The 72,089-nt window shown below is 44.9% G+C and overlaps 1 protein-coding gene across 1 annotated transcript; it reads left to right on the forward strand.

The window, feature by feature from the left end:
* The first annotated feature begins 17,852 nt into the window (after positions 1-17,852).
* On the forward strand, positions 17,853-44,207 carry LOC146866682 (putative G protein-coupled receptor 139). The gene is made up of 2 exons (XM_085614461.1): positions 17,853-18,131; positions 42,725-44,207. The coding sequence occupies exons 1-2, from the start codon at positions 18,059-18,061 to the stop codon at positions 43,723-43,725; spliced, it is 1,074 nt and encodes a 357-aa protein (XP_085470587.1). The 5' UTR covers positions 17,853-18,058; the 3' UTR covers positions 43,726-44,207.
* Positions 44,208-72,089: the final 27,882 nt, after the last annotated feature.

The raw sequence follows: 72,089 nt of genomic DNA on the forward strand, positions 1-72,089 counted from the left end.
TCTGAGTTTGTTTGTTTCAGGGAACAGGGACTGCCTAAAACTGGATTTTAGTGGTAGATTTTGGGAAACCTCCAAGATTTCCATAGTACACTCCCCCCAACAAATGCACACATAGCCCTCAGAGCCCAAGTTCAGTGTGGCTGAACCTTCAGCCATCTTTAAAATGCACAAAACGGGAAAGTTAGCACCAGGAATCTTTACCTCATTGGCTAGAGCATCGCCAGGAGGCAATCCCACTTCTAGTTCATGTCAGGCATAAATGTGGCACCTCCAGGCACCCACTTCAGAACTCTCTTGGACCTGAGGAAAATCAGAAGAGGACGGAACCTGCTGTTTGCAACCTAAGAAGAACCCTGGAGGACTGGACCTGCACTTTTTCTTGTACATAGGACACAGAAGTGAACCACAAGGGTCATACGTATTACCTCCTGTTAAAGATACAGAGCCACCACAATCTTCAAGAGGTATTTTCCTGCAACTGCCCAGCTGACAAGTGGTAGCTCGACTGGACTCTCCTACTCACCTCTGCCTGTCATCCTGTGAGTCTCTAAGTGACTCCTGTGAGCTCTAGGGGAGCTTTAGAAGTATACTCCTGGGGTGGATTGGGTCTTAAAGGACTAAAATCAGAAAATTAAATCTTTGACCAGGGTGAACCTAGTTAGTGTATCTGACGTGCGCTCCATCGTGGTCAGCATCAAATTGTGTATAGGTCATGTTCTACTACGACCATTGATTATCATCAGCACTTTGTGCTTCTTGGCACTATTTATACTTAAAACTTTAAACACTCATATCTCCTGCTCCCCTCACTCGATTTTTGTCATTCTGGTGTCATTTTGTATTTTACATTTTACTCTGTTTTTCACAATTTGGAGATTTTTATTGTTTTGCATTTCGAAATTATTTCTATTAAAGTGCTTCATAAATACTTTATACAGTGTCCCTAAGTTAAACCTGTCTAATCTTTCCCATAGCTGCCAGGGGGTTGATCTCAGCATAATTTAGAGGCTTTAAAGCATTTACCCAATACCTATAAACCCAATTTCATACAGCTCATTAGAAAAATGCCATTATGGTGGTATCTTGCCTAGCGTAATGATTTCCATGTTTAGTTTTGTATTTGTACCATCTTAAAGGGTATTTCGGGTCCTGTTTATGTCGCGAAATACAATGTAACTACAATGGAATTCATATATTCTGGATAGTCACGGTGTCTCTGTCATGCATCAAAAGATGTAGGGTGGGTGATAAGAGAATATTACATTTACAGCGTCATTCACATTGTGATGTCTACGCTGCTAGTTGGGTGCATTTCATGTCAGCCTATGCTTTTTACACAACATCACTTTAAATGCTTGGATGTTTTAAGCCTGTCCCTGTAGTGATAAAAAAAAGACCAGCGCTGATTGTCCCCACTGTAGTGCTTGCAGGGAGCCCTAGTTTAAAGTTTAATTAAAAATTGATGTTGGCCTCATCTAAGGTCTACAATCCTCAACGACAAAACAGAATAAAACCATCACAACAGTAATAGGTGAAAGCGATTCATAATTAAGAAGCCTCTATTTAATTTCTAATCCATTTTCCTTGGAAATATGTTACAAGTTTTTTAATGATATACTTGTTAATGTGTTCATTAGGAGGGTTCCTAAGCAAGTGCAACAGGTCGTGATGTGTATCTGTGTTACATCTATTTATTATTGGAATTATCTTAATCTAGCCTCTCTTAATACTTGTCAAAAATGCAGCTCATGAAGCATAATTTGGCAGCCTTTTTTACAAAGATTACAGAGTGGAGATATTTGTGTGTTGTTGCTCTGTCTGGGATATTCCCTATATGTAGGTAATTAAGTCATCTGACACTGTGCGAAATTAGAAAAAAAATCTAAGGTTCATCAGGAAAAAAGAAAATATCAGAACATATTGAGTTATACAAATTCAGCGATGGTGTGCCCAATATCCAGCGAGTGGCTAAATCACCCAGACTGGGATCTAACAAATAGTCAGAGGTATCCAGGCGACCATGCCCTGAGCATACCCATAATACACTCAAAATACTCCAACGCTTTGTTAAAAATTTCTCTAAAAGATCATATGATTGCTAGAATCTTGAGCAAGCTCTTCCTTAAGGAGTGACCTCAAAGAGGAACTAAAAGCATGTAGCAATTTGTGCCACTAACAAATTACATTGGCAAGGGCCTGAACGAAAACTCCACTCAAAGCTTAAAAGTGCTAACTTTTCATACAATATTTCCATTACAAACATCTACAAATGACCAAGATTCAATTGGGCTATACTCAAGGGTATGAATTTATACAGGAGGAATTTTTGTTTAGATAATTTGAATTAAATTATTTGAATATCTTCTCTACATATCCTTTTGTTTGCCTATGGACTAAGTGTTTTTTTATTATCTTTGTATTGTATTTTTATTGTGGTTATATATATCACTTGCAAGCCTGTACAACAAGAGGTAACAGAATAGAGGCTCTGAAATCACCCCACCCTGCCTGCCCTATAGAGAAATCATACACATTGGTTTGTTGCCCTCCCTACCGACCCCACCCACCCCCCCTCACGCTCACTGAGCGCAGCTCGGTGCAGCAGTTAGTCCCTGATGGAAAATAGCATGTAGGCTAAATATGGGGCCCAAGAGACTCTTGGCCTGGACGCTAGAGGTAGCTCTTTGACGTATCTTTCCAGTTGTGCTTTGCAATATGTTAGGTCTTGTAGCCAGTCAGCATGTGTTTATTAAATTAAGGCAATAAGGCGCAGTTGAATTGGGTTCTTTTAAGGTCTCATACCGGCTGCTCTTTTACTCGGCATATTCTTTTCCGCCCTCAGGGTAATCACCACACTTCTTCCCGGTCCACCACGGGTGTTACCGTTTGTGTAGAGGGAGTCAGCAGCAACATCTTTCCTCACTTTCGGGTAGGGGTGGAGCCACAGGGTCAGCAGTCTAGCTGCTACCCATGTCTACATAAACCCATGCCTGCCCTGACGCACAGCGGACACACTCAGCATGCGCACCGCTGGTGCACTGAAGGAGCTCCAAAGGCAAGCCCGTCTGCGCTCAGCCGTCGCCAGGAACCCTGCTCCTTTCAAACCAGGGATTAGCCACCGACAGAGACATTCTTACACGAGCACGGAGCTTTTCACGCTAAGATGGGTAAGCACATCTAAATGTACCTCCAAGACCCTCCCAGAGATGGGAGGACCTTTTGCATGGAGGGACTGCCAATTCCACAGCTTAGAATTGAGGCAAGAACACTCAGGCTCTCTGCTACCCGCTTCTGGGAAGAGTGACTCAAATTTGGGATCAAATAATCCTCCTCTTTCCCCTAATCCTTCTATCAGTAATTCTAGCCTGGACTGGCACTGCTTCCTTGCTAATGTCAGATAATTGCCCAAACATGCTATTGAAATCTTGAAATCTGGGATTTGCTTTCCTCAGGACATACCGACATTGGTTTTCTGACGGAAACCGGTCTCAACCTAGTTCCACCCCCGCACTCGTTGTGGCATTCCCTGATGGCTGCTGTATCCAAAAGCTTGCTGGGCAGTCCAAGCTCGGCGGTGGTCTAGCCATTGTTTATAAGGACTGTATCTATACTTGAACAGTGTAGCAGTAATAAAATAGAAATCCTTATTTATAGAATTGATATCCAATCTTACTATTGTTGGAAAGGTGCACATATATATACCGGCCTCCTGGCATCCTCCAGGATTTCTCGCTACAACTCATGGAACTAATTGCCCCCCATATTATCTCCTCTAAACATTTTTTATTATTAGGAGATTACAATCTACATAGCGAGATCACCACCAATGTAGACACCTCGATGCTTCTGACGGACCTAGCTGCCTTAGGACTAGAGAAGATCAATGTAGGTCCCACACACCTTGCGGTTCACACCTTAGGTCTAACCCTGACCGACTCCTCTAAAATTGGCTGTGAGGCCCCCTGCCCACTCATTTGGTCTGCTCATTCTCTACTTAACTTTCAAATAAAGAGGCTTGGGGCCATTCCAGCTCCCACCAAAGCCTCCTGCAGTCTTCAAAGACAATGCCATAAAATCACGCCAGATTGCTTCGCGGACACATTCCCGGCCAATGCCAACATGTCATTAGGAAACACCACAGATTGTTTGGCAAGTGACAGCACTATAGTAGAAACATTTTTAGATCAATTGGCTCCATTAAAATCATACTCCAATCTGACCAGACGCATGCATGTTGTATGGTTCTCGCCAGATATAAGGAAGGAAAATAGCCTCTGCAAAAAGTTAGAAAGACGCTGGGGTCTTTCCCATTACGCTAATGATACAAATGGGTATAAGATCTCTCTAGCCCATTATCATAAGAACTTAAAGAATGCATGTAGACCCTATATTGAATCACAACTTAGTCAGGGAAATCCTCTAAAGAACTCTACCCCATCCTCAATTCCTTCACGAATCCCAAGGCCTGTCTCAATGAAGTAACTCCATCATAAGAACTCTGTGATAAGTTAGCCAACCACTTTACTTAGACAATAGAGATTCTTTATGATAAAATCATTAAAGACAGGGACCTGCTGAAGGGCACTTCAACCTTCCATCCCTCACTCTTACCCAATGCGCATTCTCTGGGAAGCTTCCCCCCTCTTACATCTGATACTGTGAAGATTCTGCTGAAACTGTCGTCAGGCTCTCCTCAGGATATTCTTCCTGCTAAAATATCTTCATTACTGCATAAACAGCTGTCACCTGCCATTTACTCAACTCTCAATCTTTCCTTCAGCAAGAGCCATTTACCTCCTGAATGGAAGGCTGCCCAAATAATCTCCATCCGGAAGAAATCCAATGCCCCGCGGGAAGATTTATCTATCTCACTATCTCTCTGCTACTGTTTCTGTGTAAACTCTTGGGAAAACACATTAATAAACATCTTTCCGTATACATACAAGCAACAGGATGCCTCGACTCCTCTCAGTCTGTGTTTCGGCCTAGGTTTAGTACAGAGTCAGCACTGATTGTCGTCACTGACAACCTAAGACAATCCCTGGACAACGGACAAGCAGCACTATTGGTGCTGCTGGTTTTGTCAGCGGCATTTGACACAATAGCCCATTCCATCCTACTTAACAGACTGAGACATATTGGAATTCACGGTCTAGTCTTTCAGCGGCTCTCATGTTTTCTAACTCACCGTACTCAAACTATCAACCTCGGCAGCTTCCGTTCTCAAACTTTGGAGTTGACCAAAGGAGTGCCACAGAGATCCTGTCTCAGTCCCACTCTGTTTAACATTGATGTGGCTTCTCTAGCGGATTTACTCAGGGAACGGGGCATCATTCCAATCTCATATGCCAATGACACCCAACTTTTAATGGTTTTTGATAAAAGAAACTCTCCGAACAACCAGTTGACCTTCTCCGAAGGCATGACAGCCATTGCTGCCTGGATGCGGAACAACGTCTTGCAGCTAAATGCACGGAAAATGGAGATCATGTTATTCAGAGAAGCTCCTCTGCTCTGGTCCCCAGAATGGTGGCCTACTGAACTGGGTGCTGCCCCAGTCCCGAAAGCCGTGGTAAAAAAACATAGGTTTACATCTGGATCAAAAATTCACAATGAAGGAGCACGTCATAACCACCTTAGGCTCATGCTTCCATACTCTAAGCATTTTACGGAGGGTTTTTCCTTTCGTCCCTCTGACAGTATGTAAATCACTCCTTCAAGCATTGGCAATACGTGGCCTAGACTACTGAAACACTCTTCTGATTTCTGCTAAGGAGTCGTCCCTCGATAGACTGCAGGTGGTCCAAAACACCTTGTCTCCAACTCCCCGTCCAGGACCACCTCTTTTCCGCTACTTCAAGAATTACACTGGTTACCAATCCGCAAGCGGATCAGATTTAGGATCTGCTGCACTGTGCACAAGGCACTAAATGGTAATAGCCCTAGCTACTTAGCAAATAGACTCTCCCACTATCAGCCTTCCAGAACACTCCGTTCAGGCTCTAAGTCGCTTCTTCTGGTACCTCGTGGTAAGAAATCCCGACAGGCGGGAAATTCTTCTACTATCTAGCCCCCTCCTATTGGAACCAACTTTCCAGCCGCCTCTGGAAATGTCCAGACTATCTCCTATTCTGTAAGCTCCTTAAAACTGAGCTTTTTTGAAAATCTTTTTTCTCCCTAACTGTTGCACCTCTGTAGCGCAGAGATATCCCTCTGGGGGTGATTCGGGCACTTTATAAGTCATAGAAATGAATAAATAAATACCATTTTATGTTTCTGCTTCTCGCACTGCGAGAAAGCAGAAGAGTTTGGTTGGGGGTGGGTGGGTGGGCAGGTCTGCTCTAGGGCAGGGGAGGACTGGCTTGCCCATTGCTGAGGGCGCTGACTGTTTGGTCAGCCCTCTGGGGCTGACCAAACCAGTCATGCGCACTCTGCCTTTTTTCCATGTAGGCTGCATTCAGCCTACATGAAGAAAATGGCCTCCGCATAGAAGCCTGGCTGATCGGTGTCCCGACCAATCACAATGCTACCATTGCAGCTTTGTGATTGGCTTAAGGGAGGGGAGGGAGGATGTCTGCTTCCTGTTCAGGAGAGGAGCAGAGACGACGCAGGACTGGGCCCGGTAAGTGACCCCCTCCCCTTACAACACCCTGCCCTCCCACTCACGAGTCATTCCGGCTGTGACTGCGCCTGGCGCCCCAATCTGGCATCGTGGCTTCAGTGGCTGAAGAACCGAGGAGAGCGACCAGCAGAACGCCCCTCACCTCACCACTGGTCCAGGGCTGCACCCCGGTTGCGGTCCCACATGGCCACAGCCTCTGGTCGGAAGCCCACGGGGCACCCGCCACACTTCGCGCAGCGGTCTCTCCATCTCCTTCACGGTCTCTCCACGAGCACAGGTTCAGGTGAGCCCGGGCCACCACCACAAGCCGGCTCTGCAGCTCAGTCCACTGGATTCAGTTCTCCAGCCTGCTTCACTGAGGGCGTTGTCCACAAAGCACCATCGTGAGCAGCCTCGTCGTTCACCCGCAACTGTGCTTGCTGTCACTTATTGGAACACCCAACAGTCCAGACTCACACGGGGGTGTTGAGTGTACATGTGGGGTTCCCCCTCTCTGCTCCTAGCCAAGGATGTTGCTTTTTGTCCGGATATTTGGCGGGTTGAGGTACCGGCGGGCAGAGGAGAACTAGTGTGCGGCCATCTTGCTGTGAGCTCTCTAGTGCCCCCCCTTCTCCCCATATCCTTATTAAATGGCTGCAATGAGCTTGCATGGGCTAAAACTTTATTACTTAAATTTATAAAGTGTGATTTGTCCTTTAAATTGCTGGAGAAGGTCCTACCTAAGTAGAAATATGTGTATACTATTTCCATCCTTTCACTACCCAGATACCAGTTGTATTTTAGTGCTCTTTTCTCTCCACTAAAAACTAAGGGCCTGATTACGAGTCCGATGGTTGTAGGACTGACACACTTGTGGTGGCAGTGGTCCGTCCACTGTATTATGACTACAAGTAGTCATAGCGGCGGAGGACCACCGGCTGCGCCAGGGAAAAGTCGTTCCCTGGTGGTGGCAGAGCTGCACCACAATGTAAGACTGGCACAGTCCCGCTGAGCATTTTATGAGTTACTGTGCTGCCAGCCATTTCATGGCAGGAGCCCCGCCATGAAATGGATGGTGATGCAGGGTCAAAAGGGGCCCTATAGGGCCCCCATTGCCCCTGCCATGGGGATACATTCAGGGGGGCACAACATGTGCCTCCCTGTCTTTATTCCCCCAAAGTTCCAGCACAGCATGGACATCACCGTCCATGCTGTGCTGAAACTTTTTTGCCATTCCGATTGCGGTGCCTGTTTTCCAGGTTTGTTATGGAAAAGGCAAAGGACCATCCGCCTTACATGAGTTTAACTCGTAAAAAGGCAGGCAGTCCTTGTGCGACTTTGGTGGTGCTGTGTCGGCGGAAAGCCGGTGCAGCACCTCCAAAGTCGTAATCAGCACCTAAGATTTTTTCTTTGTTATGTTAATCTTCAAAAAGTGCTTTATAGCATACTTATGTGGCACCATCAGGTATATTAGAAGGACTATAGGAGTCTGTTTGAACATTATTATATTGTATGCATACATGAGGGTATTCCTCATGCTTGGCTCCTAGGTTCGGGGGATAGTTTTTTCCATCGAGGAATTGCCGTAAAAAATATGTGAGGTAAAGTGAAAATAACAAGGTGCTAGCACACAATCCTGTTTTAAACCATTTAAAGTAGAATGAGGGCTAGAGAGACCTTTACTATCCCCCCAATAACATTTACACCATGCTAAGGAGTGAAGAGAAACAAGTCACTAAACTGCTTGGAATACCCAGTGATGACAGTTTCAACCATAATGTTGGTCTGTCCACATTATTGAATGCAGTCGAAAATGTAATAAAAGCAGCGTAGAAAATTAACTTATACCTTACTACATATTTGTCTCATAAACACTGCAACACTGCAGTGTTATCTGTAATGGACCGTTTTCCTGTAACACCAGATTGTCTAGTTTAATAATATTTGCTTCCTGGACCCAATCCTCCACGTAGTACAGTATGTTCAGGGCCAAACAATTTCTAACTGCATCTAATAATGCAGTTTGACCATAATTCCCCGGAACTTGCCTACCTCCTTTATTATGAAGAGGGACTACAACACTTCCTTTTCAAGAATTTGGAAGATGGTCAGCAGAACAATAGATTATAAATAAGGTGCCCATCAATTTGGTCCACACTTCAGAATGGTTTTTAAACATCAAAATCAGAATTTCATCTGGCCCCATTTCAACAGAAACTCAGCCTTTTCTGATATACCCAATTATCTGGTCGCATAAAGTAGGATAAATAGACTCAGGCACTAAAGATGCCTCAAAACATCTTTGTTTGACTTATAAAGATCCTTAATATAGTCAGTTCCTCCGATACCTCATTAGCTGCCAGGCCCTTTCTCAGACCAGTATTAAGGGCTACTATAGGCCAAAAGACGGTGAGCTTTTCTCTGATGCCGCTTGATGTAAGCAGGACCAAAGAAGTAGGTTTTTCTGTTTACGCATTACTGACCTTAATGGGCTTTATTTTTCTTCCTTCAGAGATTTTATTCTCTTTTTGAGAGCCTTTGAATTTGTATTGTTTGCAAATTAGATTATTTATTTCTGTTGATAGCGGTCTTTCCACTTTTTACTTTGTTGACCTTCCATTTCAATGTCTCTTTTATCCAGATTTTTTTTTTTAACAGTTTAACCACGTCAGCCATGAGCAGTTCAAAAGTGGTAATGGAATCATCCATCACTATCTCACTTTGGACAATTAGGAATGAAGCAATCATTTAGTTAAACATAAGAATGTTATGGGGAGTCCAAGATAATTTTCTATTTTTGTTATTGAATATCCACAATCCCAGAACCAGTTTCCAATGACTAGATCCTGTTTTTTCTGGAGATAAATACAAGATGAATAGTAGAAGAGTATGGTCGCTGTATAGTGTATCTATTTCAGAGAACTATGATATCAGATTGAAAATTGCATAAAACATGATTGTGTAATCTGTTATCGACGAACAAAAGGGACCAAGCCTAGTGGCTTCAGCTGAGATGTCGGGATCTTTTTGACCATTTAAAGGAATTGTTCCCAATAACTTTCATTCTTCTAGAAGAAGAGTGCCTCATCTGTCACTTGTGCTATTTTTAGAGATGAAGCCTCAGGAATATTCCAGCTGTCCTCAAGCTCTGAGCACCTTTAGAGATCCATAAGTGTGCTAGAGATGTTTACATTAAAGTTGCCTGTGATTGATATCCAAGGGTTTTGTCCTCTCTTATTTTATTTGTTGACACAAATATTTCTTTGAGAATTTACTTATTCCGAGTACCTTGAGGCATGTATACATTATACATTAAAAACGATGAGAGAATGACCATATGATTTATACACATTTGAAAGTATGATTTTGAGACATTGGAGAAAATGATTTCCTAGCGGATTTGTTGAGTTTTCCAATCAAACTCGATTGCGAGTAATATTGCCAAGCCTCCTTTAGCATGACCTCTATTTGTTGGCATGGCAGTGCAAATAAACACATAATAAGAATCAACTGTTTTATCATCTGTGGTAAAGTTTCTTGGAGACAAATTAATGCAGACTTTTGAGATCGAAGATAATTTATATTTCTTTCAGAAGTCCCAGACAAGTTCCATGAGAGAATAATGATATTCTTGCCAAACAAATCCGAGACTTCAGCGCAACAGTTTTGTTACTATGCAACTCTTCTAGGAGCCATTCCCATAATGCATCTTTCTGTATAAGATGTCTAAACTGCTGCTGCTCTTGTGTTATCACAAATCTTCCAGCAGCCCTCTCTTCCACTCTAACTGACTATGCAAGATTGTGCGGATCGGAAAGTTGGTCTGAGAGATGATGGTTTGTATGATAGAAACTTTTGAGAATAGAGCGATTCTTGCTATCACAGTCCCCTCTGTGGACAATTTGTAAGTTTATTGCTGAACATATATCATATCCGTTCTTCATTAAGAAGGATAATATATGTAGCCAAACTAGACTAAAATATTACTCTTGCACAATTCAAATTGTTCTTTTTGGGAAATGATTCTCTTTTTATTTCAGTTAAGGAAATCGATTTCCAGGGGTATAACAGATATAATAAACTTAGAATCTTAGCACTGTTTAGCCGTGCTTCTTCTTCCATGAATAAAGAGCTGAATTATATTGTGGTAGTAGTAGACAATGTGTATGTATACTTTTAGGATGTTATCTTGCTTGCTGGTAGGATTTTAAATGACCTAGAATTACTTGCTTCTTTTTTAACTTGGACATCTGTTAATGGAAACCCAAGTAGCTGGAAATTGGTGGCCAAAGGATTAAGAGAAGAACTTTTGCCATTTTCGGGTTTTCCTGAATTAGAATTCCACACAGAGATTTCTTGAGAGAAGAAATGGGCTTGATAAACACTGACTAAACGTGCTTGAATTTATTTTCCATGGAGGATCTAGTCCCATCCTCCAATTGCATGTACATCTTAATAAATAATTCTTTTATAAGGAAGCAGGGACTCTGAATGGGATCATCTTCAAATCCTATTATAGTAGTGTCCTCTTGAAATCGACCTGCTTCTAAATTTACTACTCGCATTGTGCTGGTTGAAAGGAATATGTTGGCTTGAGGTTGTATCCTTTGGGGAGTCTCTGCAGCCCTCTTCAAGATTGTATTTGAAGCCTAAACACTGAACCTCACCTTTTCTCCTGCCTCTTTTTGGTATTCTCCTGTTTGGTTTTTGCCTTTTATTTCTTTCCTGGTTTTTCACTTTTTCCTTAGTAGTGACAGCAGAAACCTCATTTTATATTATTGTTATTGTAGTTGAATTATCTGCCTGAGGAAGTACAATCTTTGTAAATGTTGTCCCTTTTTTCACACATATACTGTAGAGGGCACATTCTCATTTAGGAAACTCAACAAACTTTGGTCGTTTCCAAAAACTTCAGATTGCTCTCTTTGGCTTTATTTGAAGAAGCCCCATAGAGAATAGATAGCATTGTTTTTGTGCCTTTTTGACTTCTTACCTCCTTAGTGGAATCCTCATGTGAACTAATGTATCTTTTGTCTTTGTTTTGACACTTTTTGTTTTTAGGCGTGAAGAGTAGTCAACTTAAGATAATAATTTCTGCAAAGACAATTTTGGAAGAGACACCCTTTCCTTTTTCTGGGTTAGTGGTAAGAGTATAGCAGACAGGGTTTCTAAAATATGATAGAGTATATGATTGTTTTCTCCAAGAGTTTTAATAAAGAGTTCAATATGCCATGAGGATAAGAATGGCTTCATTTATGACCTTAGTTTCCCGGTTGTTAAACAATAGAGTTTAATGGGAGCTCAGGTGTATGCGAGAGGTCATCAAGTGGAAGATTACTACTTTCGGATACAGAAAATGTCTTTCCAGGAGGGGGAGTATCATGAGTACTCTGCATTTACCTCCATGTCTGTAGTAGATACCTTAAAGAGTCAATGTCCACGTCTGGTAAGGTGTTGTCCTTCACCTGCCCTTGCAACCAAGAGGCAGTATCTCCCTTGTGAGAATAATCTTCGTGGGGTTTTCACATTGAAGAGTATCCACCAAAGCTGATGAACTCAGGATGATATTGCCCTCAACAGGGATTTGAAACCTGGAATTATCTACCACTGTTTTTGAAACATAAGAAAAAATGGAGGATTGCATGGCATTCTTTTTTTAAAGAAAGATAGAATCTGTGGCACATTTGCTAATGCTCCAATTATGTAATGCTCTGTGTCGTACCTCACTAGTGCATTTATAGTGAAGCGTGGCACTGGAGGATTTTCTTGCCCCTCCCTCAAAGGGCAACCCCAGGTCTACCGCAGCCTCAGACCCAGCCACAGCACACCCTGCCACCATCAACCGAAATCAACAGAGAGATAAAGGTGAGGATCAGACCGCTGTCAGAAGTCTGGAGCAGCTAGGCTAACCTCATAGATGGACTCACCATCCTTTATTCACTACCTGTCTTCTCTGAGACCGTGGATCAGGGAAATCAGAGAGGCAGAGAGGTGCCCACCGCTCACCAGCATCACTGCCAGAGGCAGCTAGTAACATTTGAAAGTAGTTGGGCAAGTGAAGTGCCCCACTGCTTTCCAAAAACAAAATAAAACGCCCCTCTTTTAAAACCCGAAAATAAAGCACCCCCTGACTCCAAAATGTCAAAATAAAACACATCCTCCCTCCAAAAACCCATAATAAAGCAACCCCTCCCTCCAAAAGCCCTAAATAAAACAACTACACTAACATTTAAAATAAATTAAATAAAAATAAATGGTACTAACCCACTGCTGCATGTCACCCTCGGTGTTCTGAATCTGCAGTCTGCTGTGAAGCTCCCCTAACCAATCCAGACGCGCATTCAAGCAGTGCGGCGGAGGAAACCGGAAGCGAGTAAGGCACCGCTTCAGGAGTCACATAGGATTTATTCCCAGTGAAAGAACCAGAAAAAAAGGTGCCAAGCCTACCACGCCCACCATGGAAGACAGTCTTCCATGCAAAGACAAGAACACACCCTAGGAAACCTAAAGATTTCCACAAGAAATTATACATGTCCCTCAAGAACATTATTTACCCTGAAAAAGACCTTCAACCCAACCACCACCCAAGTCCACCCCTGAAGGTCGAAACACTTTGGCATAATCCAAACAGAGGTCAAGAGCCAACATGAACAATTAGCTGGTGCACATGAGTCACCACAAGGAAAGCATAACCAAACAATTTATCAATTAAAGCTTTGACTTCCATAGGGCCCTCAGAATAGCGACAGTACAAAAAAATATACGAGGACGCAACACCAAATAACAGTAGGACACAGGACACACCAACAAGATATCTAGTTTAATTTGCAACAGGTTGGAGGAGCAAGGTATTTGTAAATATATTTAGTGTATGTGCAATGTAGAAAGACGTCTCTTTGTGTATGGATTGTTTCTTTGTAAGTTGTATTGTCATACATTGTCACTCAATGTTCTAACCTTCATCATACACCAATTGTTTGTATTTTGTTACTGCTGTATTTTGTCACAGTGAAGTATGTAAGTCTTCTATATATATAAATGTGAAAGTATGATACAAAATCTTCAAAAACATAAAAAAGATAAACATCAAATCAGTCAAAGGCCCAGCATACAAGTATTTATTTGATTTAAAAAAAGTTGGGATATACTTGTAAATCAGAATACAGGGAACCCTACCTTTTGTGAAAAAATAACAGTAGAATAGGAAACATTTATTCTTTGAACTGGAGCAGGGAGACTCATGTAGATCCCTACTCAGAACTTACAGTAATTCATGGTCTGGGAGGCATTGCACTGTATTGACTATTAACCAGCAGGAGAGAAGCACCAGCATTGGATGGAGCAGGTTGGCCTGACGCTCCTTCAGACCTTACTGGTGTTGGAGTGCTTTACAGAAATTAAAGACTTAGGTGCTACAAAAATAAACAATTGATACGCAGAACAGGTATAAGAAATAACCGAAAGACACATTATAAGATGTGCAATTTAAAACTACAGGGCATGCAAAAGTTAGGCGAGATTCCGGAGGCTGCCTAAGTGACTTAGTTGTAAGGCAAACCAGTGAAATCAGACAGTGAGAGAGGCAGAAGCTAGGCATCCTAGATTTCCAGATTCTTCTGAAAAACCTTAGGAAGAATCTAGGAGAGAGTCAAGGAAAGGTAAAAGCCAAAGGGCGTGAACCACTCCCATATTCTGGCATCTTGATAATTTCAGCACAGCATGTGGTCTATTTTAAATGCTATAAGAACATTTTTTTTGTCAACCAATTTGGTGATCTACGCGTTTAATACACATGACGAATGTTTTACACATTTTTCGACTTCAACTGCTTATTTATAAAATATACTCAGCAGAACTTAATTGCTGCAGGTGCATCTTGGTTACTGTGATGTCTTAACGCTGCGTGTGTATTTATATATATGTAATGTATAAACGGTTATACAGACTCTGCAGGGTGGGCCTGTGCAGGAAATGCTTACAAAGAGCAATTGATTTCTGTTTTCGAAAATCAAACTCCCGCTTTGGAAGTGTGTTTTAGGAACCCTCAGCGGTTGAACTGGCAGCAGACAGATCCTGCCAGCAGGGCAGGCATCTCTTACTGTGGTGCTCTGCTGGGACCAACCATCAGTAAATAGATGGCCCTACTTGTCTCTTTGTCTGCATGACAAATTAGCCAAGCAACAGCACAATGAACACATACAAGCAGTGGCAGTTGATAATCAGGAATCCTCCCCAGGGAGAGCTTTCCCAGAGTCTACCTGGTATTTGTTAGGTCAGAACACCACCAAGAGCAAGTCACCTAAGAGAATGCGAAGAACTTCTCATACTTGGTGCAATTTAAATCACCCATCCTGAAAGCCTTTTTGATGTGTGGTCCTAAGGTCATAACTACATGCCTTGGGACAGCTTCGTTTTGTATATATCCAGGAAATGGACTTTCATAATGTGCAAAGCGTTACATTTTTTGCCTGCTTTAAAATTAAATTAAACATTTTGGACATGGTTGCCTCGCTTATTGTGGAACAATACCATAGCATCTGCCGCAACATACTTAACAGTGGGAGAAACAAGAAGATCTCCAGGTATCTCTCACAAAACAGGCATGAGCCCACCCACTTAATGTACCTTTTCTAAATGAAGAAAGACTTGGATAGTGATCATACCCTCCTTTTCAGACAGGGTTCGCTAAACTCTTTGTGATTAGGAGATTTTGGTGCAAGGTCATTCTTTCTAAATAGTGCAATGAAATTTCCATCCGGTGGATCTGCTGAACATAATGCCAAATAGAAAATATGAAATTCCGTTTCTCTATGCTTTCTTATGTTCCCTTTGAGTCTTAATAAATGGCTGTCATGTTTGTACCTTTTGCTTTAAATCCATGCAAAATAGTTTGAGGGGTAGATAGGCCTTCCTGTAAAGTGTTTTTAATTGTAGCTATTGCTATAATCATTGTTATCCATGAAAATCTATAGCAGGGCAATTCATCCACAGAAGCTGTGGTAGCTGATGCATTATACAAGCCTAATTCATTCTTTCCTGTTGTTGACAAAGATCTTACTGTGTGGTCCAGCCCTGGGACTTTGCTAAGAAGCATAAAACTACTTACAAAAACTTGGTGAGATATCTAATTATTTTGCACAGTGATTTTCCCTTCAATATTTACTTTTACTTTGACTATAATGAAACATGCTTTTGTTCTGTCGAATAAAGACATGCAGTGAGCCACTGAGGCAGTTATGCCGAAGGAGAGAGCATAATCCAGTTCTCTAGCCATCAACTCTGCTGCCGGACAGTGCCCAGTGTATGTGCTCTGCCCCTTAAAACATGTAAAAATTGGCTATTTCCTAATTTTCATATTTAACTCTCTTGTAAGGTCATACTGTATCGTTTAGAAACTACTCTCATGGCATGGAAAGTTAAATATCACCCGTGGACTGCAGGATTTATTGTGCCATCCACTAGTTTGACAAGGAAATAAGGGCTTGAAGCCTGCCATTGCAGCCTGCTGCTGCAGTTTAAACCTGCAGACTGGCCTGTCAAAATAACCTTCTTGACAGGGGGGGGGGGACTTACTTTTAACTATTAATAAATCATCCCTATGTAGATTAAATTACAAGTGAACAAAATAGTTCAACCAATATTTTGATTTTATTTATTAAAGATCCAATTAAATAGTGAAGTTAGATTTTTACTAAATATTTAGGAAAGGGAACTTTTAGAATGTTGCCTTTTTTGTCTGATGCTCCTGTAGGCTAATTTGCATTAGCCTACCAGCAGCTTTACTGTCAGTGCCTGACCTTACTGAATTGTAAAAAGTGCTGCCAAAGCAGAACAATGGCTTAGCACTGGTGACAGGATCAACCATGCATGTCAATCTGCCAAAGGGGCAACCTTGCTGGGCAAGAAAATTAAGTTGGTCCCGCTCTGAGCTTTTTGCAGCTCGAAAATCCTGTTCAGTGGACCCTTGCAGCAATTCTATCTAACTTCGATGTGACCTTCCCACATACAGCCTGAAGCCTTAGCTTGGTGGAGAATTCTGAGCTCCAAAATCGAGACTAACACTAAACTTAGAAATCTCACATGGCAAAGGCACTAAAAGTATCCGACTGACAAGAACACTACCCTGGTTGCAAAATGTGAACTTTTCCTGCCTGAAGTTTTTCTTGTCAAAACCAACGGCTTTAGCAGGCCCCCGTGCAACGACTTTTTATTAACTCACTTAGAGTGAGCATAAGGAAGGGTAGGTGTTATAATAAAGATGAACTCTGAGGCAAGGTAAGTTCAAGCGTCTTTATTCTGTCATCCACTCTCCGTAACTGACAGCCTGTCCAACATTCCATGGTGAACTCTGGAGGAACGTTCCAAGAGGGTGGAGGTGGCGGGGGGAAGAGAGGGAGGTACCAACAGGGAAAGAGAAGAGGAAAACAACAAAGAGGAAAGTACCAGGGGGGGAAAGAGGGAGATTACAACAGTAGGTTATGTCTAAAACTTAACTGAAAAGAGTTTTATTTACTGACATTTTACATAAAAGACCAATAATACATATACTTTACGTCAGTGAATTCCAATCTTGTCCCGGCATTTCCACAGATCGATCAGTGCAAAACAGGCATATGCCCTGGATGCAGAAGCAACTATCATCCAACTGGTGCAAATGTGTTTTTTTGTTTGCATTGTTGGGTGAGTGTAACTATGTTTTTTGCTTTTTTCCGATTGTCTAAACGTTGGTACAAATCTGCTCCTCAGCGGTGCGATGTTTCCGAATCTAGACATGAGCCAGATTTTCACAAGACCAGGGCAACCTTCAGCACATGTTGATTCCAAAGCATGCCAATCGCCGTCATAGTTTAGATTGTTGATAGAGCTGTAACGTGTGAAGTAATGAACAGAACAATCTGAGCCCTAGGTATGTGCCGGTCACAATGCGTGCCTGTCAGTGCTCTTCCTCTTTCAGCGTTATTTATCACGGAGCACTTCATTCTGCCAGCGATAGCCGAGCTGGGCTTTAACTCTGCAATCAGCATGTTATCCGGGAACACTAAATGTGGGCCATAAACTGCCTGCATATTGCATATGTCGTTAAAGCGATATTCATGCATCTGTGCGAAGGCAAATTACATCTGGGCCGGCAGATTCATGACGGAGATAACGTGACACATTGCACTCCCAAGGAAAATAACAGTGCCTCTCAGGGTTTGTCGACTGACGTAGATTGGGCAAAGAGACCTCAAGAGCGCGGCCCTGCCCACCTCCCGCCTTGAGCGCCCTGCGAGGTTCCCTTCTTTCCCTGTTTCACTTGGCAGCTCACCTCTGTGGCAGGCAGCGCCGGCAGGGGCCGTAGGGAATGGGCCGCCATGACAAGGCCCTGTCTGGTGACGCCGAAGGCACCCAAGATTTGAACTACTGAGAGAGCACACACGGCAGCTGTTGGTGCGAATCTGTGAAAAGAGGATAGCAATGGATGACACTCACTGGATGGTGTATCTGCAGCAGATATTCTATCCACTTCTTGCTATCGTTGGGATTCCGTGTAAGTAGAACAAATATTCCCCCTCGTGCCTTCTGCGTCCACCACCCTGCCTTTCCTTTTTTTATTTATCTCGCACTTGCAGGTTCTTTTTCATCCCTTCTTTCCAACCTTGCCATTGATTTATCATCTTTTTGTTCCTCCTTTTGTCTCCCTTTTTTCTCTCTTTCTTCGCTTGCTTTGTATCAAAGTCTGATGGTGAAAAATAAATCATGCTCCCCAAAAATGAGTTCTGATGCCCATCACTTGCAACCATTAGTTAAAAATAAGCCCTGCAGGTGAAGGTCATCGGTATATGTTCTAAAACAGAGACCTGTGCATTGATGGAACTTTGTACTGTCCAGAGCTCTGTCCTGGCTTACAGCTTTTGACCCCATTAAGCAACTTCTGTCATGCACTCCAGTTAGTAGTCTATTACACCTGGCAGCTATCTTTAATATCAATGTATGACCCCAGGCTCCGCCGCTGTGCAGTTTGCTGTATGTGTATTTGTTCAATCCAGTTGCAAAGGCAGCTAGTGTGGGCAGGCTTCGCATATCACCCTGTTGATTACCAGGCTATAGTGGTCAATAGATAATTTTAATGAATGAAAACTGTTAAGTGCTCTCTCTTGCTGATGGGACCTGGCATTTTAGCATCCTTGATGTTTGAGCCTTTTAGGTTCGCTACGTCATGCATACTGTGGCAGCGCAAGGACTTCTGCGGGGCATAAAGTTCCATAGATCGCTCAAGGTTATTTGGGCTTCTTCCTAGTGAGGTTTTGGCAGACACTGCCCCTTGTGTGGCACAAAAGCCTTTTCTGTACATGCATATGCTTCAGAATGCATGCTGCATGTGTCGGTTGGTTTCAATGCAGTTGCCTATAACTTCTGGAGCGAAACTGTAGCCAAACAATAACAATATAACAACCCCCCCCCCCCCCCACCCCCTCGAACACAGAGGTTCTGATTTACAGTTAGATGCGTGAGGAAAATCCTACTTCTGCTGACCTGGAGAAGAATGCATCTGAGGAATGTCTTCCGTCATACTATCCACGTGGAGGTAGAAATCTCTCCAAATGAATCCCTCTGCTTTCAGCACTTCCTCTTGAAATAGGTGTGTTTCTGATCCTCCACAGCACTAAATGCTATCCAGAGTCCACGCTCTGCTCCTTATGTTGCCCCCATAAGTCTAAAAATAATTGTGTAGAGCATTTCACTCTCCAAGCTGTATATTGTATTGTATTGTCATGTGTATGATAGTAAGGCTTGTAGGTGGCATGCACTGTCTGCATCTACAGCTTGGTAGAAGGGTTCAGAGGTAGGCAAGTAATCTCCAAAAGGAAGAGGCATAACTCAACCTCTGTATTTCTGGGCAGACTAACTCAAATGTATATTGGTAACCAGGCCCGGTTCCAGGAATTTTTATCTGGGTGGGCCAAGGGTGCGTTTGGGTGGCCCAATGCAGCCCAATTTATAACAATTCTGAATGTAGACTACAAGCCCTAGAGTTACACATGGACATCGAGTCACCAAAATGCCTGGGGTAGCGGAAATGACATCACACATCCTTAACCTTAATGACATTACAAGAAGCGAAACCATATGACCTTTGGCCCTCAATCTTCCTACGAAGTGATGTCACATGACCTTAACACTTATAACATCACAATAATTGACATCACTGAAGTTATAATAAAAGCCATAATTAAACATAACTAATACAATACAGTGGCGTCACGAAAGCTGAGGGGGCCCCCCTGCACGGTACACGGAGGGGCCCCCACTCCGGATTTAATCCAGAGCTTTAAGACCTGAGTACTGGGCTGAGGATGGTCCCTGCAGTTTTGGCCCCCCTGCATCGCGGGGGATGCGGGGGCCTGTGTTACGCCCCAGATACAATAACAGAACGTTGAAAAATGTCTGTTTTAGATACCGCTTGTATTAGGGTGCTGACGTCATACATGAAAAATTATGTGTTGATCTGAAGAGGATAATTTCACATTTATTCTTAGATAATTGTCGGACATTTATGATTCCCTTATGGCTGCTTATGCAGTGAGGCTTGCACTGCCATCATGGGAATATTATAATGTATGCCACATCCTACAGTATATTACTGTGTGCATCATACACAGATTAAAATACACAAACACCTTCAGAATCCACCCACAGAAACAGCTGGGTCTGGTGAACTAATGCATCCACGGGAGGGGCCTGTGTTCAACCTCATGGTCACAGGTTCAAATCCTAGTGGGGCCACTTAGCCTTTCATCCTTCTGAAGTCAATAAAATGTGTACCATTGAGTTGGGTAACCATAAGCATCGGTTATTCAGTGCCAAGATACCCTTGGGTGAACGTGAATTTTACAAATGCGCATGTTATGTTAGATAGTTGAGGTGCAAAAAGACGCTCACAGCTCTGGGCTCCGGTGACGCTGCACCTGCTGCATCATTGGCAAGTAACGCCCTGTCCCCACTCCACCATACACACACCGTAACTGCACCTTGCCTCCGACACTAGGTAAGGTTGCCACATTGCTGTTTTCTTCCGACATGAATATTTGAATATCTGAGCCAGTGTTAAAATAGAGAAAATCACCCAAAGTCAGCATTTTTCCCTTTTACAGTGCATACGTAGAACAGTATTTATTTTAAAAAATGCACTTTAAAGTGTCTTCTAGAGGTTCCTTAATTACACCTGACTAGGATTGCCACCTGGCTGATTTTTTACTGGCACCACTGGTATTTTACTGTCCCAGCTGGTACAAACACTTGCAAAACCACCTAAAGCAAGAATTTTTTGTCCTTATCTGTACCTATTTCAAACAGCAAATAAACATGGAAAACACTTTTAAATGGATTCTAAAGCTGAAAAGATTCCTGACTATTAAATATAGTAAAAAGAGACGGAAAAGTCATGGTACAAATTTATACATACAGTTGTATTTATAGTTTTATTTAGTATCATGTTCATGCCTGTTCACACTCTTAAAACTACTACAATTAGTTTTTCTTTCGGAAAGGTGACATTGCTACCCCAGATTGATAATTAATGTAAGCAAAGTGAAAAAGCATCACAATGTTTGGCCGTCCTCATGGCCTCTTCTGCCGACTGGGAGGGGCAAAGGTCATATTTGGGTGGGCCTGGCCCACCCGCTAGAACCGGGCCTGTTGGTAACGTTTCGAAGATCTATATATAGCCTACCTCTAGGGAATGGTAAACTCGCCCAGGCCAGGAGTCTGGCACCAAATCTCGAACAGGAATTGGTGTACCTAAACTTCTTGTGGGGTAGACTACTTGAACCCTTGAGTAGCTTGAAGTTGCTGTAATGTTGGTAAATAGTGAGATTCATTCCCTAACATCCTTTGTGCTTTGGCATGAGCTAAGGTCTTCTCTTGGCTGTGCCTTGACCTTGCTGTCCCCCACCGTTAGAGCTATTTGTGCCATGGAAGCCAGCCAGACCATAACACTGAAGTTCATACCGGTGAACGGTGTAAACCAAACTTTATTTCGAGCTTAAGGAATTCTCAAACATGCTGCAGTGCCTTAGACTTCACCTATTTAGTGTATTGTGTCTTTTTTAACCCCCCACCTGCTCATGGGGTCATGATGAATCCTAACTGGGAATGCCAGTTACTGTTTTCATACACTTCCTTCACCACCTTCCTATGTCCTTTCCAATGCCTCATCACTAAACCAACAGAGAGCGGTCACAAAGCACACGCTCTTCGACTGGTAGAAGACGCTCTTTGAACCAGTAAGTAGCCAGATCCAGGTTTACGCTGGTCTTCGTAGCAACAATGCGAGATGAACAGATTGTTTGCCTGGCAGTCCCACTTCTGAACTTTCCTTTAACAAAGGAACCTCTAAAGTGAAAACTTTGCAGGGCTTTCATTAGTGAGGGGGGAGAACCAACGCCCAGTCTCCAGTATGTATCTTTGGCACACTGAGACAAGTATCCCTTTGCCTCCAGTAAAGTTTCAGACTCAGGAGACTCCTCTTGGCAAGAGTGTGATGTCTTTGTTGGTCACTCCTTATACAATGGAGGAGGGCCAACTTGCTAGTGGGTAAGAGGTGGAAATTCACTCCCCCCAGGTCACCTGTTGCTTGGATCCTTGCCAGTGTCCTGGCCATTCGCCTTTCTAAAGAAAAGAGACTTCTCAGTACAGTCTTTCTTCTTCCTTCCTACTGTCACAATTTCACCCCCTCGGGAACATGTTCAGGACCCCTCAGATGCTGCAGTCTTTTTCTCAGACACGCGCCACAGGCACTCCTCCCAGCCATGTTTGAAATCACCCGAGGAGCACACATCAGTCAGGGAGCAGGACCAGCACAGCAGTGACGTCTCACCTTGGCTGTTACGCGCCTTTTCCAGAGGTGCCAGCTGTTCCACTGAAATGATGTCAACAGAAGTGTCACAGTCTCTCAGGCCTTGCAGGTTAAGGAGGTGGTGCTCAAATGTCAATACAGCAGGCAGCCTGTGACAATAACTGAAACTGTGAATGCCCGAGGAACCAGAGACTATTTCAGAGAATTTACATCCATTCCCTGGCAACAATAATGCAGTTATTCATCCCTGCCACAAACGTTCATGATGAGGTGCTCACAAATGTAAATTAACTCGTGAACATGCCGAGGGAAGTGTTCGGTATTGCACACAAGATTTCGATTACACAAAATGCATGCACGTTTCTAAAGGCGTTTCCAGCAGTGGTGTAGACATTTAAAAAATGCATGCTGTGGAGTTGGGTCCAATGTTCCCAATTACATTTCATAAAATGCCAGTTACTGACAGGGCAAACTGTAAATTCCGTACATATTAGTAGAATATACTCTTTCTTAGCATAAATCCAAATTGTATTTGCTAAAGCAAGACTGTTCTGAGTCAAGTAACCATATGGTCCCCTCCAAGCCCCAAGAACTCCTCAAATGCCCCCTCTTAAGTCTCAATACTGTGGGTTGATTCAAGCTGAGCATGTTTATCTAAATCGTGAACCTAAACTAGGTCTCCAGTGAAAGCAGACCAAGTAGCATCCAGGAAGGAAACCTGTTCTGCCTCAGCCTGGACCCGGGTGCACGCCCTCTGCCTCAACTATGAACAGGACACGATTCTGCAGCTGGAGTTCAAAGCATTTCCTCTGCTCACAGGAAACGTGCATTGCCCTGATTCAAGTTTAATGTGCACTATGAGGCATTAGGGAAACTAAGTCTTCTGTGGGGCATGAAAACCTTTTCTGCTCGTTCTCAGTGCTTGGCTGTAGCAACCGGTCTCGGTACAAACATGAATGTTGATATTTGGAAGCCACCGGTAGTAGCTGCTATCCATGGCTTGCCCTTAGTATCCCTGGCACTGACCTTCATACCCCTTTCCTGGGGGGCACATAAAGACAATGACAGGTGCAGACATGAAACAAGGCCCTGAAGTTTAGCTTCTGTGTTTTACACTTCTTGCCCTTCTCAGCCCCTGAGCTCCAAATAGCATGCTTGGTAGGGACTAAAGTCAATCCTGTAAGGTCATGGTCAAAAAGTGTGCAATGTCACTTTTGGTTCCCATGGGGCTTTGGTGAATCAATGTTTGTGAATACTGGATAGGATCAATTGACTGACGCTGATGGACATACTCTTTACTGGGATAATCATATTCTTTTAACCTAATGACATTTTACACCTACCAAATGTTAGACGGTAACAGGCTTTGAGACGGCAGCAAAGAATATTATAACTTTCCTTGAAGTAGAAACACCTATATTTCTCTTGGCCACATTTATTTTAGTATTAGACAGATACATAATCCCAAAACTCATTGAAAACCTGTAATAATGCCTGCTTAAGCCAAAAGGGCTTTTTGTGTGGCTTGGAGCAGCTAAGCGCCATGACTGTGGACGCCGCCTGTCATAGGAACATATGCAGTGGCGGCTGGTGGAATTTGAAATTGGTTAGGCGTGTGATAAAAAATTAATTTAGTCATGCAGGTGAATGAAGTGAGCGAGCTTGAAGTTTATCAGTGGCGTACGGGGGGTTCTTCACCCAAGAACACCTTTTTAAAATGGTGTATATTGGAGCAATTTCCAGCACTATTTCTGTGATAAATGGATCAGAATGAAGTTCTTATATGCATTTGTAAATTAAAAAAATCATTGAATATTTCATTGGACCAAAAATGCAGTTCTTGAAAGCATTTATAAAGGAAAATTGCCCTGCTACGGAAACCTTGTGCTCCTAGTCCTGCCTTGCCTGAGAAGGTCTGTGCCCCAGTCCTGCCCTCAACCCCCCCTGCACCCCAGTCTAACCCTTCCCGAGCCACACTGTGCCCCTTCCCTGTCCTGAAGCCACCCTTGAGCCCCAGTCCTACCATGAAGCATCCAGTGTGATGTTCTCTAGCAGCGGAGAGAGCAGTCATACCTCAAGTGGACTTGTTTTGAGAGAAGTGAGGTGCTTCTTAAAACGTGACCTATTGATAGGTATACTGGCAGCTCGTTTCCTAGTTGACCTCTAAGATATCCAGGCTCCCAGATCAGTATTACTTAGCATTATGGGAGTTCTCTTTTCCCATTGTATACAATTACAAAAGTTTTAATGTGAAGAATAAAAAGAAGGACCAAGGACCCCAGCACCTGCTCCCACAAAGAAACTGCCAAAATCACCGACGACCAGCTCACCGCCTCACTCGGCAACTCCACACCAACCATCGCGGAAGACGACGACCCCAACACCACAGCCCGAACTCTGCACAGATGGATCTCCGACAGCGCCAACACCATAGCCGCCCCTCAAGAAGAACAACAACACCCGTGCCAAGAAAGCAAGAATGGTTTACTACCGAACTTCGAGAGTCCAGACGCACATGCCGCCACCTCGAAAAGACCTGGAGGAACTCCAAATCCACAGAAGCCTACAACAACTTCAGAGCTGCCACCCACATCACCACCAACTCATCAGAAATGCGAGAACAACAGCGATCAAAGACAGAATCTCCACACACGCGCACAACAGCAAAGAGCTCTTCAGCATCATCAAGGAGTTCGCCCAACCCACCAGCGAGTCTACAGACATCCCTCCCTCTCAAAACCTCTGCGACAAACTCAGCACCTTCTTCCACCACAAGATCAAGAACATTTACGACAACTTCGACAAAGACAGCCAACACACTGAACCCTCACCATCCACCCCCGACACCCTGAAGCCAACGATTGACAGCTGGACAGCCCTCACCACCGAAGACACGCTAAAGACAACGAAGTCAATCCACTCTGGGGCCCCCAAGGACCCCACGGACCCCTGCCCCCACCACATCTTCAACAGAGCCACCAACACCATTGCACCAATGCTTCGCCACACCATCAACCGCTCCCTCGCGAACGCCTCCTTCCCTGATGACTGGAAGCACGCCGAGATCAACCTCCTTCTGAAGAAACCCTCAGCAGACCCCACCGACCTCAAAACCTAAAGACCCATCTCCCTGCTCCCGTTCCCAGCAAAAGTAATCGAGAAAGCCATCAACAGCCAACTAGCTACCTTCGTCGAAGAGCACAACATCCTCGACCCCTCCCAATCTGGCTTCAGAAAAAACCACAGCACAGAAACCACCCTCCTCGCCGCTACAGACGACATCCGCTCCCTCCTAGACAGAGGAGAGACAGTAGCCCTCATCCTCCTCGACCTCTCAGCGGCCTTCGACACTGTCTCTCACCGCACCCTAACACGCAGACTTCACGATGCAGGTATCCGGGGCAATTCCCTCAACTGGATCCACTCTTTCCTCTGCGGCAGAACGCAGCGAGTCAGACTCCCTCCTTTCATCTCGGACCCTACACCAACCACCTGTGGAATCCCCCAGGGATCCTCTCCCAGCCCCACTCTGTTCAACGTCTACATGGCTCCATGTTTACATTGCTCCACTCGCCCCCATCATCGGAACACACAGGCTCAACATTGTCTCATACGCAGACGACATTCAACTCATCCCCTCCCTATCCAACGAACTCAACGCAGCCAAGCACAACTTTCAAGAAGGCATGAAAGCAGTCGCCAAATGGATGAAACGCAGCTGCCTACAACGCAACACTGGCAAAACAGAAGTACTCATCATGGGCCCACACCCCGATGCCTGGAACGACACCTGGTGGCCCCCCGCCCTCGGAAACCAGCCCACCCCCACAGACCACGCACGCAACCTCGGAATCATCCTGGACTCTGAACTCAAAATGGACTGCCAGATCAACTCCGTTGCATCCTCCTGCTTCCACACCCTCCGCCGCCTACGCAAGACTTTCAAATGGATCCCCCTCGAGCATAGAAAGACCGTCACTCACGCCCTCATCACCAGCAGACATGAATACGGCAACGCACTCTATGCTGGAATAAACAAAAAACTCACCCGCAAGCTACAAAACATCCAGAACGCCGCAAGACTGGCCATCAACCTGCCAAGACACTGCCACATCTCCCAGCACCTGCGCACACTCCATTGGCTCGCCATCGAGGCTAGAATCACCTTCAAGATTTTCACCAACGCACACAAAGCCCTCCACAGCACCGGATCTGCATACCTGAACAGCCGACTCAAATTCCACGCACCCCAAAGGACCCTACGATCAGCTCAGCTCTCCTACGCCGTAGTTCCCTGCACCAGGAGGTCCAGATCGGGAGGCCGCTCCTTCTCCTTCTTCGCAGCCAGAGCCTGGAACACCCTGCCGCTCCACCTCAGACAGATAACATCACTCCCCATCTTCATGAAAAACCTCAAAACATGGCTCATCAACAGACCTCCTCCTTGATGGACTGGAACCCGCACCTCCCCTCCTCCCCAGCGCCTTGAGACCCTCACGGGTGAGTAGTCACGCTCAACAAACCCATGATTGATTGATTGATTGAAGGACAAAGTTATCCACGCAGACACAAAATGCCTGAAGCACTGTCTGTTTCACCTCACAGAAACTGATGCCCGAGTTGGTGAGATAGCTTGGGGGAGATAACATCCACTGGAAAGCTGTGTGCTATCTGAAATTTATGGTTGTAGTAGTGGCTAAAAGGTACATTTCACCTGCAAAGTAACTTTTGCATTTTGTGAAAGCCAGTGGCGACTCGCATAGGGCGTGCTGCGGGGTGGTGAGGCGGGGAGGGGTAGGGTGGGGGCGGTAGTAAACTCGGACATACGACGGAACGAAGGAAAATATCATTACTTTCCTCCATTCCGTTGTATGTCCGAGTTTACTACTCCCTCGCCCTTCCCCTCCCCCGCCCCGCCTCACCGCCCCAAATGGGAGCTTGGGGGGCAGCCAAGCGCAGCGAGGTCTGCCCCCCGGGCAGATTGGGAGGGGGGTGGGAGTGGCCGGCTCGCGGCCATTTTGCATGATTTGGGCTACATTGGGAATAGCCCAAATGTAGCCCAATTTTGTAGAATATTACCCAAGGGCTATTTAACGTATTTTCGCGCTTCCCCAGCCACCATTTTAGGTTTGGTGACCTGGTGGCTGGGAGCGCTTTGTAGGGCAGGTTTTTTGTCCCCTCCCGCCCTCCCTAGTTTCAGGGGTTTAGGGGGGTCTTTTTCGCTGGGTTAGCCATTTTGACGTTGGGGTTTTTGTTTTGGTGGGCGGCATTTGTTGGAACAGGTACATAAGGGGTAATTTGTTGTATTGTCGCTTGGAACAGGTGCAGGCGGGGTGGTTGACAGTTGGCCGGGATTGGCTGGAGTTTGTTGTTATATGTTGGTAGTTTGTGAGCAGGAGCAGGAAAAGGGTAACCAGGTAGTATAAATTTTGATTAGAGGTTTGTTAGTTACAGTAGCACAAAGGCAGGTAGGGATTACGGTCAGGGGAGATTAGGATTTGGAAAGGCTAGATTGTATAGGATTGGGTTATATTATGGTTATGGAATGTTATGTTGTATTTCGTGGGATGGGGGACCTGATGTGGGGATTGTAGGGGTGGGGGGAGGGACAAGGGGTCAGGAAATTCTTGTATAGTAAGGTGTTTAGTTTTGTAAGGCAGTGGCCAAGGGATGAAATTGTGATATGCACCTGTTTCAATAAAGCTTTCTTTTTTCACACACAATAAACTGGTCTTGTGTCGGCTCGCCCCCCCCCCCCCCCCCCCACTATCTCCCAAGCACGCCCTATGCGAGCCGCCACTGGTGGAAAGCGTGTCAAACTTTGCTAGAAATAATGGGTTTGCTAATCTATTTTTTTCTACAAGTATTTCAATGTGCATGTTGCACAAATCTGTTTAACTTGCAGACCAAATGTTGACATGTTGGCCTAGTGAGCATGTTGACTAGATCTGTTTCACCCATGTGTCAGGTGTTAAAAATGTTGACCAAGCTCGATAAAATGCCAAGGGAAGAGTATTGTAATATCTTATCCAAAGATCATTGTGCACTCACCCCCCATTCCCCATTTCCCCTCATCCCCTAATGACCCATACCTAAAGGGTCTTGATGGGTGCTCAAACTGGATAATAGCATGCCTAGGTGGGTGTGATTATACAGCCGAACCCTCCACTAGGCTCTACAATACGCTTACAAGTTGTAGCCTCCCCCCCACCCCCACCACCACACACATATACCATCTGCAAACGTGCACTGCAGAAATCCAGAATCACTTAATTAGAAAATGAACCGGGGGAGGTACGGGGTATGTCTGGGGAGAGTTGGGGGCAGCAGCTCCTGCGAGGTAGCACGGGCCCTGCTGAGGGGAGCAATAACACAAGAAGAGTGGGGTTTGCCAAGGGGCTGTGGGGAGGGCAGGGCTTTTGAGTCACTCTGAAGCATGGGCACCTACTGTGAGGTGGTAGTACAGAGTAGGGCCTGCTGAGTGGGAGCAGAGAGGACAGGACCACCATCTCATGCCCCACTAGCCATCACTTGAGGCAAAGGGATACAAGCAGCATGTAGCCTCACAGAAGGGCACCGCATGCACCACTCACCCAAGAAATCCACTGCAGAACATGTACCAAATCCACCAATGATATAAGCGTGCTTGACGTGCAACATTTTCATTTTCTAAAGGTGAGTGCATTCCCACACACCTTCAGAGAAAAAAGAGAAAAAACTGGAGTGCCACGTGACTCCATTTTGGAAGGTGAGAGACACTAATCACTTCATGCATGTCTGAGAAGAGAATTCAAACGAAAAGCCGAGACTTGAAAACCCAGAATGCATTAGAACCCATTCTAACGGAACAAGAGTTGGAAATCTCATGCCAAGAGCTACAAAATCGACCTGTGACCATATGCTTTCGGGACTTGTTTAGACTCAAGAGTTGAAGTAAAGTTTCTACAGCGTCGAAGCAGTACACTGTACTGATACCTCTGACAAGCACAAGACACATCAAACACCCAGGCTGGCACGCACGAGGCAACGGCTCCAGTCTGGTCCCTGGCTCACCTGGCAGACCCTACTGCTCCTGAAAAGGCATGCATGGGCGGTTTTAGAGGCTGCCAGTAAAGTCCCAAGGTTTGTTGCTGCCCCCTCAGTGCTCATGGAATTCGCTAGACCCTGAGTGAGATGATACGAGGTATGCTTTAAACAGATACTCTACTAAAGCACGCCCAGAGTATCTGCTTACAGTATGCATGTGACCCGATGCATTGCATGCTGTTTGAAAGCGTGCAACGGCAGCTCGGCCTTCTGTCCCACCCTGTGACGCCTGGCCTGAGCCAATCAAGATGCTGCAGAGTAAAGCAATAATTGACTTGGAAAGGCGCTGCGAACGCTCCTCATGGGATTCGGGGGCTCTAGCAGCAGTCCCCAAGCTCCTACACTGCACACTGGTAGTTGAGGGTTTAAGTGCGCATGTTGGGCTGGAAAGAGCAAGGCACACGTCCAACCCGACATGCGCACTTCACCTGGAGGAGCCTGTCAATCCTCAAGCTCCCGGTCACGGTCCACCCCCCACGTTCGCCCTCTACAGCTGCTGTAAAAACGCTAGAGCCATTCCACGCTCACGCGTCTTAACAAAAAGCCATTAATAAAACAAATGCATATATCGCTTAAGTAAACTGGAGGCCTAGCACCAATAGAAACAGGGGGGCAATGCCCCCACACTCCAACGAAGAAACCGCCACTGAGCATATGCACTTGTGTGGCTCTGGATCAGCCTACAACAACCTGGCTGAAAGGTGAAGCTGTCTTCAACCACTTCATTACCAGTGCACTGTGCCTCAGACACACTACGCTGATGCGCTGTGAGGTAACATACACTTGCTGTGGAAGGATCTCTGCCAAATGGCCCCAGTACGTTCAGGTTACTACATTTTATAGTACACAGGATCAGGAATTTTCAGTTCTGTTAAGGACACACAGGCCACGATTATGCAGTCTCTTCTTAGTTTTTTATTTTCCTTCAGTAGACATTCAGCTCACAGATGTACATATAAACAACCATGACTAGCGAAGATCCGCCTCTTCTTCCTGCGATGTACCAATGCCACCCGTAAAGTAACTTTTTTGATTTTTCTTGCATTAGATCTGAAACTGAAGTAAACACAGTGCTAAGTAGAAAATTCCCAAATTTCTGTAAATAACAAATATATGGTGGATATCAATAAAAAGAAACATTTCACATATAAAATGTTCATTTCATAAACTCCAGTAAGAACAATTTGGGTAAGCTACTCATTGCCTCCATGTCCTTAATAGACTTGAAACTTCCTGATAACTTATTGTGAGTAATTAGGTTGAAGGGAGAATGACCCCTGTTTAAGGAACAGCCACAATCCCCGTCAGGGTGAACAACAAAAATTCACATGGCCTCTGTACCCTCCTTTTCGGAGTGATACACCCGGATTTCTGAGCTTCCAGGGTTCCCTGGGTGGCTGCCTCTCCTAGCTCTTCCATCACTGATGGCAACTTGTTCCCCAGAATACAGTCAATGGGCATCTGTGGACTAACTATAACCTTCCTCGAGGTCACTCCCACCCCACTCCAGGGATACCAGGGCCAAGGGGCAGAATACACTCTGCCCATGTGCCTGAGTTACCCTACACCTGACTGGTGTACTACTCTGACGAAAACAGCGCTTATACTACAATGGTCTGACTGGCCTGGTGTCCCTCATTCGCCTTGACCTGGTGGAATTGACTACTCTCATACTCAGGGATCATAAATCTACTCTCTAATTTCACCTCCCAACTAAGGGAGATTGGGGCATGGTTACCTCCTGCCCCTGGGGACTACTTACCCTGCTGGCCATATTGGCCCCACCTGTAGAGGTCCCACCAGTGGGTGGTTCCGAAGGACAGACAGAGTCTCCCTGCTTATATCCTAGCTGAGAACAATTGGAGCAGTGGGATTGGTAATCAGCTGACATGGGTAACCACCCACCAGAACCCTTTCCCCCTACCTGGCTCTTTGACCTGTCTGTGTCTCTTTTGGCCTTCCCCTCACTCTGCTCAGCGGAATCTGAACCACCCTTCTTGGGGTCACTTCCATGTACCTTCTTGTGGACCCTGGTGCTGATCCAGCAGTCCACCTCTTTAGCAGGCTCCCTGGGATCAGAGACCTTACTAGCTACAAGGTGTTAGTGCAGCTCTGTAAAACAAAGACTGAACATGTGCTCTCTAGCAATCAAGTTATACAGCACTTTGTAATCAATCACTTCACAGCCCTTCATCCAACCATCCGGTGCCTTGGAAAAATGATCCTTACAATCAAGCCAGGACTGTTAGGGTAGCTTTTTTGACTCTCCCTAAAACTTTGCCTATACCATTCTGGGGTGAACCCATGTTTTCTGGTCAGGACCTCTTTCATGAGAGAATACTTCATCCTGCCCACTTTGCCTGGGGCTAACTTTCCTCCCTCCCTTCATTGGGAGCATGCCCGCAGAGGCTTCCCCCAAACCTCTCTAGGGACCTTATTCATCTCCAAAGCAAACAGTTGTCTATGCTATCCCCACAACAAGTTAGGCACCACATCCTTAGGGATGGGGACTCCCCTTTCTCCAATGGGCAATGGGGTAACATTACTACCAATACAGCTGGACTCTGCCTGCTTGTCTCTGATGTCCAGCTCCTTGAGACTGAGCTCATGGCCATCTTCCTCTCCTCCATGGCCAGTCTTTCCCTTGCCATTATCTCCCCTGATTCCATCTTTAGCTTGGGAAGTTGCAGTTTGAGCTCCCTCTCCACCTTCCTGTCCTCCAGCGCTTCTGGGAGCAGATGTAGGCAGATACACTGCTCCCTGCCCCAACCTGGGCAACCTGGGCCTCTTCTGGGGGTGAATGTGCTCTCCTTGCAGCACATAATGGTACAAAATGGAAGGCAGGGCACTTAAATTTAGAAAAAAGAGAAAATAGAAAACAAAGAAAAGTTTAAAAAAGGTCAACTCTGGTGTAAAATTATTTATATGGATATTTTTGTTTCTGCTCAACATCAATGTGAGAAGTTGGGTTTTGGTTGAAAGGGGTGTGCCCCAATTCAAGCAATAGCCATAATCCCCATCAGGGTGAACCATAAAAAGTCCAAAATTAACCTGTGCTTAACCCTCTGGTAGCTTGCCACAAAAGCAGTCAGGCTTAACTTAGACGCAATGTAAAAGTATTTGTGCACCACACACACAGAAATAAAATGAAAATATAACACACAAAAAATCTCACACCAGTTCAGAAATGTAGAGTACATATAATAAATTATTTGACACCAAAATGACAAAAATCTAATCAGTAGAACCGGAGTTATGAATTTTTAAGGTTCAAGGTAAAAACTAGGGCCTAAAAGATCAAAGCGCCAACTGTGTAAATCTAGTCTCGAAAGACCGGGTCAAAGTACAAACAAATATATCCAACATCGATGGAGCGCAGGTCGGATACAGGGAGTGGATTGGGCCTGATATGCGCTTACTTTCAGACTTAGAAAAAATTCTGAAAAAAAGTCTAGGTAGAAGTTAAGCAGGGCAAGGCTGCAGGATGGAGTCAAGGAGGGAATGTCGTCGTTGGGGAGCCACTGGACACAGTTGCAGTGAAGATTTCTATATTCAGACGTAGTCTCTCTTTTGGAAGTTGAAAATCTCCAGCAAGATGAGACAGGAGGCTGTAGCCGTCTATAGTTCCGCAAGGCTGGTTACCCCTTTGGCAAAGGACCGCTGAACAGGATATGCTGCTGTGGAGAAGTATGTAGGGGGGAGCTGCAGCTGAAGTCAAGCCGACCAGTGATACAGCTTTGGCGGATAGAACTCAGTTCACAGAGCACTTTTTACCCAACAATGTTTTAAGAGTCCAAGTTTTGTATGTTGGCTATCTGGGCACCCTTAACACCACAGCCAAAAGCCCAGGACTGGAAGGGTTCCATCTGGGGGTTCAGGACTCACTCAGGCAGGGTCTAGTGTAGGTTCAAGATGGTGGTAGCCTGGTCTGCCGCTGAGGCTCTGATCAGGAGGCCTGCCAATTAGCTCTTAGACTCACTTTGGTAGTTCTGGGTTCAAGTGATACAACAGGGCTCAAGCAGTAGGCCAGGCCTCTGAGAGTTCAAGGCAGCCTCCAGGCTTCAAAACAGCCCTTCCATGTGCATCAAAGCAGTCTTGTGGAGTACACACCAGGCTACAGCAGCAGGCAGTCCTCCGAGAGTCCTTCCTCAGGTCTAGAAGTGAACTGAAGAGTGGGTATGAGGGTCCTCTTTCTATACATGCTGCTTCTTTTGAAGTAGGAAACATTTCTAGAGAATTCCCTTTGAAGTGCTTGAAGTTTCCTGCTTCCCCTGCCCTGTCCCTGACTGCCTGCATGAACAATGCTGACCTGGCAGGTCCTTTGTGTGAAGACAGAGGATATCCCTCTCCGTTGCAAGTGGGGCTGTGCCCAGCTCTGCCCCCATCCTGCTAGATGATGGCCCATCCAGGCAAACGTAATCTCTCTATTGTGTGGCTGTCTGGGAGGAATCTACAAAGTCCAACTGCCAACTACACCCAATCACACGACCCAGGACAGGCTGCAGGCACCAAATAATTTAGAGCAGGAAAATGCCAACTTTCTAAAAGTGGCATTTTAACAACTTAAAATCTGAGTTTGCCATTAAAAAGGATTTTAATTACAACTTCTCAGACACCAAACATGAAATGCTTACCTGTTCCCAATCAAAAGCTAGCACTTATTAAATGTAATAAGACAAACCAATGTTATCCTATGGAGGAGGTAGGCCCCACACAGCGAAAAACAAATTTAGGAGTTATTCACTACCAGGACATGTAAAATATACTAATACATATCCAACCATTTAATTACAATGCACCCTGCCCTATGGGCCACCTAGGGCTAACCTTAGGGGTGACAAATGCAGTAAAAGGGGAGGTTAACAGTTGGCAAGGGGGTTAAATTGGCAAGTCAAATTGGCTGTTTAAAACTACTTGCAGGCTCCTATGGCAGACCTGGCAAAGGTTATGGGGGGGGGTGCTACTTAGGTGCGTGGCACAATAAGTGCTGCAGGCCACTAGTAGCATTTAATGTACAGGTACTGGGTATTCTACAATGGACTTATAGGCAAATTAAATATGCCAAAAAGGTTTAAACCAATTTTACCATGTTTTAAAGAACAGAGCACAAGCACATTAGCATTGGTTAGCAGTGGTAAAGTTCTAAGGTCCACCAAAAGGAATGCAGCAAAAAGTGGAGGGGTGAAGGCAAAAAGGTTGGAGTTGACCCTGTGGAAAGAGCAAAGGCCAACAAGTATGCTATAAAATGTTTGATTCTATGACAAGATTGGAGGCTACAGATTATGCAAGTCCAAAGCTGATCGACAAACAAAGAACAATCATTTCTTAATGGTTTGCAATCAAATTCCTTAAACATAGTATCCAATAACCAGTCTGCCATGTGAAGGATATTTTATAGACGTGCACCAGCATTAATGGATTTGGAGACTGCTGCACCTCTAAGTGAGCTCCAAAAAAATGAAATATCAATGCCTGCTTTAAATAAAATCCATCTGATCCATTAAGCCAAGGTGAAACAGGAGACCAGGCCATACGGTCAAACAATGGAAATAAGTAGTTGACCTGTAGGGGACAATCTGAATTCTGCAGTGACCGTTTTGTAAACTCTTATGTAGTGTACCATAGCCAATTTGCTTTCACCTAAAAAGCTAGGAAATAATTGTGTCCTCCTAAACATGAGAAAGGTACACCTTCTGGAGTAAAGTACTTACCTGCAAGATCCAATGCTTCAACATCCAACTGTTTTACACGAGGTTAAGCAAAGGCGCATGGCCAGGTTGACAGAATTTGTATTCTGGTTAAATACTTATTATCGGACCATGCCTGGAGAAATTTTAGAACCATAGGGACCTCTCATAAAACAAAATATCCAGGATGACACAGTGAAGAAAATCTAATTCCTGCACCAATTTAGATACCAAAGGATGCTCACCAATGGGGTGCTCTGCAACCGGTACGACCTGGAGAAATAGGTGGGCTATACGAGTTCAAAATGTTGTAGGATAGACCTTCAGATGCCTGAGAAATTTATGTCTGTTGCCACAGGGTCCACACCCTGGTTCGTGTACTAGCATGACTATCTGCCCTAAGCTAATCAGTATCTTTTGTGAGTAGAATCGGACCAGGCCTTATAGATAAGATTGACAGCTTGCTCTGAAAATTTTGGCAGTGGCCAGCATTCCCATAAACTCTCCAAGCAACCATATGCAGTTGATTTTGGATGATGAACAGATGAGGTTGACTTACTGGGTCCATAAGTAGAGTTGGAAGGATCGGGAAACTCAAGGGATGTTGGCAAGATAGTGCTAGGAGGACTGGAGACCAAATTGTAGTCCTCCACACATAAAAAATTCAAATCACCTCTGCTTTCTGTTTCCTTTTTTGAAGAGCTACCCTAAACACATAGAAAGGTTGGAAGACATAGTTCAAACCCTTCTAGTCGTGCATAAACACATGCGTCGCCAGAGCTAAAGTGTCTTGCATCCAAATGTAGAACAGTGGCAAGTGAAAGTTCAGATGAAAGGCAAAGAGATCTGTTTGGCATGGACCCCATTTCTACATTATCTGAGCAAACAAAGATGAGTTCAATTTTCAGTTGCTTGAATCCCTGCGGTGTAGGAAATTCCAGTCTTCTATACTGTTCTCCCTGCCTGGGAGGTGGATTGCTATGACAGATATGTTGTGGATCAGGTAGTAAGGCAAAGAATCTTTGGCCTTCCCCGCAAATGGGTGAGATGCTGCACTGCTGAAACATTGTTTATTTCCAGATAATACAGCAGTGATATTTCTGGGTGCAATCCACAAAAGATTTGACTAAAAGTTCCAGACAGTTAATGTGTTAAGACCGTTCCTTCTGAGATCATATTCCGCCCGTTGCTAGTTCTCCACAGTTTGCACCCTAGCCGATACGATCACTATATCTGCAATGAGACCGAAAATGAGCCTTCCATTCCATGCTTTTATGTGATCGAGTTACACTGCAGATCTTGTTGCATGTATGTCGAAAAGTAGAATTGATCAAAGTATGAGAGATCCCCTCCTCAGTAAAGGATCTTTAATCTCTGAAGGGCGAGGTAGTGCATAGGTCCTGGAACGACCGCCTGCTTGGAGGAGGTTAGAAGGCCTACTAAACTGACTATCCAGATTATAGTAATATTGTCTTTTGCAAGGACCCAGCAAATTTCGTTCTGTATGTCACAAATCGTTTGACTTAGTAAGGACAAAGAAGCTGAAATGGAGTTTATGACAAAACCCAAGAAGGTTATCAGTCCTGAGTATTGAACATCTGATGTGTCTTGCTTGATTACAAATCCAAGGTTAGAAAGGAGATCCTTGTCATGTTTTGCTGGTATTTCAGGGTGAGTGGACCTTGGGACATGATCAAGATGTTGGCTAAATAAATGATTAGACAAATCCAATGAGTTCTTAGAAATTCCACCATTTGTTTCTGTAACTTGGTGAATCACCAAGGAGCTTAAAACAGCTTGAATGGATTGAATTCCTTGAGCCTGATAACTAGACAGAAGCCACAAAGAAGTTGTTGGTGGGGATCCGAAGTACATGGTTTCATATCTTGCTTCTGAATTAGTAAATTCCACTATTTTGTTTGATTTCTTTTATAGTGTTTTAGCACTACTGTAGTGCTAAAGCGCTATAAAAGAAATAAAATGAAATAGTTGTGTTTGAATTGTTATTTGTGTAAATACTAGAGTGACCAACACATCTCACATTCGCATATTTGCATATAGCTGGGTCTGAACTTGGGTGGCGAAGTGAGCTAAAGAATGATGATGGATTCAACCCAGATCTGTGACTGGGGGTGAGTGTCTGAAAAGTTTCAGCGCACCTTCCATCATCTCCTTGTGTTTGTTTTGTTTGCCCTAAGTTGGCAGGGTATTCCCAGACACGGGTCCCTTGCTCAATTTGCCACTGGATTCAAGCTAGCCTGGCTGATGAGGGGTGTTACCCCGAAACCGGTCCTAGGATGCTTGTTTCCAGTCCAGAGAGGACCTGGCTTGGCAGTTCGGGCTGGACTGTTCTTATGAGGCACAGGATCAAGACTGATTTGCATATAGCTGGGTCTGAACTGGGGTGGCGAAGTGAGCTAAAGAACGATGATGGATTCAACCCAGAACTTTGACTGGGGGTGAGTGTCTGAAAAGTGTCAGTGCTCCGTCCATCAACTCCTTGTGTTTACTCCGCTGAAAGCAGCCAGCTTTGCAACAGGGTAGACAGCAGACAACAATGCTACCAGAACTAGAGGAGACAAGACACCATTATCTGCAAGGTTCCACGGGAGCCCAATGATTACTGATAAACACACATGCCAGAATGATTCAAATCCAGCCAAAAACATCCAGTATAAAAGGCAAAGTATTGAAGGATTTCCTGATCCTAGTACACAGATCCTTGCCCCAGCCCCTCCGTTCCGGTAACTCTAGCTGCCAGCTGCCTTGCCTCACTTCCCAGACTGTTCCTACCCAGAACAAGAACATGTACCAGGCAAAGACCCCCTCCAGCTTGTAGCCTTTGTTGGACGCAGACACCAGAAAGTAACAGCAAGACGCCCAAAAACAAAGATAAGCTTAAGCAAACTGCTACAACCCCTTTTGCCGGACTCAACAACTCTGGAAGAATAGCCAGTAAAGTAAACAAACAAACTCACCCAAAACTGATAAGCATGGCCCCTAACCTTCCTCGGTCTAGGATCTTACTTGATGGAAGAACTGGTCGAACTCAAACAGTAGAAAAAACTAAAACAACATACTGCAGTGGATGTCTGCTTACAACGCATTTTAAAACAACCTCAGCTTACAGACAATGCCATGCTGGGGCAAAACCAACATACCGCAACGGAGCTTGAATCAGAGCAACTAAAAGAAATTAAGTAATTTATCTTCAGCACGTAATTGATAAATATTGGTGTAAAATGGCACCCATCCTAAGGCTGTCCATGTAACCCAGAAAGAGTGGAGCAAAATTGAGCTGGCATGTTTATGCCAGACGACCATGGCAAAGCTGTAACTGGTGCAGAATGCATTAGCTAGACCTACACTGGACATCCTTAAACAGCAGTCGGCATCAATAGGTCTAGGTGATCTGCATTGGCTTTCGGCAGAGAAGCGTATAGTGTTTAAGGCACTCTGCATTGTTCATAAAGCCCTCTACTCAGTAAGTCCTGCGGACATTGAAATATTTTCCAATTGTATGTACCAGCCAAAACACCTCCACTCTGCAGCTTGAATGTTTTATGGACAGTTGTCCAAATAAACGTGTTTTCCACCTACCTGCAGCTCGTAAGCATGTAATTGTTCCCAGAGTCCGTAGCAAAAAGTGGGGAGGCAGAGCCTTTTCGATTGTAGTAGCAAGGCTGTGGAACAGTCTAACCCTCTATCTCGCCTCCAAAAAACCACATCTTCCTTTTAGAAAGGCATTAAAAACCTGGCTCTTTACACTTTAGCAAGGCATAGGAGATCTGGGAAATATTACCATGCTCTTTTCTTTTTTTCAGTTCTTGCCAAGCAGCCCAGCAGGACTACAGCGCCTTGATACCCATGGGCATTTGTAGCACTCTAGAAATCGCGATCATGATGATCATCATCATATGCAGTCACTTGGGGTTTGATCTTTAGGTGTCCAGTGCCATCTTCTGCCCCTGTACACATCCCCCATGGAATGCATTATTCCCTCGCTTGTGTTACCAGAGTCCAGGTTTCCTAAACTGAAAGCAGCATGTTTCAAAACTGAACATTTGTTCTTCTCAGCTGCAGTAGTTGTAAAGAACAAATATTTTCCATTCAGTGGATCTTGAGGAGAGACAGACGTCAAACATATTATACAAGCCAGTTAAGCTTCCATTCACACTTAATGGTCGCCAGATGTTGAGGAGCAGAGCTGAGGACATCAGAAAACCTTGGCAGAAGAGGCTGTTTTGAAATACAGCAAAGAAAAAGAGGGAGAAAAGAAAACCAAACAAAGAAAGATTATAGGTGATCGAAGAGAAATGTCTGCCACAGGAGGTCGAAAAGCAAATTGAAGTCTTTGTTCAGTCCAGCAGCCATTTGAAGCGTGAAGCTGAATGTCTGTATATACTAAAGTTACAGTGATACAGAGAACTACACGGTGGTCCTGCACAGGGTACGTAACACACGTGTTCCTCAAGAGTCACAGGTTTTAAAGCCATGGACCACAAATGCATAGCTTCGCGAGATTACAAGAAACTCTAATAAAAATAAGCGCCAAGGAGCTCCATAATCAGCACATTCTAAACAGTTACACATGTAAGACAATTCAAAAATAAACCCAGGCCAGTCCCACAATCACCATGTCTTAAACATTTACAGACTTAAGAAAGCACGAAAATAAATACAGGCCAGTCCCACAATCGGCATACCTTAAATATTTACACACACAAGAAAGCACGAAAATAAATGCAGGCTAGCAGTCCCACAATCAGCACAACTTAAATATGACACACTGGATAAAGCACAGTCAGGCGCCTGAACGCCTGATAGGTAAGCATTATAGAAGCTACACACCAGAAACACCAACACTCACAGTGGAAAGAGGCTGAATCTTTGTTATACAAAAGCCGGGTGCTCTCTTTCATCAAGCAAGCATGGATTTCTCCCTCTGATGTGTTTGTTCAGGCTAGTTAGTTTCTAGGATAGAACCTGTATGCAGCACCCTCACAGCCCGGACTGTAAAGTTTTGAACCCAGGTGCAGGTGGGATGCCACAATCAAAGCTCACTAAAGACAGAGCGTGGTGTGAACACAGAGTATCCTGGAAGACTTACCTTTCTTGTTGTCGCAAATGATTAAAAAACCATGACATGCTGTATATGTGGAACTTCAACAGAATGATGAGGCATAGTGGCACATAATAAAGGCTGTAAACCGGAAAAAACTGAGCGCCGGGCATTAGAGTCCATGTTGTGTTTGCTTCATAGAGACTTTAAGGTAACAAATGACTTGACATCAGAAGGCTTTTTTAAATTTCAGCAGCTGAAAACTGCACACCTAGAAGATCATTATCTAAAAAAAGAGTGCAATGAAACAAAAAGAAATAGATAAAAGAGGAATAATACATGTAAGGGGGCCAGTCGCCAGGGCCGGGAACCACCCATGAACAGGAGGGACAATTGTGAATAATTAGCCACAGAAAGAAAAGGAATTTCAAAAATCACACACAGGAACAAGTGGCAAGTGAGGGGTGTGCTCAAAGCCTACAGAGGAGATACAGCATGTCCCGAAGAGGAGACCTAGAGATCCTAGGTTAATGACTTCCAACTCCGTCTGTGCTGCTACCAGGGAAAAACACCATAAATTATCTCATTATCCAAGACAATTAAATAGCATGTGTGGCCCTTGAAAGTTCAACCTCAGGCAGCTTGATAAATAAACAAATTGATCGCTCTCCTGGTATTCTCACATAATTGTCTGTCGACAGATGTGCTGTCAAGAACCAATTATTAACTATACAAAGTGTTCTTTGTAGTGTCAAAAGTAAAGTTATATATAACTTGCCCATCTCTAAACTAATGTGAAAACTGATTCTTTGCAAAACTGAGATAGCATCTCAACACTTCTCCAGAATCTGAAAGTAGTTTAACCAGAAATCTTTGTGAGGCTAGTGCTGTAAAAAATATATAAATGTACATATTAATTGTGTTTTATCAAATTTTAAAAATAATTTCTTTTTGTCCACATCTTTGACATCTGATTCTTAGTTGATAATAAACAACAATGGTTCACAATATGAACACGTACCCATTTGCAACAATAAAACTGTTGTGTTAGACAGATTCCTTTGGGCAGTCTAGGAAATCATTGACTATGATTAAGTTAAAAGATGATCTGTTGTTCTAGATAAATGAAAACTACTCAGTAGTTCTGCTAATTTTGCTATACAGCCATATTCCTTATAAGCATGCACTTTCTCAATATAGGACCCATATCCAAGCTCTGATGTCAGTACTGTGATGGCATACATTCTCACATGTAAATCTCCAGAGTAAGTGATATAGGGGACGATTTTTATGTTAGCGGCAAGCATACACTGTTGCAATGAAGGAGTATGCTTACTGCCAACATAATGGTCTGTCCACTGAATTTAGAAGCGATCAGACCATAGTTAGGCCACAGCGGAGACTACTGAGTCTCTGCCATGACGAAACTTCTCCAACTGCCCAATGGAGTCAGGGCCATCAGAGTTTCGGTTATATATGTTCACCCACCAAATTTATAGCCGTTTTTACTGTCCATCACAGCCACGAAAATCCTAGCAGTAAGGGCAATTAAAAAACCAAAAATTACCCCATCTCCATGTGAGATGACTCATGGCAAAGAGGGGCAATGCTTTTGTTTTTTTATTTTCAAAAACAAAAAACAATTTTTTAATTTTTAAAAATTAAAAAGATTTGGAAACTTTGCTGTACGGCTCTGTCATGTTTGACTGAGGCATACGGCAAAGTTCAACTGCATTCACAGGAACCGGCTTGATAGCAGTTGCTGTGAATACTTGAAATGTCTGCCGGGTAACGAACATTTCATAATATGGCAGTTCGTATCTCTACCAGGACGAGGGAGTAAATTACTGGTGGAGATTATAAATCAGGCCCAAAGTTTGGACAAGACAGATATGCATATATCATGGGACTTTGGAACCCAGTAGAGGTTTTATATGTAGGTTTTAAACCTGCCTGTTGTAAACTTGCTGATATGGTGATTTTAATTATCCAATATGGCATCAAAAAATGGAAAACACTTGAGGAGTGCATAAACGGTTGCATAAATATTGGCATAGAGGCCCTTAGGTATCAACCCTTTCCTTAGACCCAGAATAGGAAAACCCCATTGAAACATCGGGCCCAGAGTGCAGTTAAGTGCAGCCTCAGTGATAAAGCGAGGGTATCCACATGAGCGCGTTATGCAGAGTAAACCCAAAGTGGCTTTTGTTGCAAAAGGAGAATGTAGAGTCAAAAATAAGACAGCCAGAAAATGTCCTTATGTCCCCTTATGGTGTCCTTACAATTCCCAGTGTCATATCTCGCAACAGAGGAAAACAACATTTAGGTTATTTAGTGTGGCTATAATTCTGCAGCTTGTTTGGTGATGTGTCTTCAGTTCTTCAGTGTCTGCTTGCTTTATGTAAAACATATTTTTATGTGAGACTAACACATTCATTTATTTTTTCAAGCCAACATTGTGACCGTTTTGGTCTTCTGGAGGAGAAACTGCATGCTGTCGGCATCCAGCCGCTACTACCTGATGGCCATGTCTGTGGCGGACACGATGGTGCTCATTTTGATTGTTATCCTTGAGTTGATTGTCAAATACCACATCCCCGAGCCCTTCTGGTTCAAGAACCCCTGGTGCACGATCCGTGACTTCTTCAATTATGGTGCCTACAACACTTCGGTGTGGCTGGTGGTGGCTTTCACAGTTGAGCGTTTCATCTCCATCAACACATTGAAGCTCAAGGCTCGCATCTGCACACCAAGAGGTGCTCTTTGTGTGATAACAGCTGTCTTTGTATGCAGCCACATATGTGCCATTCCTTACTTCTGGGCCAATGAGTCCAAAGCAAACAACAAGACTGGGAAAATAGAGTGTTTCTACAGTACCGCTGTACCACACTTCTATGTGAAAGGGCTGGTTTGGTTCCAGACTACTTTGGCTTATATCATCCCATACATCATCATATTCACCTTGAATGGATTAACTTTAAGGCAGATTTACCGCAGCAACAAGGTCTACAATGGCATGATTGAGTCCTCCCAGAGATATCGAGCCACCACCCACTTTCGGGCTCAGAAAAGGAGGTCTGCGGTGCTTCTGGTTACAGTGTCCATGACCTTCGCCTACCTGTGCACCACCCGTTTTATCACACAGATCATTTTGCGAACCTCATTTTATGGCATTAATAGAAATGACTACGGGAAGGCCATCAATGTGGCAGCCGATATAGGCACCATGCTTGACCTCAGCAATGCTGCTGTGAACATGTACCTGTACGCCTGCACCCAAGCCCGCTTCCGACAGGAGGTGCTGTCATGTGCAAAAGCTTTGCTGGTCCCGTGGAAGCATAAAAAGCACCCTGAGGTGGTCTTCCACATAGATTCGGGTCTGCAAAATCCAACGAGGAGGGTTACTGAGGTGTTATCCAACAAGAAATGTCTTGAATCTCAGGCATCATAACATTAAAAAAATCTTCACCCCATTACATCTCAGACCAAGAGACCATCGAGGGCAGCGGCTTCTATTTGGGATTGCATGCTGTGGATCCGTGTGCTCGTTAGTAGGATTATCCTTAAATAAATGACCCCTCCACTGATCCGCCGATACCCCGCTATCTCCTAGATCTCTTCTCGTGTTTATACGGCCACCTTCTGTTTCCCTTCATGCACCAGAGAGATATGCTTTGTTCTTGAGAGTTTTATATTTTAATTTAACATGCAAAGGCAGCTTTGCGCATATTCCCTGCACTTCCTGTTTTTAATCCCATCCCACAACGCATTAGCTGCACTCTCACCCATAAAAAAAAACGAGTTTCATCTGGGACATGATAGATATATGGAGCATTTGCACAACATACGCGAACTTTGTCCCTTGCTGATTGTAGATTAGTTGTTTTAATACAAAACTCAAGCATTGTTCATTGATTAAATCATTGGGAGACAGCAATTGTTTTTCATTGCATCTTGTTAGTAATTCAATGTTTTATTATTTATGTGTTGTCTTTGAAAAGCATTGCAAAACGCCTCTGGCAGCCTTAGATCACTCAGGCAGGAGATACAAAAAGTAAGAAGGTGTAAAACCCCAAAGCATAGGTATTCACAAATATTTTCCCAGGGGCCAAAAAGTATGGTCTGTGATGTGACCGAGGGTTGCATTGAAGCCAGCAAGGCGGTGAATAGGCGGTGCAAGGATTGATGGTAAGATAGGTGTGTTGGGGAAGTGAAGCATACAAATCTAGTGGCTGAAGTGCACAGTATGAAACTAGAAAACCTGGTATTAATCCTGGCGTCCCCACTTGACCAAATCGTGTGGTCCTAGGCAATTGTGTTTTTCCCTTTCCCTACTTATAAAAGGGCATTGAAATACATGACTTCAGGATATGCACTGAACAAAACCTTTTCCTGTGCTTAATTTATCAAATTATAATGTTGTTCATGTATACAAGGAACTGAGACCCCCAAAGAGTGCACTTAACAACTGACTTGCCTCTTTAGTTCACTATTGCCATTGTTGACTAGGTGGGGGGGATGAATGTTTCTAAATACATGTTTGAAAACTATCACTTTTAAAATAGTACTTTCCAGTGCTTTGATATAATCTAATGTACTAAGGTGAAAATGTTCTGCTTGTTAATTAAATACACTTTTTGAATTTTGAAGAGACTTTATCATATTTTTACACTATTGCTGCAAGACGTCTTTGAAAATGAAGGAGTTCCAAAAGTTAAACAGTGCAGGACTCCCTAGTTACTTCCCTTCTTTAACATCAATGAACCTTTAATTACATGTTTGCTGTTTATTTAACATTGTTTTATTAGTGCTGAGTCAAGTAAAACCGGTCTGCTGTTGACCATGGGGCCACATATAAAGCTCAAGAGGGCAGCATGCGGCCCCGGGCGGTACTTTGAGTATCAATGCCCCAGACAAAAAATCAATTGTCCAGCTGAGACTCACTGTAGGAGCTTGCCTCAATGTAAGTGTTTTAACAGTACAAAGTCTCTAATATGCTGGTCAAAAAGTCACATAACTGCTTTTGGCTTGCAAGCCGCTAGCTATACCAAGGCATCTTACCACCAGAGGTGCACTACCAATGCTAGATTGTAAGCCATTACATAAACAAATAAGGTCTGATAGAGAGGAAGCTGATCATAGGCATAGCTCAAAGGGTACATTTTCAGGGGCTTACTGATTTTGAAGAAGGCATTTTTAGGCTGTGCTTGAGAAATGTCATCCATAAAAAACCAAGCATTGGCAAAGCCAATAGCGGATTGCAATCCGAGAGCTATTTGCGTTGTCAATGTCTTTTAGCCATGTGGAATAGCAGCAAGTGAAGCAACACAACAACAGGGGCATGTCAAGTAACACAACGGGGGTGAGCAAGCCACACAATATGGTATGAGGCGTCGGGAGGTTGGGGAGAAGGGAAATAAGCAAAGTAACGGGGGTCAAATAAACAACACGGGAAGGGATGGAGGACTGTTGGGATTTTACCTTTGTTAAAAAAGCATAGTTGTTTTTACATTGAGGAACATAACATTTACATGCCTGGATATGTGCAACACTAACAGGAAGTATAAAAATGTGGCAGACATGAAATAATGCAGTGATTTAATTTAGATACTCTGATAAAATAGGGTTGCATGAACTTCAAATGCTGCACACATTAATACTACCATTGCTAAAAGCCATTGCAATTAAAATGGAGCTTGGAAATAAAAAAGAGGCATTTCTTTTCTAAGCGTGCCACTGATTTGCTATAAACACTAAGGGCAAACAGCTCAGCAGTACACAGGAATAAAAAGAGGCAGTGCTGCTCTGTGACCAGCAGACTGCTGTTTGCAGTTACCAGCCCAGTCCATAGCTAAAGCAAGCCTAGCCACTGAGCCGTGCCAGGCTGATAGTTTTTCCCACTTTCCACAGTGCTTGTGTTGCAACCTGTTGCTGGCAGTTTGCGTACAACATCCATGCCTTGGAACCCAACTCGATCACCTAAACTCAGATGAGAGGGCAGAGCAGGCCGGACTGTAGATGAGCTGTGACATTAATAAGGTACATTATAGCACTGCACTGATAAGTACTTATTAAAAGTGATAGTTTTGTCTAGCTGGTTTTCTGAACTCACACATTTGAAATCGCTTTCATGTGCACTAATGAAGAAAAAATGTTTTAGTGAAATAAAATATTTGGCCAAGAGCACACATTTTAATTGACGAAGCTGCAATGTATCCAGGTTTTCTAGTTTCACTATGTACAACTCAGTAAGGAAATAGGTATCTATTTGTCTTTCCTTATTTTGAGGCTTTGGAAGCTGTGTGCTTTACATGAACACTAGATACATTACTCAAGCTCACAAGCAATGTTTCAATCATAGGATGTTGAACAGACTCCAAGAGGGTTGGTGAGGGGCACAAAGCAGATCATATTTTTGCAAAGGAAGACATTACACAGGGAGAGCAATACATTTTAAGTGCCCTCCAAAGACCTCCAGGACCATCTGTTTGCATTCACAGCTGAAGTAGAGGCCAGCTTCGGGAGGGAAACACAGCAGTAAGGGAGCAAAGAAACACACAAATTAAAAGCAATTCAGGAGCTGCTGTTCACTGCTGTACACAAAGGAGCCACTACATGACCAGGACTCCCCCTCCACACTTCTCCCTGCTTGAGAGAGGATGCTTGCAAAACATGCCAAATATACCTAAAGTAAAAGAAATAAAATGAAAATCATGCAACAAACAGCTCCCGGCAAGACGGCTGCAGGAGCACATTATTCCACTTGAAACTGCTTCTAGTTTCACAAACACAACACAAACGAGAGGGTGGTGGTGAATGGGTGGCTTGAAACAGGAGTGGGGGAGTTTATGACAGAAGGAGTGGGTGGGTGGGATTGGAGAATAAATGAACTAAGGCACAGGGGAAAAACACAAGTATTCATGCGGAGTGCTGGATCATCAAAAAACGGACTGAAGCAGAGGCAAATGCAGAAAGCACGCATGTGAAGTGCTGGAACACAAAGAGAAAAGTAGCTCCAAAAATGGGAGTAGCGGATGGGCACAAGTATTTGGTCCATGCTCCAGCATAGGGCGAAGCACAAGGAGGGGACATAACATAGGCATGCTTTCACAAACTGGAATGAAGGAAATAAGAGTGACACTGCAGCAAGCAAATGAAAAGCTGTGGGCGGGCTGTAAGCCCATAGTGTGTAAACAACTTGTCTCAAAGAGCTGAGTACTAGAAATCTTAAAAGTGGCTTAGAACCAACCCAATACTTACCTGAACTTACCATTCGTTGATTACAAAGTCGCTCCAATTTTCATGCATCTGATTGGTCAGCGCGTTGTCTGCTTTCGCTTTGCACATCATCCTGCTCTGCTTTGCCTGTCCATGCGGTGGCTTGAAGTTTGGCCCAAGTACAACTTCCAGTCACTGGTGACTGACTACTTGCCAGTGTGCTTCCACTGGCTATGCACTTCGGAAGATACTAGCACTCCATACGAGTGCTTCTGCAGGCCATCTCCTCTCCTCCTCAGTGTTCTTCCTGCATTGAGCATGTCTTAGTGCTTTTTTGGTTACTTAAGACATGCTTCACAGCAGCTAGTACTGCTGTGTAGCATGTCTAAAAACCATTGACAAAACCAATAGATTTTAGAGTTGAAACCTATTGGCTTTGCCAATGTTTGCTTATTCTCAGATAAGTTGGGAGAGTATTTTAGTGGGAGTGTTCAACATGGCAAGACATGTCACCAAATACCTGACCTGCCTAGTGGTAAATAGATTAAGATTTCCCAATTCAGGATTCTGGGTGGTTGATGAGGATCGATAGCTTGTCGTGATAGCTTGAGCAGAGACTAAGTAGACCTTTAAGTGATGCAGGGGTTTTGAATTGTTATCTCCTTTTTAACTGTTGCCAAAGAAGTGACTTAAGAGCAGACTTGATGCAATCTTGTTGTTTGAGGTTGAATTGCAGTTGAACAGAATGGTCCTGACCCATTTTTATTTTAAAGAATGATTTTGTTTAGCTGCCATTTTAGCATTCAAGCAGAGGCATGATTACGGCATGGTCCCAAGTTTTGGGCTTGTTGTGTGGGTAGTGGAAGAGATCCAAGTGATTCATTTCAGGTCACGTAAAAGAGAGGGTTTGCCTGGACCAACCAGTAGGACTTCATCTTACCCTTTTCAAGCGAAGGCATTTTTTCTGCATCCAGTGCTGACCCTGTGAGGGATTTAATGTCACCTTAGGGAGATCTCCAGAGTCATCATCAAGATTTAGGTGGATCTGACAATCATTATCATACACTTAGTAAACAGTTTTGGGCATCTGGAGAGTTCCTTAGAGCAGAGCCATGTAAATATTGAAAAGTTTAGGCAGTAGTGCCGATATTTGAAGTACTCCATTTTTAGGTCTGGCTTGACAGTACAGCTGTCTGCAAGATCTTTTGCTACATGACCTATGTATGTACAGCAGAGGAGTATTTCTCTTGTGCCTTGATATTGGCTGTTTGTTGTATCATTCAGCCTCTTTGGCAGGATTTCCATAGCAATGTGTGAGAGACTTTTATAAAACACAAAAGTACTCTCAATCATCACAATTTAAATATCTGTTTCTTAGATGCAGTGTATACCTCAGGAGTAAAGTGGACTTCCTCTCCCAACCAGTAGTGCGCCAGGAGCCATGTTTGCAGAGTGGTGGAGAGAGGAGGCGTGACCTCCGGAGACCTCTTATCAATCCCACTGTGTGAGGCTTCAGGAAGGTAACAGGAGGGGTAGTTGGCCCCCAAGGATATCCTTGGGGGCCAACTATTCCTCCTGCAACCTCTAGGAAGTCTCACACAGTGGGACTGCTGAGAAGTTTTCAGTGGCCATGGCCCCTTTCTCCACCACTCTGCAAACGCACCTCCTGGTGCACTACTGGTTGGGGGATGAAGTCCCCTTGTCTCTTGAGGGTCCTTGGGGGCCAACTGCCCCTCCTGTTATGTCTAGTAAGTCCCACACAGATGCATTGCTAAGCTGTTGTTGGAGGCCACACCACCTTTCTCCACCACTCTACAAACGCGCCTCCTGGTGTACTACTGGTTGGGGGAAGAAGTCCACTTTAGTCCTGAGGCCCTCAGGAGGCAAGTGGACATCCTCCCCCCTCCCGCAGTGCACCAAGAGGCACGTTTGAAAAGTGGTGGGAAAAGGGAGCATGGCCTACGACCACCTCTCAGCAATCCCGCTGTGTGGGACTTATTGGAGGTAACAGGAGGTCTTGGTGGCCCCCAAGGACCCTCAGCAGCCTGGAGGACTTCATCCCCAACCAACAGCGCTCCAGGAGACGCGATTGCAGAGTGGTGTAGAAAGGGAGTGGGGCCTCTAGCATCTGCCAGTCGCTTTTTCTTTTTTTTTATTATAAAGGAAGGGGGACCATGTGGACCCCATTCGCTGGGACAATTTTGGCCCCTGGGACTCTATCCTCCTGGGCCAGGTATTTTTAGGATGGGGAGGGAAGCCTTGTGGCACCTCTCCGCGGGCCGATTACAGCCCGGGCCCGTTTCTTTTCTTTTTTGCATTGTAATAAAGGAAGGGGGCAGCATGGCCCCCCTTCCCTGGGCTGATTTTGGACCCAGGGATCCCTTAAAGGGGGCCTGCCCTTTTAAAAAAACTATTTTTTACACAAACTTTGGAGCCTGGCCACATTGCCCCCCTCCCAGGCCAATTTCCTCACATGGCCCCCCTCCCATGCCGATCCCAAGGCACCCGGTTTCTCACATTGGGGACCGTGGGGGGAGCCTGGGGGCCCACACGGTCTCTGCCGGTTCCCCGCATCCTGCGTGAGCTGGCATTGCTTTTAAACAGAGGGAGCTGCTGAACATGCAGCTCCCTGTGTCCAAAAGCAATTCTGCTCCACTTCTAGTAAACAAGAGCATTTTTTCTGCTCTTGCTTATTAGAAACAGAGCAATATTTGCTATGGCTTGGTGGGAGCGAGCGGTGCTCCAGCCCATGGCAAACTGCAATGTCCCGGGGGTGGGCACCCCAGGACTTTGCTGGAGTCGGCCCAGGGCAGTGGCCAACACTAGGGACATGTATGGATTATGGAGGTGGGCTGTGTGGCCCCCCTATTTCAAGTATTTAGCCCCGAGGAGGTGGCGGTCCCCAGGGTAGCTGGAGAGCCACGCAGCTCCCCCACCAGTAATTTACATATATTGCCCCAGGGAGGGTGTGGTCCCCGGGGCTTAGAATAGCCTTAAGAGGGGGGCCCTGTGTGCCCCTCTCCTATGTTGCTCCTGGGACCTGGCCCACCTGGCGTCCAATAATGAACGAAGCGCGGGAGTTCTCACTTCATTTTTAAAAACATTTTTGGCAGGGTCCACGCATCCCACCGAAAAATAATGCTTTTGTTTGGGCCTGCGGGATTACCCCCCAAGAAGCCTAGGGGGGGCAGGGTATTTCTACTCCCCTTTTCTTTCTTTTTTAAAAACGTTTGTGGGACCCGGTTCAACCGAGTCCCAAGATGGCTGCCAACACTTTAAGTGTTGGCAGCCAATTAAATTTCAGTAGGCTGTTCGACTCTCAGATATCTATATTTTGTTTACTTAAAACTACTGAATGGATTTATACTATGTAACAAAAAACATGCTTTCTTGACCAACATCTAGCTTTCTGCCAAATTTGGTGTAATTCTGTTCAGCGGTTCCGGCTGTAGTCCTGTTCAAAAATGAAAAATCCCCATAGACAAAACATAGGGAAAACGTGTTTTGGGACCCCTATTTTGTCTCAGCCCCCGCTTGACAGATCACCCCGTAACTTTCAACACAGCAGCTGAACCACAAAGGGGAAGTTTTGTGAAACTTTTGTGAAGATTCATCAAGCGGAGCTAAAGTTATTGGAAAACAAAAAATGCTTTTCCTATGGAAACATTGATCCTACCTATAACTTCCTACTGACAATATATATATATACATGTGTGTGTGTGTGTATATATATATGCACATACATATATATGTAGAAAAAAACACCGCTCGCGCAGCAAGAATCCAGCACTCCGTGAGGCTAATTTTACTCGACTTTTATTTAATGTAATCGCATCATCTACGCGTTTCGACAGCTGCCTACTGTCTTGTTCACGATGCGGAGCGCCATTTTCCATACATTTTTAAAATAGTCTGTCATTAACAGCAACAAAGGACAAAAACTGGCACAATCAACTCTTGTCAGTTCATTACATTATTCAGGTGCCATCTTTTAGCACGTTTTTTACACCAACCTTAGGTATATATTTTTACTTTTTTTGCAAGTTTTATCATTCTCTTTTGCAAGTGCAAATATGGACAACTTAATTCGTAATTATTGTCACATTTCTCAGTGATTCGCTCCGCAAATCTACTAAAATTATGTGAATGCCTTGCTTAATTTTAAATCTGCCTGTTGTAGTAATAGCCAACAATTCATAGCAGAGATCATTCTCCAAAAAGTGCACGTGCTTAGCATTTTAACTCATTTTCTTCATCTTTTCATGATTCAACAGTACTCAGATTAATAAAGTGCTTGTGCTTCTATATATTAAAATTCATATATATACAGTACTAAGATACATCATGTGTAAAGATTTGTTTCTTCTTCCTCACAAGCGGAATGGATGAAGCTCAGCCGTCTGAAACTGAACTCAGACAAGACGGAAGTCCTCACCCTGGGACCATCCCCCTCCGCCTGGGACGACTCCTGGTGGCCCCCGGCACTGGGCACCGCACCCAAGCCTACGGACCACGCACGCAACCTGGGTGTCATCCTGGACTCCTCCCTCACGATGACCAAGCAAGTCAATGCCGTCTCATCAACTTGCTTCTACACCCTGCGCATGCTCCGTAAGATCTTCCGATGGATCCCCACCGAAACCAGGAAGACAGTCACCCAGGCCCTCGTCACCAGCCGCCTGGACTACGGGAACACTCTCTATGCCGGAACCACTGCCAAACTTCAGAAAAGACTCCAACGCATACAGAACGCGTCAGCACGTCTCATCCTGGACATCCCCCGCCACAGCCACATCTCCGCCCATCTGAGAGACCAGCACTGGCTCCCCGACAACAAGAGGATCACGTTCAGACTCCTCATCCACGCACACAAGGCCCTCCACGACATGGGCCCGAAGTACCTCAACAGCCGCCTCACGTTCCACACACCCACCCGCCAGCTCCGCTCCGCCAGCCTCGCCCTCGCCTCCGTTCCACGCATTCGCAAGACCACCGCCGGGGGAAGGTCCTTCTCCTACCTGGCGGCCAAAACGTGGAACTCCCTCCCAACCCACCTACGGCTGACCCAGAACCATCTCTCCTTCAGGAAACAGCTCAAGACCTGGCTGTTCAAGCAGTAGCGACCCCCCCCCCCCAGCACCTTGAGACCCTTGCAGGTGAATAGCGCGCTATACAAATTCGCCGATTGATTGATTAATTGACAAGGTGCAAGTGCTTAATAAAGTGCTAGTGCTTCAGTATATTGTACTCAAATACTTATCACAGTACTTCATTTTAGTAAAGTGCAAATGCATCAACATATTCTTAAATTCATATGCTTATTTCCAAACTCCTTCAATACACAATTATAATATAATTCCATTTTCCATAAAATGCTTAGCCATAAAGTGTAGTTGCTGAGAAATTAAAGAAAGAAAACATTTATATATCTGAGCACCGAGGAGGGTTCGCGAACCGTCCAAGGCATGAGCTTCACTCTGATTGGCTGCCAACACTCCAAACCAGGAAGTGTTGGCAGCCATCTTGTGACTCGGTAGAACCGAGTCACAAGAAAATAGTGAAAAAGAGGTTAAAAAACAAGAAAAGGGGGCAGGGTAGAAACACCCTGACCCCCTAGGCCTGCTCTCGCTTCAATGAAGCAAAGCAAAATTGCTTTAGGGCAAGGGGAGCTGCATGTCAGTAGCTCCCCTTACCCAAAAGCAATGCCGGCTCCCACAGGAGGCGGGGAGCCGGCGGGACCATGGGGGCATTGGGCCTCCCCCCACGGTCCCCAACGGAGTGGCCATGCCCCTGGGGATGGGGTCCCCAGAGCCAGAAGTGGCCTGTGAGGGGGGCCACGCGCCCCCCCCCTTGATAGAAAAAAAGCAACAACAAGAAAACGGACAGGCTGGCCCCGGGGGATGGGGACCCCGGGGCCATAATTGGCCTTTGGAGGGGGGCTACACAGTCCCACTCCGCATAATTTAAAACAAAACAAGGCTGCCAGGGCCCGGGAGATGGAGTCTCAGGGGCCAAAAGTGGCCAGGGAAGGGGGTCCACGCAGCCCCCCTCCCCCCAAAAAATAAAAAAAGAATCGGTAACTTGCCGGAGGCCCCTTACCCTCCCCACACCACTGTGCAAACGCGCCCCGTTGCTTGTTTTAAGTTGGGGAAATAATTCCCCTTTGATCCTGAGGGTCACTGGGGGTCCCTGGGGGCCAACTAGCCCACCAGGTACCTGCAGTAAGTGCCAAAGGGCTGTGTTGCAGAGAGGTGGTCCGAGGCCACGCCCCTTTTTACACCTGTCTGTAACACAACTCTGTGGTGCTTACTGGAGGTACCCGGTAGGCTAGTTGGACCGCAGGGACCCTCAGGATTCAAAGGGACTTAATCCCCCAACTTAAAACGTGCCAAACACGCCTCTTGGCGCACTGCTGGTGGGGCGATGAGGTCCTCTTGTGTCCTGAGGACCTCAGGACACAAGTGGACTTCATCCTCCGAACAGCAGTGCGCCAGAAGCTGCATTTGCAGCGTGGTGTATAACGGCGCATGGCCTCAGAACACCTCTCTGCAACGCAGCTCTGTGGTGCATACTGGAGGTACCTGGTGGACTAGTAGGCCCCCAGGGACCCTCAGGGTTCAAGGGGGCTTAATCCCCCAACTTACAATGCGCCAGGGGGCGTGTTCGCACAGTGGTGCAGGGAGGGGGCGGGCCTGATATAACAAGTGTTCCTTTTTCTGTACCTTTCCTGCCTGTTTTTACCTCTCAATTGTCTCTTTCTACACTCGTCTTCCCTCTTTCTGTACCTTACCTGCCTGTTTTTGCATCCCACTTGCCTCTTTCTGCACTTTTCTTGCTTCTTTCTACACCTCTGTTGCTTATTTCAGCAATCCTCTTGCCTCTGTGTGCACTTGTCTTGCCTGTTTCTGCACCTCTCTTTCCTCTTTTTACACCTCTGTTGGCTCTTTCTGCACCACACTTGCTCCTTTCTACACTTCTCTTGCCTCTTTCTGCACCCCTGTTGCTTCATTCTGCTCTTTCTATGCATCTTTCTGCACCTGTCCTGCTTCTTTCTGCACCCCTGTTGTCTCTTTATGTACCTCTTTTGCCTCTTTCTGCACTTTTCTTGCCTTTTTCTGCAGTTCTCTTCCATCTTTCTGCACGTCTGTTGCCTCTTTCTGTACCTCATTTGCTTATTTCTGCACCCCTGTTGTCTCTTTCTGCACTCATCCTCCCTCTTTCTGTACCTTTCCTGCCTGTCTTGATAGAAAAAAAACAACAACAAGAAAACGGACAGGCTGGCCCCGGGGGATGGGGACCCCGGGGCCATAATTGGCCTTTGGAGGGGGGCTACACAGTCCCACTCCGCATAATTTAAAACAAAACAAGGCTGCCAGGGCCCGGGAGATGGAGTCTCAGGGGCCAAAAGTGGCCAGGGAAGGGGGTCCACGCAGCCCCCCTCCCCCCAAAAAATAAAAAAAGAATCGGTAACTTGCCGGAGGCCCCTTACCCTCCCCACACCACTGTGCAAACGCGCCCCGTTGCTTGTTTTAAGTTGGGGAAATAATTCCCCTTTGATCCTGAGGGTCACTGGGGGTCCCTGGGGGCCAACTAGCCCACCAGGTACCTGCAGTAAGTGCCAAAGGGCTGTGTTGCAGAGAGGTGGTCCGAGGCCACGCCCCTTTTTACACCTGTCTGTAACACAACTCTGTGGTGCTTACTGGAGGTACCCGGTAGGCTAGTTGGACCGCAGGGACCCTCAGGATTCAAAGGGACTTAATCCCCCAACTTAAAACGTGCCAAACACGCCTCTTGGCGCACTGCTGGTGGGGCGATGAGGTCCTCTTGTGTCCTGAGGACCTCAGGACACAAGTGGACTTCATCCTCCGAACAGCAGTGCGCCAGAAGCTGCATTTGCAGCGTGGTGTATAACGGCGCATGGCCTCAGAACACCTCTCTGCAACGCAGCTCTGTGGTGCATACTGGAGGTACCTGGTGGACTAGTAGGCCCCCAGGGACCCTCAGGGTTCAAGGGGGCTTAATCCCCCAACTTACAATGCGCCAGGGGGCGTGTTCGCACAGTGGTGCAGGGAGGGGGCGGGCCTGATATAACAAGTGTTCCTTTTTCTGTACCTTTCCTGCCTGTTTTTACCTCTCAATTGTCTCTTTCTACACTCGTCTTCCCTCTTTCTGTACCTTACCTGCCTGTTTTTGCATCCCACTTGCCTCTTTCTGCACTTTTCTTGCTTCTTTCTACACCTCTGTTGCTTATTTCAGCAATCCTCTTGCCTCTGTGTGCACTTGTCTTGCCTGTTTCTGCACCTCTCTTTCCTCTTTTTACACCTCTGTTGGCTCTTTCTGCACCACACTTGCTCCTTTCTACACTTCTCTTGCCTCTTTCTGCACCCCTGTTGCTTCATTCTGCACTTTCCATGCTTCTTTCTGCACCTGTCTTGCTTCTTTCTGCACCCCTGTTGTCTCTTTATGTACCTCTTTTGCCTCTTTCTGCACTTTTCTTGCCTTTCTCTGCAGTTCTCTTCCATCTTTCTGCACGTCTGTTGCCTCTTTCTGCACCTCATTTGCTTCTTTCTGAACCCTTGTTGTCTCTTTCTGCACTCGTCTTCCCTCTTTCTGTATCTTTCCTGCCTGTTTTTGCATCTCACTTACCTCTTCCTGCACCTCTAATGCCTCTTTCTGCAGTTCTCTTGCCTCCTTTTGCACTTCACTTGCCTCTTTCTGTAACTCTCTGGCCTCTTTGTGCACCTCTCTTGCCTCTTTCTGCATCCCTGTTGCTTCATTCTGCACTTTCCATACCTCTTTCCGCACCTGTTTTGCTTCTTTCTGCACCCCTGTTGTCTCTTTATGTACCTGTTTTGCCTCTTTCTGCACCTTACTTGCCGTTTCCTGTGGTTCTCTTCCCTCTTTCTGCACGTCTGTTGCCTCTTTCTGCACCTCATTGCTTCTTTCTGCACCCCTGTTATCTCTTTCTGTACCTTTCCTGCCTGTTTCTACACCTCTCGCCTCTTTTTGTACCTCTATTGGCTCTTTCTGCACCTCACTTGCTCCTTTCTGCACTTCTCTTGCCTCTTTCTGCACCCCTGTTGCTTCATTCTGCTCTTTCTATGCATCTTTCTGCACCTGTCCTGCTTCTTTCTGCACCCCTGTTGTCTCTTTATGTACCTCTTTTGCCTCTTTCTGCACTTTTCTTGCCTTTTTCTGCAGTTCTCTTCCATCTTTCTGCACGTCTGTTGCCTCTTTCTGTACCTCATTTGCTTATTTCTGCACCCCTGTTGTCTCTTTCTGCACTCATCCTCCCTCTTTCTGTACCTTTCCTGCCTGTCTTGATAGAAAAAAAACAACAACAAGAAAACGGACAGGCTGGCCCCGGGGGATGGGGACCCCGGGGCCATAATTGGCCTTTGGAGGGGGGCTACACAGTCCCACTCCGCATAATTTAAAACAAAACAAGGCTGCCAGGGCCCGGGAGATGGAGTCTCAGGGGCCAAAAGTGGCCAGGGAAGGGGGTCCACGCAGCCCCCCTCCCCCCAAAAAATAAAAAAAGAATCGGTAACTTGCCGGAGGCCCCTTACCCTCCCCACACCACTGTGCAAACGCGCCCCGTTGCTTGTTTTAAGTTGGGGAAATAATTCCCCTTTGATCCTGAGGGTCACTGGGGGTCCCTGGGGGCCAACTAGCCCACCAGGTACCTGCAGTAAGTGCCAAAGGGCTGTGTTGCAGAGAGGTGGTCCGAGGCCACGCCCCTTTTTACACCTGTCTGTAACACAACTCTGTGGTGCTTACTGGAGGTACCCGGTAGGCTAGTTGGACCGCAGGGACCCTCAGGATTCAAAGGGACTTAATCCCCCAACTTAAAACGTGCCAAACACGCCTCTTGGCGCACTGCTGGTGGGGCGATGAGGTCCTCTTGTGTCCTGAGGACCTCAGGACACAAGTGGACTTCATCCTCCGAACAGCAGTGCGCCAGAAGCTGCATTTGCAGCGTGGTGTATAACGGCGCATGGCCTCAGAACACCTCTCTGCAACGCAGCTCTGTGGTGCATACTGGAGGTACCTGGTGGACTAGTAGGCCCCCAGGGACCCTCAGGGTTCAAGGGGGCTTAATCCCCCAACTTACAATGCGCCAGGGGGCGTGTTCGCACAGTGGTGCAGGGAGGGGGCGGGCCTGATATAACAAGTGTTCCTTTTTCTGTACCTTTCCTGCCTGTTTTTACCTCTCAATTGTCTCTTTCTACACTCGTCTTCCCTCTTTCTGTACCTTACCTGCCTGTTTTTGCATCCCACTTGCCTCTTTCTGCACTTTTCTTGCTTCTTTCTACACCTCTGTTGCTTATTTCAGCAATCCTCTTGCCTCTGTGTGCACTTGTCTTGCCTGTTTCTGCACCTCTCTTTCCTCTTTTTACACCTCTGTTGGCTCTTTCTGCACCACACTTGCTCCTTTCTACACTTCTCTTGCCTCTTTCTGCACCCCTGTTGCTTCATTCTGCACTTTCCATGCTTCTTTCTGCACCTGTCTTGCTTCTTTCTGCACCCCTGTTGTCTCTTTATGTACCTCTTTTGCCTCTTTCTGCACTTTTCTTGCCTTTCTCTGCAGTTCTCTTCCATCTTTCTGCACGTCTGTTGCCTCTTTCTGCACCTCATTTGCTTCTTTCTGAACCCTTGTTGTCTCTTTCTGCACTCGTCTTCCCTCTTTCTGTATCTTTCCTGCCTGTTTTTGCATCTCACTTACCTCTTCCTGCACCTCTAATGCCTCTTTCTGCAGTTCGCTTGCCTCCTTTTGCACTTCTCTTGCCTCTTTCTGTAACTCTCTGGCCTCTTTGTGCACCTCTCTTGCCTCTTTCTGCATCCCTGTTGCTTCATTCTGCACTTTCCATACCTCTTTCCGCACCTGTTTTGCTTCTTTCTGCACCCCTGTTGTCTCTTTATGTACCTGTTTTGCCTCTTTCTGCACCTTACTTGCCGTTTCCTGTGGTTCTCTTCCCTCTTTCTGCACGTCTGTTGCCTCTTTCTGCACCTCATTGCTTCTTTCTGCACCCCTGTTATCTCTTTCTGTACCTTTCCTGCCTGTTTCTACACCTCTCGCCTCTTTTTGTACCTCTATTGGCTCTTTCTGCACCTCACTTGCTCCTTTCTGCACTTCTCTTGCCTCTTTCTGCACCCCTGTTGCTTCATTCTGCTCTTTCTATGCATCTTTCTGCACCTGTCCTGCTTCTTTCTACACCCCTGTTGTCTCTTTATGTACCTCTTTTGCCTCTTTCTGCACTTTTCTTGCCTTTTTCTGCAGTTCTCTTCCATCTTTCTGCACGTCTGTTGCCTCTTTCTGTACCTCATTTGCTTATTTCTGCACCCCTGTTGTCTCTTTCTGCACTCATCCTCCCTCTTTCTGTACCTTTCCTGCCTGTTTTTGTATCTCACTTGCCTCTTTCTGCACTTTTCTTGCTTCTTTCTACACCTCTGTTGCTTCTTTCAGAAATTCTCTTGTGTCTTTGTGCACTTCTCTTGCCTGTTTCTGCACCTCTCTTGCCTCTTTTTGCACCTCCGTTGGCTCTTTCTGCACCTCACTTGCTCCTTTGTACACTTCTCTTGCCTCTTTCTGCACCCCTGTTGCGTCATTCTGCACTTTCCATGCTTCTTTCTGCACCTGTCTTGCTTCTTTCTGCACCTCTGATGTCTCTTTATGTACCTCTTTTGCCTCTTTATGTACTTTTCTTACCTTTTTCTGCAGTCTCTTCCCTCTTTCTGCACATCTGTTGCCTCTTTCTGCACCTCATTGCTTTTTTCTGCACCCCTGTTGTCTCTTTCTGAAATCGCCTTCCCTCTTTCTGTACCTATCCTGCCTGTTCTTTGCATCTCACTTGACTCTTTCTGCACTTTTCTTGCTTCTTTCTACACCTCTGTTTCTTCTTTCAGCAATTCTCTTGCCTCTTTGTGTACTTGTCTTGCCTGTTTCTGCACCTCTCTTGCCTCTTTTTGCACCTCTGTTTGCTCTTTCTGCACCTCACTTGCTCCTTTCTACACTTCTCTTGTCTCTTTCTTTCTGCACCCCTGTTGCTTCATTCTGCACTGTCCATGCTTCTTTCTGCACCTGTCTTGCTTCTTTCTGCACTTTTCTTGCCTTTTTCTGCAGTTCTCTTCCCTCTTTCTGCACGTCTGTTGCCTCTTCCTACACCTCATTTGCTTCTTTCTGCACCCTTGTTGTCTATTTCTGCACTCATCTTCCCTTTTTCTGTACCTTTCCTGCCTGCTTTTACATCTCACTTGCCTCTTTCTGCACCTCTGTTGCATATTTCTGCAGTTCTCTTACCTCCTTCTGTATTGCACTTTCCTCTCTTGTAACTCCCTCGCCTCTTTGTGCACCTCTCTTGCCTCTTACTACACCCCTGTTGCTTCATTCTGCATTTTCCATGCTTCTTTCTGCACCTGTCTTGCTTCTTTCTGCACCCCTGTTGTCTCTTTATGTACCTCTTTTGTTCATTTCTACACTTCTCTTGCCTCTTTCTGCACCCCTGTCGCTTCATTCTGCACTTTCTATGCATCTTTCTGCACCTGTCCTGCTTCTTTCTGCACCCTGTTGTCTCTTTATGTACCTCTTTTGCCTCTTTCTGCACTTTTCTTGCCTTTTTCTGCAGTTCTCTTCCATCTTGCTGCACGTCTGTTGCCTCTTTCTGTACCTCATTTGCTTATTTCTGCACCCCTGTTGTCTCTTTCTGCACTCATCCTCCCTCTTTCTGTACCTTTCCTGCCTGTTTTTGTATCTCACTTGCCTCTTTCTGCACTTTTCTTGCTTCTTTCTACACCTCTGTTGCTTCTTTCAGAAATTCTCTTGTGTCTTTGTGCACTTCTCTTGCCTGTTTCTGCACCTTTCTTGCCTCTTTTTGCACCTCCGTTGGCTCTTTCTGCACCTCACTTGCTCCTTTGTACACTTCTCTTGCCTCTTTCTGCACCCCTGTTGCGTCATTCTGCACTTTCCATGCTTCTTTCTGCACCTGTCTTGCTTCTTTCTGCACCCCTGATGTCTCTTTATGTACCTCTTTTGCCTCTTTATGTACTTTTCTTACCTTTTTCTGCAGTCTCTTCCCTCTTTCTGCACATCTGTTGCCTCTTTCTGAAATCGCCTTCCCTCTTTCTGTACCTATCCTGCCTGTTCTTTGCATCTCACTTGACTCTTTCTGCACTTTTCTTGCTTCTTTCTACACCTCTGTTTCTTCTTTCAGCAATTCTCTTGCCTCTTTGTGTACTTGTCTTGCCTGTTTCTGCACCTCTCTTGCCTCTTTTTGCACCTCTGTTTGCTCTTTCTGCACCTCACTTGCTCCTTTCTACACTTCTCTTGTCTCTTTCTTTCTGCACCCCTGTTGCTTCATTCTGCACTTTCCATGCTTCTTTCTGCACCTGTCTTGCTTCTTTCTGCACTTTTCTTGCCTTTTTCTGCAGTTCTCTTCCCTCTTTCTGCACGTCTGTTGCCTCTTCCTACACCTCATTTGCTTCTTTCTGCACCCTTGTTGTCTATTTCTGCACTCGTCTTCCCTTTTTCTGTACCTTTCCTGCCTGCTTTTACATCTCACTTGCCTCTTTCTGCACCTCTGTTGCATATTTCTGCAGTTCTCTTACCTCCTTCTGTATTTCACTTTCCTCTTTCTGTAACTCCCTCGCCTCTTTGTGCACCTCTCTTGCCTCTTACTACACCCCTGTTGCTTCATTCTGCACTTTCCATGCTTCTTTCTGCACCTGTCTTGCTTCTTTCTGCACCCCTGTTGTCTCTTTATGTACCTCTTTTGTTCATTTCTACACTTCTCTTGCCTCTTTCTGCACCCCTGTTGCTTCATTCTGCACTTTCCATGCTTCTTTCAGCACCTGTCTTGCTTCTTTCTGCACCCCTGTTGTTTCTTTATGTTCCTCTTTTGCTTCTTTCTGCACTTTTCTTGTCTTTTTCTGCACCTCTCTTCCCTCTTTCGGCATGTCTGTTGCCTCTTTCTGCACCTCATTTGTTTCTTTCTGCACCTCTGTTGTCTCTTCCTGCTCTCGTCTTCCCTCTTTCTATACCTTTCCTGCCTATTTCTGCATCTCACTTGCCTCTTTCTGCATATCTATTGCCTCTTTCTGCAGTTCTCTTGCCTCCTTATGTACTTCACTTGCCTCTTTCTGTAACTCTGTCGCCTCTTTGTGCACCTCTCTTGCCTCTTTCTGCATCCCTGTTGCTTCATTCTGCACTTTCCATGCTTCTTTCTGCACCTGTCTTGCTTCTTTCTGCACCCCGGTTGTCTCTTTATGTACCTCTTTTGCCTCTTTCTGCACTTTTTTTGCCTTTTTCTGTACCCCTCTTCCCTCTTTCTGCACTTTTGTTGCTTCTTTCTACACTTCTATTGCTTCTTTCAGCAATTCTCTTGCCTCTTTGTGTACTTCTCTTGCCTCTTTCTGTACCTCTCTTGCCTCTTTTTACACCTCTGTTGGCATTTTCTGCACCTCACTTGCTCCTTTCTACATTTCTCTTGCCTCCCTCTGCACCCCTGTTGCTTCAGTTTGCTCTTTCCATGCTTCTTTCTGCACCTGTCTTGCTTCTTTCTGCACCCCTGTTGTCTCTTTATGTACCTCTTTTGCCTCTTTCTGCACTTTTCTTGCCTTTTTCTGTACCCCTCTTCCCTCTTTCTGCACTTTTGTTGCTTCTTTCTACACTTCTATTGCTTCTTTCAGCAATTCTCTTGCCTCTTTGTGTACTTCTCTTGCCTCTTTCTGCACCTCTCTTGCCTCTTTTTACACCTCTGTTGGCTTTTTCTGCACCTCACTTGCTCCTTTCTACATTTCTCTTGCCTCCTTCTGCACCCCTGTTGCTTCAGTTTGCTCTTTCCATGCTTCTTTCTGCACCTGTCTTGCTTCTTTCTGCACCCCTGTTGTCTCTTCATGTACCTCTTTTGCCTCTTTCTGCACTTCACTTCCTTTTTTTTGCAACTCTCTTGCCTCTTTCGGCACCTCTGTTGCTTCTTTCTGCACTTCTCTTGCCTCCTTCTACACCTCCTAGTTAGATGTAGTTTTAATCCCCCTGCCCTATTATGTACTAGGGCCTTACAGGGGAGGTCATGCCAATCACAGGGGTACCCCAACCCATAGTGTACCCTAGTGTATGTAGGTGTTTTCACTGTGTTCTAAGTGTCTTTCAGCATAGCACTGGCTCCGGGCCTGGTTAGTCAGAGTCAGTTACCAACAGTACCCGTCAGCAACAAGTTGGGGGCGCAGGCTGACTTTGCAACAAGGCCTCTTTCTGCTCCTCTGTTGGTTCTTTGTGCACTTCTCTTGCTTCTTTCTGCACCTTTCTTTGTCTTTCTGGACTTCTGTTGCCTCTTTCTGCATTTCTCTTGCTTCTTTCTGCACCTTTCTTCCTCTTTCTGCACATGTCCTACCTCTGTAGGCATAGTTAGAAATTAGCATTTAAAAACCTATAGCAATTCACTGAAAAAAACACAGGTTTCAGGGACGTTTAGTTAGAAATTAGCATTTAAAAAACCTTAGAAATTCATTGAAAAAAACCACAGGTTTCAGGGACGTTATAGTTAGTTGGACATTTCACTCATAAAACACCAGAGAAATTTGTCCCCTGCAATGCACTGCTGATGACATCACATTTTACATCATTCATGACATGGTCAATGACATCACTGACGACATCACTGATGACATCTCAAATGACATCACTGATGACATCATCCATGTGATAATCTGATGCACCTCCTCACACCCTAATATAACCTTTGAAACACCCACTCTAAAATGCAGACTACCATTTTCAAAACCATAGACACACCAATACCAGTTACTACATACCCACTCACTGATTCCTACACATGTCCACTCATTCATCCATACAGTTACTCATACATGCAGTCACTCATCAATACAGCACTATCATATGCACTCATACACCTATACAGACACACTCACCCATAGAGTTACTCACACACCTAGTCAGTCATGCAAAGAATCAATCACACTCCCATTTACTCACCTATACCGTTATACACACACCACTTCCCTTATTCATACAGCTACTAACACATACTTACTCTCTTCTACAATCACTGACACAAGCACACACTCATCCATACAGCCACTCTCACAATAACTCACTCTCACATATAGTCATTTATATACTCCAACACTCACATATACTGCCTTTCAACTTTGTAGTTACTCACACATGTACCACTGATACATCCATTCACTTACCAACACACCCATATACACACTAACCCACCCATACAGCCATTTACAGAATCCCTCTTGAACCCATACACCCAGTGAATCACCTACTCACACATCTATGCACAGAGTCACACACCCCCACCCACCCACAGAGACACTCAGGCACCCATACAGATTCTCAGACAACCAAACAATAACCCATTTAGACACTCATGTAGCTACACACCAACCCACGCAGCCGCTTACACACCAACTGACAGACTAACACAGACATTCACACAGTTTAGTCACTAACCCATGCATTCAGTAAGACACGTTTAATCACTCACTTATACAGTCAGTCTCGCACCTACTAAATCATCCATTCAGACACTTATACACCCACTCATTCTTCAATACACCGTGGCATATATATATATATATATATATATATATATATATATATATATATATATATATATATATATATATATATATATATATATATATATATATATATAAAACATATTTAAACTTTACAGAAACATATAGACGGGATGATGTCATCAGTGATATCATTTGAGATGTCATCAGTGATGTCATCAGTAATGTCACTGACCATGTCATGAATAATGTAATATGTGACGTCATTCAAATGGAATACACACAGACCCATATCGATCTTTTCAAATTAATTTGGAAATTCAAACTTCACAAGTATTTCAAGATGAAACCTAACTTTCTAAAACCGAAGAGACAGTCAAGCAAAATCAGAGCAACTGACACTTTGACAGGGGAGGATTTGGCCGCCCTAGAAACAATGGAATAACTCCAGATAGATAATCAAATGGATGATCAGGATGAGAGTATCCAGGAGTGTGATCAAGTGCAGAAAATAACGCGACTGGGATTTGACCAAGAGAAGGACGAGAGCCAGTTTAAACCGACCTCACAGTTCCTACCACAGCTACCCACGGATGCTATTGATGTGTTTGTGGAGGCTGTGAATAAGGATCTCTTAGCCCTGAGAGAAAGACTAACACGTTCCAAAAAGAAACAAAATATAACCAAAGAAGAACGAGAGGCCATCGTAAGTCTGGGAAAGGACTATACGGTAATTTGCAAACCCTCGGACAAAGGAGGTAACATGGTCTTACAAACCAGGGAGAACTACAGGGCAGAAGCTCTCAGACAACTGTCAGTTGAGGATAGTTATCAGAAAATCTCCAAAGATGTTTACATGGACAGCATAAAAAGATATCATGATATGATCAAATCATGGCTTGATAAATCCATGTTGAATATGGAAGAATATTTATTTCTTCGATGTCTTAATCCAGTAGTGCCTACATTTTATCATATCCCTAAGATTCACAAGAATAGTGATAACCCTCCGGGAAGACCTATTGTTTCCTCTCAGGGTGGGTTAACAGAACATTTATCGATCTTCATTGACTCATTCCTTTTTCCTTTAGTGAAGACCTTACCTGCGTATATTAAAGACTCACAGGATTTTTTGATGCACACTGAGAAACAGCAATGGGATCCTGGGTACAAACTTATTGTATTGGACATCACCAGCCTGTATACCAGCATAAGGCACGAACATGGTTTGGAAGCTGTGGCACATTTCTTGAAATAAAAGCCATTGAAATTTACGGAACATAACAAAATGATTCTCCATTTCACGGAGTTCTGTCTTAATAACAACATTTTTGTTTTTGGTGAGGATTTTTATCACCAGAGATCAGGCACTGCGATGGGCACCTGCTTCGCCCCCAGTTACGCAAACTTGTTCGTGGGCTGGTGGGAGGAGCAGGTGTCCAAAGTGCCCGGAGACATAGATATGACCAAGGTTATTTCATGGTATCGATATATTGACGACCTATGTATAATTTGGGATGGGTCTTTTGAATCAGCTGCCAATTTTATTAACAACCTGAACAGAAATGTTGTGAATTTGGAATTCAGTGGGGAAGTTAGCTCTGAAACAGCACATTTTTTAGATCTTAAAATCAGAGTGAACAATAATCAATTGTTTGTGTCCCTGTACCATAAACCTACGGCCGGCAATTCTACATTGCATGCCGCGAGTAATCACCTCCCTGGATTGGTCAGAACTATCCCCTATGGGGAATTTCTGCGATTAAAACGTAACAGCACTAGGGAGGAGGATTTTGAAATAGCTGCTCAAGAAAGTGCTAGTAGATTCATTGTCAGAGGATATAACAAGGAATTCTTAGATATAAACCTTCATAGGGTTAGGAACATGCCAAGAGATACCTTGTTAAATAACGAGAAAAAGAGAACAAAAAGGAATGAGACAGGAGAAAATAAATTCAGGATGGTGACAACTTTCTCAAGTGATGCCAATGAATTAATTAAGATCTTGAGAAAGAATTGGCACATTTTAAAAACGGACAACATTATAGGCTCAGATATTCCATCTGTCCCCCTGATACTTTTAGAAAAGCCAGATCATTAAGGGATAGTCTGGTACAGAGTCATCTATTTACCAAACCTAAAACAGCTGGAACCCTAAGGGACCTTAGGGGTCTCTTCCCTTGTGGAAAATGCAAGGCCTGTGTGGGAAGCAAGAGGACACTCACTTTTTTGGTAACTGGTTTAAAGAAACCTAGACTCATTAATAAGTTTCTCACATGTAATACCAGCTATGTGGTATATTGTTTGGAATACCCCTGTGGCTTACGCTACATTGGTAGCACTATTCATTCAGTTAAAATACGAATTTTGGAGCACATGCGGGCTATAGCAAAGGGTGATGTCACCTATCCCGTTGCGAGACATTTTTCTGAGAAACGTAATAGTAACAGGGAGCTGTTACGTTATTATGGGTTGGATCATGTCCCAATGAACATAAGGGGTGGTGATAGAATCAGACAACTCCGCAGGTTAGAATCAAGATACATTATTGACCTGGGAACTAAGAACCCCTATGGTATGAATATAGGGGAGGAATTGGCAGTTCATCTTGGGGACTAAACATGTATTGGAGCTTTTTTAGTGCTGTTGCCCTTGGTAACTTGTGATGTCAGTAATATGCTTTACTTTAATTATTTTCTTTTCTCAAATAGTTTTTTGTGTGCATTTTGTGAATCAGTGGAATGTTGAAAAGATATGCAATCATGCAGAAGCTTTAGCCGATTTACGGCGTAATCACAGACATTCAGTTGAGGCACCAGTAAGGCCGATACACGGCGGAATGGTTCAAGATGTTTTATTTATTTTTCTCAATATGAGGAAATTAAATTTAAAATACATCGTGAAGGCATTAAATATGTAATGCTTTTCACATATCCTACATTGATATTACCGATGAGGATTTGAGTATTTTAAAACTATACTCCAATATGGCACCGTATAATGAAATGGAATAGTCCTTTGTTGATTTTTATGCTTCAGTATGTCATGTGATTCACGTAACACAATTTAAAGTATGCTGCTTCCTGGTGCGTTTAATAAAAACATTCGACTAAAGCATAGCCGAAACGCGTCATGTTTTTCATGCTTTCCGTGGTTGGTATGAATTAAAGGATTTGAAAGACTGCAGAAGTTCCCGTTGAGTGCTTTTCTGAATCTGTAAAAGAGGAGGAGTGAGCGCGTATGTGTAAACGCGAATGCACCTTCGCGTTGGAAGCACCCGTCCAGAGAGTGCGCTGTCTAGAGGTGCAGTTGAAGCGACGATATATATATATATATATGTATGTGTATATATATATATATATATATATATAATCCGCAAGAGTTACCCCAAAAGAAGAGCTCTCAATCAGGTTTCTTTTCGAAGCATCATTTTAATGAAGGCTGCATCGGTGAAAGTGATACATCCTCAGCAAATAGTAACAGCCTGACGCGTTTCGTGACTCTTCACTTCTTCAAAGGCTTGGAAGCGGGATTTGCGAACCTTGGGCAGTCCTACAATTTATTCGATCTCCAGCCCCCAGTGGGCGTGGCCATCCGCACGGCCTGCTGGAATCTGTAGTTTGCCGATATGATAAAACTTCTGTGAGCTGGCTCGTAGTCCTGAGATTAATTGCAATAAAATCCACAGTGGGTTGTTGAGTCATGTAAACTAAAACCGCTGCATCTTTTCGCCTTCATTGCCAAATACCTGTCCCAAAGCGCAAACGCCGCTTGTGGCGTTGCGAGGGTCCGTATGAACACGGCGGAGCTCTTCTACGGCTGGGTCAGCCGTTATAATACAATCCGCAAGAGTTACCCCAAAAGAAGAGCTCTCAATCAGGTTTCTTTTCGAAGCATCATTTTAATGAAGGCTGCATCGGTGAAAGTGATACATCCTCAGCAAATAGTAACAGCCTGACGCGTTTCGTGACTCTTCACTTCTTCAAAGGCTTGGAAGCGGGATTTGCGAACCTTGGGCAGTCCTACAATTTATTCGATCTCCAGCCCCCAGTGGGCGTGGCCATCCGCACGGCCTGCTGGAATCTGTAGTTTGCCGATATGATAAAACTTCTGTGAGCTGGCTCGCAGTCCTGAGATTAATTGCAATAAAATCCACAGTGGGTTGTTGAGTCATGTAAACTAAAACCGCTGCATCTTTTCGCCTTCATTGCCAAATACCTGTCCCAAAGCGCAAACGCCGCTTGTGGCGTTGCGAGGGTCCGCATGAACACGGCGGAGCTCTTCTACGGCTGGGTCAGCCGTTATAATACAATCCGCAAGAGTTACCCCAAAAGAAGAGCTCTCAATCAGGTTTCTTTTCGAAGCATCATTTTAATGAAGGCTGCATCGGTGAAAGTGATACATCCTCAGCAAATAGTAACAGCCTGACGCGTTTCGTGACTCTTCACTTCTTCAAAGGCTTGGAAGCGGGATTTGCGAACCTTGGGCAGTCCTACAATTTATTCGATCTCCAGCCCCCAGTGGGCGTGGCCATCCGCACGGCCTGCTGGAATCTGTAGTTTGCCGATATGATAAAACTTCTGTGAGCTGGCTCGCAGTCCTGAGATTAATTGCAATAAAATCCACAGTGGGTTGTTGAGTCATATAAACTAAAACCGCTGCATCTTTTCGCCTTCATTGCCAAATACCTGTCCCAAAGCGCAAACGCCGCTTGTGGCGTTGCGAGGGTCCGTATGAACACGGCGGAGCTCTTCTACGGCTGGGTCAGCCGTTAGAATACAATCCGCAAGAGTTACCCCAAAAGAAGAGCTCTCAATCAGGTTTCTTTTCGAAGCATCATTTTAATGAAGGCTGCATCGGTGAAAGTGATACATCCTCAGCAAATAGTAACAGCCTGACGCGTTTCGTGACTCTTCACTTCTTCAAAGGCTTGGAAGCGGGATTTGCGAACCTTGGGCAGTCCTACAATTTATTCGATCTCCAGCCCCCAGTGGGCGTGGCCATCCGCACGGCCTGCTGGAATCTGTAGTTTGCCGATATGATAAAACTTCTGTGAGCTGGCTCGCAGTCCTGAGATTAATTGCAATAAAATCCACAGTGGGTTGTTGAGTCATATAAACTAAAACCGCTGCATCTTTTCGCCTTCATTGCCAAATACCTGTCCCAAAGCGCAAACGCCGCTTGTGGCGTTGCGAGGGTCCGTATGAACACGGCGGAGCTCTTCTACGGCTGGGTCAGCCGTTATAATACAATCCGCAAGAGTTACCCCAAAAGAAGAGCTCTCAATCAGGTTTCTTTTCGAAGCATCATTTTAATGAAGGCTGCATCGGTGAAAGTGATACATCCTCAGCAAATAGTAACAGCCTGACGCGTTTCGTGACTCTTCACTTCTTCAAAGGCTTGGAAGCGGGATTTGCGAACCTTGGGCAGTCCTACAATTTATTCGATCTCCAGCCCCCAGTGGGCGTGGCCATCCGCACGGCCTGCTGGAATCTGTAGTTTGCCGATATGATAAAACTTCTGTGAGCTGGCTCGCAGTCCTGAGATTAATTGCAATAAAATCCACAGTGGGTTGTTGAGTCATGTAAACTAAAACCGCTGCATCTTTTCGCCTTCATTGCCAAATACCTGTCCCAAAGCGCAAACGCCGCTTGTGGCGTTGCGAGGGTCCGTATGAACACGGCGGAGCTCTTCTACGGCTGGGTCAGCCGTTATAATACAATCCGCAAGAGTTACCCCAAAAGAAGAGCTCTCAATCAGGTTTCTTTTCGAAGCATCATTTTAATGAAGGCTGCATCGGTGAAAGTGATACATCCTCAGCAAATAGTAACAGCCTGACGCGTTTCGTGACTCTTCACTTCTTCAAAGGCTTGGAAGCGGGATTTGCGAACCTTGGGCAGTCCTACAATTTATTCGATCTCCAGCCCCCAGTGGGCGTGGCCATCCGCACAGCCTGCTGGAATCTGTAGTTTGCCGATATGATAAAACTTCTGTGAGCTGGCTCGCAGTCCTGAGATTAATTGCAATAAAATCCACAGTGGGTTGTTGAGTCATGTAAACTAAAACCGCTGCATCTTTTCGCCTTCATTGCCAAATACCTGTCCCAAAGCGCAAACGCCGCTTGTGGCGTTGCGAGGGTCCGTATGAACACGGCGGAGCTCTTCTACGGCTGGGTCAGCCGTTATAATACAATCCGCAAGAGTTACCCCAAAAGAAGAGCTCTCAATCAGGTTTCTTTTCGAAGCATCATTTTAATGAAGGCTGCATCGGTGAAAGTGATACATCCTCAGCAAATAGTAACAGCCTGACGCGTTTCGTCACTCTTCACTTCTTCAAAGGCTTGGAAGCGGGATTTGCGAACCTTGGGCAGTCCTACAATTTATTCGATCTCCAGCCCCCAGTTGGCGTGGCCATCCGCACGGCCTGCTGGAATCTGTAGTGGAGTGCACTGGGGGCTGGAGATTGAATAAATTGTAGGACTGCCCAAGGTTCGCAAATCCCGCTTCCAAGCCTTTGAAGAAGTGAAGAGTCACGAAACGCGTCAGGCTGTTACCATTTGCTGAGGATGTATCACTTTCACCGATGCAGCCTTCATTAAAATGATGCTTCGAAAAGAAACCTGATTGAGAGCTCTTCTTTTGGGGTAACTCTTGCGGATTGTATTATAACGGCTGACCCAGCCGTAGAAGAGCTCCGCCGTGTTCATACGGACCCTCGCAACGCCACAAGCGGCGTTTGCGCTTTGGGACAGGTATTTGGCAATGAAGGCGAAAAGATGCAACGGTTTTAGTTTACATGACTCAACAACCCACTGTGGATTTTATTGCAATCAATTTCAGGACTGCGAGCCAGCTCACAGAAGTTTTATCATATCGGCAAACTACAGATTCCAGCAGGCCGTGCGGATGGCCACGCCCACTGGGGGCTGGAGATCGAATAAATTGTAGGACTGCCCAAGGTTCGCAAATCCCGCTTCCAAGCCTTTGAAGAAGTGAAGAGTCACGAAACGCGTCAGGCTGTTACCATTTGCTGAGGATGTATCACTTTCACCGATGCAGCCTTCATTAAAATGATGCTTCGAAAAGAAACCTGATTGAGAGCTCTTCTTTTGGGGTAACTCTTGCGGATTGTATTATAACGGCTGACCCAGCCGTAGAAGAGCTCCGCCGTGTTCATACGGACCCTCGCAACGCCACAAGCGGCGTTTGCGCTTTGGGACAGGTATTTGGCAATGAAGGCGAAAAGATGCAGCGGTTTTAGTTTACATGACTCAACAACCCACTGTGGATTTTATTGCAATCAATTTCAGGACTGCGAGCCAGCTCACAGAAGTTTTATCATATCGGCAAACTACAGATTCCAGCAGGCCGTGCGGATGGCCACGCCCACTGGGGGCTGGAGATCGAATAAATTGTAGGACTGCCCAAGGTTCGCAAATCCCGCTTCCATGCCTTTGAAGAAGTGAAGAGTCACGAAACGCGTCAGGCTGTTACCATTTGCTGAGGATGTATCACTTTCACCGATGCAGCCTTCATTAAAATGATGCTTCGAAAAGAAACCTGATTGAGAGCTCTTCTTTTGGGGTAACTCTTGCGGATTGTATATATATATATATATATACACACACACATGTATATAAAAACATATATATACATATATATATATATACACACACACACATATATATATATATACTTCTCCACTTTTACCAAGCCATTACGCTGGCATATGAAGGACGGCACTCGCAGGAATTTTTATTCAAATGATTTTTAATGTGCTGTAGCCCCCCTGTACTGACAGACGCATTTCGGCAATCTGCATTCTTCAATGTCGATGACAGCAAGTTAGAAACACCCTTATGGAAGTGTCAGATTGTGGCTTGAGTATAAAAACATTAACATAAAAGACGGCTCAATTCAACTAAGGCATAGTGCACAATTCATGGCGGCCATTTTAAAACATTTTACTACAGGCAAGAAAATGTTGTGTTTATATTTAACAAGTGCTCCTAGAAACATGTAAAAGTACACAGTTTTGAATTGATTT

This window comes from Triturus cristatus, chromosome 1_2 (genome assembly GCF_964204655.1).
Source record: "Triturus cristatus chromosome 1_2, aTriCri1.1, whole genome shotgun sequence".
Lineage (NCBI taxonomy): Eukaryota > Metazoa > Chordata > Amphibia > Caudata > Salamandridae > Triturus > Triturus cristatus.

Excerpts from the sequence above, each read along its gene's own strand:
- LOC146866682 (XM_085614461.1), top strand. The coding sequence starts at position 18,059 with ATGGATGACACTCACTGGATGGTGTATCTGCAGCAGATATTCTATCCA. Across the intron at positions 18,132-42,724 it reads TGCTATCGTTGGGATTCCGT|CCAACATTGTGACCGTTTTG; the intron begins GTAAGTAGAACA and ends TATTTTTTCAAG.